Raw genomic sequence first — 59,981 nt, 5'->3', positions numbered from 1 at the left:
AAAATTTAGATAACTGTAACAAATATGGCTGTTTAGATAACATAAATACATTTTTGTATATTTAAAATACTAATACAGTTAAAAAATAATGGTTTAAGTGTATTTTTTGTTACAACCCATTGGTAGTACCACCAAACAAAAAAATAGTTAACTTTATAAAATTATAAACATTTAAAACCTAATAATTAACAGAATGTGTTTAACTTATTTTTACTAAATATCCAATAAACGTTAATACTACTATTTAACTCAGAAATAGCTTTAGAAATATAAATATGTAAACTTCTGTATACATTTTTGTTAAACACTCACGTGACTATATAGAAGATCGTTATATCTCACTTAACACAGTTTCACACTTACTGGATCTTATTTACTTTCAATTTACCTAGGACAAATTGGAAACAAAGAAGATAAGAAGGAGTAGAGAATATGCTTAATTTACAGAAAATCGATTTCAAATTTCAAAAACCACACATCTTAGGCAGAACCTTATAGGCTTGATTTTTTGGCCATAGATTATGGACTCAATGATGAAAACTGAATGAAAGATAATGACTAGAAGGGATTGAGAAAGGAGTAGGAAGTAGATTATTTGTGGAACAGTGGAAACACTGGCGACTGTACCTGTGATAGGTTGGCTCGTCCTTTGTACGTTGGGTGGTTGTTTGGAGAAGGTGTAAGTGGCAGTGCGAGCTGACGGCGCCTGCAGCTTGTTGAGTTTGGTTTTGATAGTGTTCTGAATCGCACGAAGCCAGTCAGTCTTGTCACTTCTGACTCGGAGCGACCATAGTTAACGTGTCCTCAGGAGTTGTTACTACTAAAATATTCTGTAAATTATAGAAATACTGCTCAGATAAACATAACATGAACATCTAGAAACATTTAATGGATATGGTTTAACAATGGTGTCTTTTAATATAAGAAAAATAGTGAAGATTGGGTTGTAGTGGACTTTTTAGATTTGGAGTAAAACTTTACTTTTATTTTTTATTAAGTTATAAATGCTATTATTTATTTCTAAGAATTGACTGTCTATGACCATTTATGAATCACCAATATCAATATTTTTCCTATGAAATATTGATTATTGGTTTTCCTTGTTACTTTGCTTACTTATCAAGAAAATTGACTAATGTTACATTATAACTTACGGAAATTATTTGTAGCAGACTGATCCATATCTTAAAATCATAATTTTAGAGAGCCAAAAGTCACAGAGAATTATATTAGGACTGTGGAAAGGCTGTTGAATAAGGCATTAAAAAGGCAACTGTGCATTGTCATGTTGAGGATCCAATAACAACAACATCTTTACAGTTTGTTGTTTTCTGTCACCTTAAATTTGGATTCATTTAAAGTCATATTTAGCAAACATCTGTTTTTGGAAGTTCCTGTATTTTGTTCAAGTTTCTATAAAGTCAAATGAATGGTTTTTTTAAAATTGGACAAACATATTCGATAAATTCAGGATGTTCTGCATATTACAATTCTGTCTGGATGTGAATCATATATCACTGGAAAAAAAACTGCCTAAATCATCATTACCAAAGGCTTTGGAATGTTACCAATAGCTCTTAATTTTCAATGCTGAAATCTTTCTGGCAAAACATAATTGGAAATTCTTTGACCAACACGATTTACCACACTGAAATATGGAAAAATTAAGAAGAAGAAACGTAAGAAGACAGGAAGAGCTCCCTGAGGCAACCTATAATGCCAAAACCATATGATTGAAATAATCTTAAGGATCTCCTACCCACTGTAAATACCTGCAGATGACAACTGCTTAGTTCTTAGTGGTGTGATAGCAGCATCAGTTATCCTTCCAGACAAACGTTATGTATCTATGTTCCATTTAATTTATTTCTCTTATATTCTGCCGTATTCAATAGGGTGATGCGTACTTGCATAGCAAACGTGAAAAAATTAATTAAAGATTGTAAATAATGAACAGTTAACTGCACTGTGTACCTGGATTGTATCATTGTCAGGCATCGTCTCCACCCACAGAGTGTCCCAGGTTGTAGACTGTCTGTGTCGCTCCACAGATGTACACAAGAGCATCAGACAGCAGTAATCAACCACTGACTGGAGAACCTGGAGACATTCTGGACCGTCAGCGGATGTGACCTCGACTCTCTCATCAGTCTCCGCTGAGGTGTCCTGTGTAACATGACAACGCAACACGAATTCGATCATTCTTCATCGATTTGCAACTCATGTTTATCTCTGCTGTCAGTAACTTGAATGCAGCACAGGAAAATAATGATTTAAATTATACCTGCTTATTCAGCCAGTTTAAATTAGTGCGCTCTGCAGTTATGTAAATAAAATAATACACATAATTGAAACTGATGATTTGCCCCATAATCCAACAATTTGGAGGTTAGGTTCTGTGACTTCTGAAGTGTGTTGAAATCTGTGGTCAATTGACATGAGAACTGGTAGTGTATGATGACAAAGGATCCTCCCTTAGGGTGACACACAATGAGTCTTTAGCTTCAGCTTACTTTAAATTTACTATAGTTCTTGATAGTAGAAATTTCCATTAGTAAAATTTGAATAAATTTGAAGCTGACACATTTACATGCCACCTGGTGTTTGTTATAGGTCACTGGACGACATGAAACCTTGTGAAAGAGGCTACAGAAGTCTCGGACTATTTGGGTGGTGTAAGAATGGAATTAGGAATTGTCTGATGTATTTCAATATTATAGTTTGACATACACGGACGCAACAACTTACCACTACATTGTATGGTTTGATGTCTAGATCAGCCCGGCCTGTCATTCTATCCTGAGACCAGTTCTCGAATTACTTTGAAAAAATAATAAACCACTACAGGCATATAAACAAAACAAGAATCACTTATTTTATTGTTTTCGTTCTAGTTGTTTATTTTGCTGAATATTGACAGTATTTGCGGTTCAGTCAGCTGATTACAGTTATGGTGGAGTGAATAAACAAACTGGCAATACTTGTTTCCCGTGACGTGCTTGTTGATTTTTTACATTAGGTACTAAAAATTAATGTTCTATAGAAAAGCGTATGGGATTGTAAACGTTATCTCAAAACTATAATAAAGTTGTAAAAATGGCAGCCTGGAACAGTAAAATCCATCGCTGCATAAACAATATTTCTTTTTTGTCTGATGATAAGTAATTTTAAAGCATAGGCTGCCAAAATAATTATACAATAAACATATCAGTATACATTTGTTATGGGTTCCACTATGAGTATTTTTTAGAATGCTCAATTCATGAATACCTGACAAAACTTGCTAAGATATTGAGGCTATATTAAACCTCTGTGTTTTATAAAAGCTTTCCTCAAAACAGTCCTTGCCAAGGGTCACCGTACATACAAAAACAACCATATATACAGATTTTTACTGTATTTTAAGTGCCAATTTTATTTATTGCATGATTTCTTTAATTTTTATTATCATTAGACTATTTATTATCAAATTGTTATGAATCAATCTCAAGAAACTAAAACTAAGTTATACTTATTCATCCGTCTTACAGTCATCCTGAATATAAAATGTACCTTACAATATGTTTCCCATAAATCATCCATCACTTAAATTCAGTTCCTTTGAGTTACCAGTTTCCTATATGGATTTGTAAGCTTTTTAATTTTTACTACATTACATCATGGTTACGCTTAGCCTAACAAAATATTAATTTTTGATAGTAAACTGTATATATACCCTTCTTTGCAGCTCATTACTTGAAATTTATAAATTTTAATACTATATAAAACAAGCAATGCTTGGAACTCTACAGTTTATTTAACTTATTTTCTAGTAGAGATGTATTTAGATAGATACCTGAGGATATCCACAAGTCTGCCACAACTCTCCCAGAACATCCTGGTGCTGTCGGCCTGCTTGCGCATCGTGTCTTGTTTGTCACAGAACTGTTCCCACTTGAGCGCTTCTGGAGGCACAGGGCTCTGTCCACGCGACAGCATCATCTGGCAATATTGGCAAGTTTCAGAGAAACAGCTATTATACAAATCCTTACAGTGAATGAACTGGTACTTCATTAGCCAACAGGTGTCTAATAGCAGATATTATCCTAGTTGATGATTGTTAAAGAGATTAAATGTCCACACACCACATACACACTCAATGATACTTACATTGAAATGAGCTTCCATTACAATCAGTGATTCCTTTGCTGGCTCTAACCTGATGTGGTATTTATATGGACATTAGTTTGTAGAGCAATATACTAATATTGTACGTACTAATTGGATAAAATTAATGAATGAGGTATCTAGGAGGAATTGGTAAACAAAACCTTTGTAACTCTTTTGCACATTAGGCTAGTTTAAGAACATTTTATGTACATTAGATTTTTAACAGACCATATTTCAACTAGCTTCTTGGAAAAAAGTGCCAATGACTTTTAACCAGCAGGCTTTTCTTGTAAGAAACCACATTAACTGGCCATGGTTGGCAGAAAGTGGACAATGGCTGTGTTTCATGTGCTCTGTATGACTCGTACAAACTTATCAAAGCATGTCCTATTTAGTTTTATTCTAGTAGTCAGCTTTACTCCATCTAGATTATCAATAATTTTTGTCATGAGTTGATATTTTCATGTTTAAAATACTGTTCTTTGTCACCGACTATTTTTGGATTTCTTTCAGATGAACATGACTCCAGATTTCAGGAGTCAAGTCTGTGACAGCATCATATTTCAGATACCTGCATGTAAGAAGAAGGTGAACTGGAGCTAAACTCAACATTCACAAACAACGTACCATTGGATCACTTTGAAACTGAATACAACCTACTAACTAGTCACTTCTGGATAGTTATTAATGTCCTGTACAACAACTGGATTGAATTGACAATGTAGTACATAACTTACTGTAAAGAATATAAATCCAATTCTGAAAAGACAATTTTGGAATGTCCAATGCTTACCTTGTAAACAGAGACCCTGTTGAGGGGATGTGTGAAAGCGCAAGTGAGTATTGCCTCAGGGGAAGTCTTGCGAGACGGTAGCCTGTCGGAGAAGATGGCCACCAGCCTGGGAGGGATGTCTACGACACGAGCTAGTTGTGAGAACCCGCTCATGGCGATCATAATCGCAGGGACCGCGCCCAAATAGACATCATACACCTGCATGGCCACAACAGATGTTTAATATCTAAATCTATTTTGATGATTAGTCAGTCCAACTGTATTCTTTCAACAATAATTGAGAAGTGAAACCCGACAGCTAGTCAGTAGTAAGTGTTTCCTGATCACAGTTTTTCTCGACTTTGGAGTATTTCCCTTACACTCATGGCATAAGAAACTCGAAGACTGAGATACAGTAGAAGTCTGTCTAATTAACTGAAGTAAACAGAATCGGGACTCCCTTAGATATGATAAAACATGGAGATTAGAGATAAGAAAAACTCAATATTGATTAATAACAACAGTTTGTTCACACAATTAATTAGTGTTATTTATGTCCCTTACATTAAATACAAACTACACACAATATTATGTTTCAAAAATGTCTGATTGATTTTTTGCTATAAGCTCTTGGCTTCTTTCTTTTGCTGCAATGTTATAATATTATACTGAATAAATATTTCGTCAAGAGGGGGCTGTGCTCTCCCCTTGCATTTTGATGTAACCTATAGCTACTTCCAAGATCTTCATCCCACAAGAATGAAAATTTTAGGAATACTATCGCCTGTATTGTCTTCTTCTTTTTATTGATGATTAACCTCATCTCTATCTGTCATCTGATAATGTTGGTTATAATGTATATTCTTAAAAATTTGTTTTACAATTTTGAATTATTAGAGGATAAAACATTTTTAAACAAGTGATTTTATATTTTTTTATGATATTAGAAACTAAACAATTTAGTTCCACAGGACTGGAACAGAATTTATTTTCACAAAATGTGGCTCTGTGAGGAAGTTATTAGCTAAGGCCATTTAATGTTCTTAATTTGACTATTAATTGATAACTTAATGATACTTTCACTAATCAACAACTTTGGGCTGTTAAGTGACTATAAAGGGACATTAATTCCATTTCAAAAACTTAAATTTATTCAAGTTAAAAAAATATTATTTAATGCCATTACGCCCTAGTACAGATACCATTACTACAGACTGGTACGATGTAGAACATACCTACACATCTATGTACTGAATAAAAAATGTTTATAATTTCTGAACAAAATTATAAACCTATTTAAACATGAACATATATAATGAAAAATGTTGAAACTTGTTTTGTCACAACTCCAACAGGAATATCTATTCAATATCCTTACAATGTACTAACCTGTAAATACTCATCCATGTGATCCTGTAGCAGTTTGAAAACTGCTCGTTGCCTTGAGACATGGACGTCACATTTACGGCAAGTTAGTTGTAACAGATCTGTGTATCTGCAACATTTCATACAATTAATATTATCAAGAGAAATAACACTTTAAAAAACATATTTCACTATAAAATATATTACTTGGAAAAAAAAATCGAACACAAAAATAAAAAGTTTTGATTAATGTTTTTAAAAACTATAAAAGTAGTATTAATCCTTTTAGAAAGCTACATTTTTTGTGTTGTTTTGGACTAAATTTAAAAACTAAACAGCTGATTAATCTTACAATATTACTATGAATATATTTTCTTTTAATCTGGTTCATTTTTTATTGTTTATATACAACAAAATTTATAATACATTAAAAATGATTGCAGTAGAAGTTTTCTCATAAATGTCTGTACATACAGGCATTGGGACTATAAGAGTTAATCCTTTTACATAGGTTTTTTTGCAGAATTTACAACAGTCCAGAGATAAAAAAAGTTTTAAATGAACTAGTGATATATGAGAAAAGTCAGATTAGGAAAATTTTATTGCATACATAACTATATTGTTCCTTGATTTTTTAACATCACTTCATTCATCATTCAACCTTTAAGAATTTATCGTATCTCTTCAGTGATTTTGTATATCTGGTTATTAAAAATCTGTTTCTTGAACCAGCCAGTTTCTTCAATTTTTTCTAGTGCCAAGCTATTTTATCAATTCATGAGAGAAAAGTGTCGTTCTATTTTATTGCCAAATGTACACCTTTAGAAAAACTTTCTCTACCACTTTTGTATTTTAACATATTGTCTTCCAGTTTTTACTACTGAAAGATTAAACTGGAAATGAAATAAAAATAAATTATATTAAAAAATATTACTAGGTAGGTTTATAAAATTGAACAACAATAAACAAACAAGAGAGAGCAGTTACAATAATTAACATAACATTTTTCAGTGGACAACAGAGCAGAACATTCTCTAGTAATATTGTGCTTTATATACCTTTCATAGCAAAAATATGTTCATTTTACGTTAACAAAACAAAACAAAACATACCATTTTGTTGCTTGGCAACAAACTAATACATAAGTAATCATTTTGTGAATTTTTACAATGATGATTCTTTTAACATTTTTGCTCTTGGACATTCAAATTTTCAGATAGCGGGAATATCTTATAATTGATTCTGAATCCAAATTTTCAGACATGTTGAAAAAAATATATAATAACATTCACTCAAATCTTAATTTTTGTTATATTGTGATGTTTACGAAGAACTATAGGTATGATAAAGAGTATTTTAACCCTCCGAGCGTCCATCGTCGATATTTTCGACGACTCAGACTTTCACTAAACGTCATCGTCGAAAATTTCGACTATGAAACATTCATCTCTTTAAATTCATTTTACGACGCTAATACCGGTCAAATCGCCGTATAACCTATACAGTTAAAATCCAGTCGTGGATTTTAAAATTGGGAAAATTAAAAACGCGTCACATTTACAATTACAGATGTACTGCTACTATAACGTACTGTTAATTACTCTCAACTTAATAGTTCCGTTTTCACTTCTATCGGCAGTCCCACGACTGCTACTGTTTTTTTAAATTTCTTTACTTCTAAGGTAAGAGAATTATTTTTCTAACTTTATAGTTATACAGTCTGAAAGCTCAGTTCTTTGCAGAAAAAATGGTGTATAACACTTTATATTTAAGTTAATATTTAGATTTATTATAGATCTTACAAGGAGAGCCTGCAAAAACTCACAAAATAGGTGTGCACTTCATAAAATATGATGGACGCTCGGAGGGTTAAAACTTAATACAACTTATATTTTAACCTTTATAACAGTACATAATGTATGTGTTAAACACAAAAACGCCATGTTTTGAAAAAGTTTTACTTTCCAAGTATTTTTGTATGTATTATAACATGAATTTCTGTATATGTGTTAATTATTACAGAAGCTTCATGAGAAAATAGTTTTACAAGTCTGAAGACATAACACTTTTTATATCTCTTGATATAATGTAAAATCATGAAGGAAGGTGAAATAATAGCATAACATATTCAGAGAAAACTTTCCAATACTTAGGACAGCTTATAGTTAAAACCATAACTAAACATGCAAACAACAACTTGCATGTTGTAAACATGCAAGTAAACTTCCCATTCCCATTCTGTAAACTTGTTACCAACAAGATAACTTTTGTAATGCATATTTTGAAAATGTACTACCAACTTTTTAGTACCACTGAATTACTTCAAATTTAATAAAAAAATTTTAAATTGTTACATTAAAAACAATACATGCGATAATGATTAAAGAAAAATTGTAATCTGTAAAATAAACATAAATATTATGTAATTCTGAACTATTATATTAATCATTAAAAAATCTAAAGCACATTCCTTAAACTATACGTTTTGCCTAAAAATTGCTTTGTTAGTTTTTGCATGTATCATTTCTAAAATGCCAGGCAGTGTTGACTGATGACAATAGTTAAGCTATGTTTTACATTGGAAAAGATATTGCGCAAGTTTTGTGCCTGACAGTAAAAACTGCTGGTCTATACGGGCAAACAAGCAGTGTCATGATGTGACAGTGTAGGACAGTTGTACACGAGAATTGGAAGACAGTGTTGGATATTAGAATTTCAATTATAAACATTGACAAGATATTAGTGTTACGTGAACAGATTTTGCCTTGATTCCCACAACAACCAGCAACGCTCTGTAATAAATTCTCGCATTTAACCCTATTCACACTACAACTTTAATTTTGACGTATTAGAGCGATACCCAAGTGATAAGTGAATGAGCAAAATCATAAGTGATCTATCTATCTGCAGATCCAAGACATCAAGCCAGGATGACTGTGTTGTCTAAGGCACTACTCTCAGACACAAGAGTTGGCATTGGAGTTGAGGGTCACTGGTCTGTGGTAAAGTTAGAGAGAGGGCCCACCTCAAATTAACGGTAGTTGGCTTGGGTGTAAGTTGACGGGATCAGTGTATTCTTCTATAAATGTGCCAGACTGAAAATACCCTTTTGCTTTTTGTCTTCACTATTAAAATAAACCACTTGATTTGTGTTATTTTATGTTTTTGCAACGCATTTATTATTAAATCATAACCATAATAGTAACTTATAACAGTTAAAAAAACCCATTTAAATCATATCTGGCGGTGTTAGAAAAATTTACCAGCAGGTGGAAAGATAATACCAAGGTGAGGCCTCTTTTCAAAAAGAAGGGTGATGAGTCCGATGTCTACAACTATCGTCCAGTATCGCTCCTTCGGCAGTATCCAAAATCATTGGAGAGGGTAATCTGTGACCAGCTGACTCTCTACCTGGAGGAAAATAAACTCCTGGTGGAGAGGCAGTATGGCTTCAGAAAATCCAAATCAACCAAACTGGCCTTAATTGATTTTGTAAATGGTTGTATTGATGCGGTCGAGGCTGGTGAGACGGTATTCGGCTGTTTTGCTGACCTATCGAAGGCCTTCGACTGTGTCAATGCGGTCATTTTGTTGAAGAAATTATCAGCACTGGGCGTTCAAAATTCTGCCATCGCATAGCTAACCTCATACTTGACCAATAGGTATCAGGTAGTGGAGGTTCTCAGCACAACCAAATTCAAAATTAAATCCACACTTTCACGACCCAGTTTGATCCGAAATGGCGTGCCACAAGGTTCAATCCTGGGCCCTTTGCTTTTCCTGGTTTATGTAAACAACATAACCAGTAAGATTCCAGTGGAAAATCTTTACATGTTCGCTGATGACACTACCCTAGTTACCAGGCACAGAGATTGTGGAGTCCTGGAATTAGAATCCTTCATCAAAGCAAACAATCTAGCCCAATTTTTTGAAACAAACCACCTCAAACTCAATCAAGAAAAAACAAAATGCATCTGCATCCAAACAAAACAAAAGAAAAATTCAAAAAATTCCTGGGACTCCTAGCTTGTGCATAGGTGACAGGGAGATGGATGTCACAAAATCAGCAGAACTGCTGGGGGTGATATTGGATGATGGGTTGGACTGGAATGAACAGTTGGTCAAAATTGAAAGCAAATTAGCCAAAGGCGTTTTTGTCCTTCGAAACCTTGCAAAACTCAAAAACAACCAATTGGAAAAATCTGTATACCACTGTTTGTTTGAGTCTCACATCTCTTACTCAATCATCCTGTGGGGGGGCTCAGCCTCAAATCTCAAACGAATTTTTACTTGGCAAAAAAAGGCCATCAGAGCCATGTTGGGCCTGCCTCCCCGCTCACATTGTAGTGATCACTTCAAAAACCTAAAAATATTAATAGTTCCATGTCTATATATTTATGAATGTGCCTGGTACATAAAATCTCAAAACTTAGAATTTATAAACAATAGTCATAATTACAATACTAGATTTAAGAACAATTTCTCAATGCAACATTGGCTTACTCTTTTTGGAAAAAAAAACCAAATTTCTCTGGAATAAAAATTTATCAAGTTTTACCACTAATAATAAGAACAATCAATTGTAACAAAAAATTCAAGAGTGAGCTAAAAAATTTCCTAATAGATCAATCCTTCTATAGCATGGAACAATTTTTTGATCATTGTAAAGGGCTGGAACACCCCACCCTACCCTACCCTAAACACTGTCCCTCCTATACAGGGCAAGTTTTGGACCTGCAGAAGCCCTAAGATGGGCTCCAACTTCCTGCGGGGAAACAAAAGTAAAGTAAGTAAGTAATCCTTGTTCGCATTATGCGACAGTAATTGTACAAGTGTAAATACAATTTTATAAATTTAATACTTCAGCACAAAAACACTGTTGTTGCCTGTACACCAGGAGAAAGGACCTGACTATCTTTAAATACTCACTTGGAACACAAGTTAGCAATGATGTCATCTAGGTTAGACTTCCTCGCTAGTGGTTTGAGGACCGAGGTTTGCACTGTGAGCATCTCCTCCAAGAAGCACTGCTCGCTAGCGAGGTCCGTGCTGGAGGCTACATCACTGTCAAGTGAGCCGGCCACGATACAGGTGAAGTCACCACAACACATGACGTGCAGTGGAATCTCGCTGTCCAACATATCGTACTCTGCCATGTCCTCATTCCTGCACAAACACATTTTATGGATATGAAGTCACCACAACACATGACGTGCAGCGGAATCTCGCTGTCCAACATATCGTACTCTGCCATGTCCTCATTCCTGCACAAACACATTTTATGGATATGAAGTCACCACAACACATGACGTGCAGTGGAATCTCGCTGTCCAACATATCGTACTCTGCCATGTCCTCATTCCTGTACAAACACATTTTATGGATAGGAAGTCACCACAACACATGACGTGCAGCGGAATCTCGCTGTCCAACATATCGTACTCTGCCATGTCCTCATTCCTGTACAAACACATTTTATGGATATGAAGTCACCACAACACATGACGTGCAGTGGAATCTCGCTGTCCAACATATCGTACTCTGCCATGTCCTCATTCCTGCACAAACACATTTTATGGATATGAAGTCACCACAACACATGACGTGCAGTGGAATCTCGCTGTCCAACATATCGTACTCTGCCATGTCCTCATTCCTGTACAAACACATTTTATGGATATGAAGTCACCACAACACATGACGTGCAGTGGAATCTCGCTGTCCAACATATCGTACTCTGCCATGTCCTCATTCCTGCACAAACACATTTTATGGATATGAAGTCACCACAACACATGACGTGCAGTGGAATCTCGCTGTCCAACATATCGTACTCTGCCATGTCCTCATTCCTGCACAAACACATTTTATGTATAGGAAGTCACCACAACACATGACGTGCAGCGGAATCTCGCTGTCCAACATATCGTACTCTGCCATGTCCTCATTCCTGCACAAACACATTTTATGGATATGAAGTCACCACAACACATGACGTGCAGTGGAATTTCGCTGTCCAACATATCGTACTCTGCCATGTCCTCATTCCTGCACAAACACATTTTATGGATATGAAGTCACCACAACACATGACGTGCAGTGGAATCTCGCTGTCCAACATATCGTACTCTGCCATGTCCTCATTCCTGCACAAACACATTTTATGTATAGGAAGTCACCACAACACATGACGTGCAGCGGAATCTCGCTGTCCAACATATCGTACTTTGCCATGTCCTCATTCCTGCACAAACACATTTTATGGATATGAAGTCACCACAACACATGACGTGCAGTGGAATTTCGCTGTCCAACATATTGTACTCTGCCATGTCCTCATTCCTGCACAAACACTCTTTTGATTCAGGTGAGGGCAAAACTACTACAAAAAATTCAAGAGGATAAATTGAAAGCACTTTTATTTGAAGATATTTCAAACAATAAGTTAAATTACTACCTTATCAAGAGCATCTTGGATGCATTTTCACATTGGTAAACTAAGTACAGTGTTTTGAACAAAGGGATTCCTGAAAGAATATGGTACAGTTATTGACAAATATTATTGACAGTTATTGGAACATAGATATATATATGCACGTCATATCTATATAGATAGATATATAGTTATTAGAACAAAGTGAGGTGAATCATGGGCAATATGGTGTCAGTGATTTTTGTTCATCTTTTTCAGGTTTAAACTAAACTTTTTATGACAATGAAAACTGTTCTGCATATAGATATAATAGTTTGAATGTTATTGATCTGGCTCATAATAATGCACTATTAAGTTCAAATAACAGTAATCATTTTACACTATCAGGGATGAAAAACTACCATCATTTAAAATATACTGAAACCAATATCAAACTAAATTCCAAAAATAAACAAAATTTTGACAACATTCAACTTCAACCATTAAAAATATTACATCAAAATGTTCAACACTTATCATCACGTATTAATATATTAAAAATTAATTTAGAAGAAATCCAACCAGATGTAGTAGCAATATCTGAACATAAAATGACTGAAGCAGAAATCCTGTATCTAAATATTCCAAATTATAAAATATGTTCATTTTTTACAAGGTCTATCTCACTTGGTGGTGGTGTATTGATCTTAGTTAGAAGTAACATTAAAAGTAAAAAATTATTAATTCCTGAAGTCCAAGATCTTACAGCCGAAAAAGAATTTGAATGTTGCTTATCAGAAATTACTGTAAATACATTTTCATTTATTTTAGCATGTATTTATAGATCCCCACAGCAAGGGCTACTTGAATCTTTTCTAGGTAGACTTGATTTGTTATGTAATACATTAAATGATAAATTCAAGAATATTATCATAGCAGGAGATTTTAACATCAATGTGTTGAACAAAGACAATACATATAGGAACTTTGTTAGTATTTTAAATTCTTATAACTTAGTTTATAAAGTAAATTTTCCTACTAGAGTTACCTCCGAGTCAGAAACCAGCATAGATAACTTCCTCACTAATATTACAACTAAGAAATTAAAAAACATCTGGCCTTATAACATGTATATCAGACCATGATGGGCAATTGTTTGAAATTTTTGGTGTACAAAATACTCTTCATTGTGTGAATAAAAGGTATTGTAGAAAGTTTTCAAAAAACTAACACAGATTTATTTTTAAGGCTATTGGCTAGTGAAAATTGGTTAGAAGTTTACCAGGCTAGCGTAGAAACTAAGTATGATGTTTTTTACTCAATATTTGTTCATGTTTTTGAAATTAGCTTTCCTAAATTATTATCTGTTGAAAAAGAGAAAAACCTAAATAGTTGGGATTTCAGATGATGTAAAGATTAAAAAGGAAAAAATTGCGCAATTGGAGAAAACATATAGGGTTTGGAAAACTAATGATTTAAAACAATTAATTAAGCAACTAAAAATTGAAAATAAAATTCAAATAAACAACGACAAAAAAAGGTTTTTTGACAGTAAAATTAAGAAATCTACAAATAAGTCGAAATCAACTTGGAAAATTATCAAATCTGAAATCAACAATGGCGCCAAGATCACTGATAACATTACAATTAGTCCGGGATGGCACATCCATATCAGACCCAATTCTTGTTGGTAATATATTTAATGATTTTTTTATAAATGTTGTTGATAGATTTGTGCTTCCAAATATTCAGAAAGATTTTGTTAATCAATCGGGTCATGAAAAACCACCTCAAGCCTCAATTTTTTTCAAATTTAAAGAGGTTGATGAAAGAATTTTAAAAGCGATTGTAATGGCTTTTGAAAATAAATTCTCAACAGGAATTGATGATATACCAATCACTATCATTAAACAGTCTTTTCCGCTAATCTCCAAACCATTAACCCACATAATCAATTTCATCATTAATATCTGGCTTTTTCCCATCCAAATTAAAAATTGCTAAAGTTGTTCCACTCTATAAAAAGGGGGATTTAAATAGTCCAACAAGTTACAGACCTATATCTTTATTACCTGTGTTTTCCTAAAATTTTTGAAAAAGTAGTATATAATCAACTTTTGGATCACCTGGAAAGTAATCACATATTGGATGATCAGCAACATGGTTTCCGACCACAAAAATCTACGATAACTGCAGGTGTTAATTTCATTGAATTAATAATAGATTTGGTTGACAGGAATGAAAAAGTCATTGGAATCTTCCTTGACTATTCCAAAGCATTTGACAGTGTGTCCCACGATGAATTACTTAAGGTACTTTACAATTTAAATATTAAGAGTAAGGAACATGAATGGTTCAAATCATATTTAAAAAAAACCGACAACAATGTATTCAAATTCAAAATAGTTTTAGTTATTTAAACAGCAAATATAAATATACACAAAATTTTTATTCAAATCTTCAAACTATAAAACATGGTGTCCCACAGGGATCTATACTTGGCCCTCTTCTATTTCTTTGCTATTTAAGGGGGTTGCCGGGTGTGATACAGGTGGATGGGTCAGTGTGTCTCTACGCTGATGATACCAACATCACAATTTCAGGTAAAAAGTCAAGAAGAAATTGAGCTTAAATCATCTCTAAGTCTTACAACTGTAAAAGAATATTCAGACACTAAAAATCTCCTAATAAATATAAATAAATCGAATTTTATTTCATTCTGTACAAAACAAACTAGATCAAAATTAAAGCCAAATATTTATCTAGAAAATTCAAAACTGAATCAAGTAGAAAATTCAAAATTTCTTGGACTAATATTGGACCAACACTTAAGTTGGGATAAACATGTTGACCATGTAGTAAATAAAATGTCCTCTGGTCTATACGCTCTACGACAAATGTCAAGGGTATGTAATATTGAAACCTTGAAAACTATTTATTTTGCCACTAATCAATTCACACATGTCTTATGGTATAAGCATGTATGGAGCTACAACAACAAAAAATCTAGACCGAATTCTTCACCAACAAAAAAAAGCTATTAGAATAATGTTAAATTTGGAACGAAATGAATCTGTCAAACAGCATTTTTTCTAAATTAAGAATCCTTACTGTATATGGTCTATATATTTTTCAAACTATAATGCTTGTGAAATCAAATGAAGATAGTATACCTAAATTAGGAGCAAATCATGATTATAACACTCGCCATAGAAATTATCCATCAATCCCAAAACATAACTTAGAACTTTTTAATAAAAAACCCACTGCTATAGGATCCAAATTCTTGTTATTTCTTCCAAAAACATTTCTAAAAATTTCACAAATTAGCATATTTAAAACAAAGTTAAAATCATTTTTAATTGAAAAATCAGTATACTCATTTAAAGAATATTTTGAGGTAACTTAGTTCATCCAACAATTTAGTAGTTGATATGACATATTGTAAATAGTAGCAGAATTGTAAAATCATTTCAATGACATTTTGAGGCAAACTGCTTTATTTAATGATTTATTTAACCAATAAATGGATATTGTAATGTAATGGTTGACGCTATTCTGTATTTATACTGTATGTGTACATTGTATGAGTCTTGAATAAAGTTGAATTGAATTGAATTGAATTGAATATAGTATTGTAAATATTTTAAAGTGACAACATTGGATTATGCTGTACCAAATATACTTAGTATAAATAAATTCTACTGGAAGGTATAAACCAGCCAGTATTGAATGCTCCTGGTATGCTTCCTGAACTGACGGAAGTTAGCAATTAACTTGCACCAAAATGATTTAAGAACAATTAATTAGTTTCATAACAGTAAAAAAGGTACTTATAATGCTGTACTGTAAATACATTACTTCTTACTTTTAGTTCTTAAACATATGTGGAACACCATTTTTAACCAGTAATACAAGTACATAGACAGCATAGTTATATTAAATTGTTTAAAAAATGTTTCAATATCTGGAGAAAGAATGGGATGCAGAAGAAACATGGTTTGTGGCTACATGTTTAGTGTAAAATATTACTTTTAAATTATGTACTACACTATATTTATGTCTGCAAAAATATTTCCAACATAGAACATCCAAATTTGCAGTGAAAATTTCAACTGAACCAAAGTCAAATATTTACAAGTTGACAACGATTAGTGGAGATTAGTCACAATGTATTATCTGGAAATCAATATCTTAAGAAATTTGGAAAAGAGTAGATTTGAAAATGGGACACAAAATCATCCTGAATGATAGTCATTTAAATACAAAAAAAGTTAATTTGAGGAACATTAAATCAGTTTTATCTAATTATTTTATTTTCTTGGATGAGAAGTTGTTAAACAATCTATTAGAAATTAATTAAATAAAAATCACCAAAACAAGCAAACTGAGCATTAATGTTATAACTAATTTTTTCATATATAACTTCTTGTTAAAACCAACTATGTTTAATCATAAAACAAGTAAAAAAGAAAATAACTTAATGTGCCAAATAAAACTACCATATGGTGTTTTTTTTACAACTGAACTATCATCATGTAATGGTAACTAAAATGATATTATGAACTGAAGCTAAACACAGCATTCAAAATGAATATGATGCTATCAAAATGTATAAATCATTCAGTTCTAATTTATTAAACAATGATCAACTACATATAACACAAATTATTATTTCATATGATAAGGTAATGAGTAATTAACAGAACTGAAACAACTACTGACCTTAACACTCAAGAACACAAATGTCTGCAAGACTGAACAATCCATATCTGAGCTGTATCGTGTGGATAGTGCTAGTAGAACATGCACGGTCCAGCTTAATCTCTAATTGCTGAGTGATTCACACTTCTTGGAAGTGTATGTTAAATGCTGATTAATTGTTTACTGCATCTGATATTATTTCAGCTACGTACATACAGGCCCAGGGGCCCAGAGCCCAGAATTGAGTAGTGAAAAATTAAACATTTTCCTCATTATCATATGTATTTTCTAAAAAATTTTCGGATTTAAGTCCTGAAAGTTTCTAAACTGACATATCGCTCGATTCTCCATGGTGCCAATAATATTTTTTGTAAGAGACCGAAGTTAATCTTTTTTAAAGACCATTTAAAATCTGTAAATAGTTGTATACCTGTTACACCGTAAGACAAAACAATTTCCGTTTTACAACATTTTAAATAAACCAATGCAAATTTAACACTTTTTATTTTAAAACCATCCCTAAATTTTGTTAACATCTTAGTTGTAATAAATATACAAATTGTGACCATTTCAAATTCGGTAAGTACTTATTATTTTTCCACTAGGACTGCGTTCCTCATTTGATCACAAATTTATCAATTTAATTCCAATAAAAATAAATGTTACAGGTAAATGTTAAGTATAGAAATAGTGAGAAACTCGTTCACCATTCTTATCAAACATTTTACAGCTTCAAAAACGTTTAGATTAGAGGAAGTTTCCTAAACCGTAATAACAAAAATAACAATTGTATCTTATGAAGACTGCCATGACATTTTAACAAACAACCTTTTTAGTACCAAGACGATTTCACATTGTATGTGCACTAACTACCAGGCAATTCTGAAAGTAAATGCAAGTGTTTCAATAAAACTTTTAAAAATATTACTGTTGAAGTTTTATTTATAATTATTTTTCATTTAGCAGATAATTATTAACTGAGCATTAGCTAAGCCTATCACTTGAGAGGCTGCACAAATTTCATTTCTGTCTGTCTGGTGAACTAAATCTCAAAAATAAACTGACCGATAGACTTGAAATATTGCAAGAGGAACACTGGGTTCCATGACGATACATGTCCAACCATGGAAATTAGCTGAGCATTGTGACTCACTAGGCTGACACATTTTTTCTTTTCTCTGCAGTGGTGAAAATTTCTTTTCTGTATAAAGGTCTGTTTGTCCATCTATCCACAGGATATATCAAGAATGAAATAAGTTGTAGACTTGTAATTATGCATGCTTCAGCAAAACTTGTTCTATAATATAATGATACTGTAAATACAATTATTCATATAAATAGTAATATTTTACAAGATTTTGTATTAATATTTTGAACAAATGTGTTTTTAAATTCAGTTATACACCTATAGGTAAACCGCTTAAAAAAAAGACACCGGGTGATTTTAGTTCACGCAGAATGAGGTAAATACCCCTCCGCCCCTGAATACTGTCCTCTCCCAGTATCCCCACCACTGCTCGATACTCACCCGTTTGCTCTATGATATGTCTATAGCTACATTAGTTTGTTCAAGTCATATTTTACGCTTCCAAAGGCCTACATACAAAAATACAATATACTTATAGAATAGGTAAGTAGCTGCAATGTAAACAAAACGGCGAGACACGATCCACACAGCTGATAAAACAGACGAGATGCTTGTCCAACCCCCCACCACTCAAGGGGGCCCCTCCTGCACGTGGCTGCTCAGATATTTGCTTCTGCGCAGGTTTCTTTACAAGCGGTTTATCTATAAGAGAATTTTTGAGATTTCTTGACTTTATTACTATGACTTATTAAATGTAACATCATATCAATTCTATAGAAAATAAATTCACCAAAGTGAATTTGCAATCTATAGTAACAGAGCTTAAAAATTAATTTTCAAAATGACTATCACTCGAGCATATTTCATAACTCTTATATTGCTGTTAAAATAGTCATACAGGGTAAAAATGAAAAAAAGTAAACATAAGTCTAACTAAAACATACAATGTTTGTAAACAAACATTATCATTGAAAAATAAATATTTATTGAATTGTGTCATCACTTATTACAATTTAATAATAATAAATTCTAGCAACAAAAATGTTATATGTTCATATAAACATCTGTAAACCAACTCTATATAGCTTTGTTAAATATTATTTCATACAAAAACTAACTATTATTTCATATTATTTTGTAACTGTTGGCAGTCGGTAAAACAATGATGTGAAAGAAATTAAACAATTACAATACCAATTTTTGAAACAATATTCCAGGTTGGAAACAAATTAAAGTCGTATGATTCTAAGCTAAAAATGTTCCTTAACCTTTTGACTGATATGCAAAGATATATATTGTTGTGAGAATATTTGCCAAAACTTGATATACAACAAAATATCCATGTTGCATAATACATTTCAAAAGTAAAAAAAGTAAAGAATGTCTTATTTTATCAGTCAAAGTTAGGGCTAAGAAGCCCTCTCTAACACTTAACCTATTTTTACCATATGTAAATAAATAGAGAAATATATTCACATCAAAACAATAATAACAACTATAATGAAAACAACATTCATATAGAATATTCAATGTGACTTTCCAGATTTCCAACAAATTGCCTCGTATTCTTGTCAGTAAATTTTAATTATTTTACCAATAAGTCGAGCAATGTTTATCTGATATTCTTAAAATTATAATTTTTTTTTATTTGTTGGCAATAAAAGTACTTGTAAATTAAGTTACTGTCACAAAAAAATTCAAAAACATTACTAATGTAAGGAAAAATATGTTTTTATAAATATAGAAATAAAGACCAAAATAAATTGTTGTAAATAACTTTCTAGGCCATTTTATATTTTCTCTAATAGGACATTTTAGGATCTAAAGTACAAGACTAATTTCAAGTCTCCTTGTTATTATATAATAAAGCTACACATTTGTTAGTAGAATCCTACAAAAACACAAATTTGAACTCATCAATTACAACAGATATTAACAATTCTTCATGGATCAATCAAATGGTTAAGCCATTTGGCATTTAATTATGTCATTTATAAGCTGGTGAGATAACACAGTATGTAAATGAACTATCTCAAGTAGTGACAAATCTATTGTCTCTCCTATTTATACGTCTATATAACTTTTAATAATTACTAAATATTTTGCTCATACACCAGCCTTAAGTAGCCATTTAGATTGCTTCATAAATATAGCAACGACATTAAAATAATTTATATGCTTTTACAATAATAAAGTTCTCATATTTTTGTACCGTTTGTTGAAACTTTATGAACATTTTAGAGGAATTATTACCTAAATAAGTAACAAATACATAGCACTAACATGAACCTAAATATTTTGATTATATTTGGCATGCTCAATAAATATATAGATAACTTAATTTTTTTTAGAATTCTCAGTATTAGCAAAGTTCTAAAGGAAACAAAAATTAAAAAAAAAAGAAAGAAAATAGAGAAAACCCGACCATGATTTACAGATATGCAGAATGATTCAAAATAGAGAAGCTACATTTTGACCAACAATTTAATAACAAAAATATCCTTCTAACTGATGACACCAATATCTCCCTGCTTTTAGCACATGTTTCTTTTTTTAGAAATTAACTTTTAAATTATACCTGTATTAGATCATAAATGTATATGTAAAGTTCGTTGCTACTGTTTTTAAGTGGAGATAGGTTTAAAATTTTGAAACCAAATCTTAAAATTGTTAAGAAATTCTTATTGTAGTTCAAAATCAAATTTCATACCTCATTTTTTATAATAAAAACAGTAAACCTAGTTGTAGTGATCTTGTGTAACTCAAGTGGACTTACAGCAGATCTTTAGCAGAAGATTAAAAAAAAACATTATACATTTTTAGGCAACATACTATTATTTACAAAGTGATAATACTATTAAATTATTTTGTAACAACAATCACTATTATATAAAGATTAAAATCAATGACTTAATATTAAAACTTACCCTAAAAAATGTAGAAAAAATGATTTAATCATAACTCAAAATTGTACATAAAATCATGCTTTGATTCACTGCATTGGTGAAGAGAGTAAAGTATAATCACAAAATTCTTGTAACCAACAGATTAAAGGAAGTATTTAATTGGACAATTCCTAAATAAACCATAGTATGGACTTTTCTAAAAGATAAGGTTTGATTTATTAAAAATGTACTCATATGAATGATCAAACAATATTTTTAACTGGTTCAGACTGTGAAATAAATCGCTATGAGTTACAATAGATTGCTCAATACTTTATCTAAGGAAATAAGAGACACCAGAGAGTTGTGAACTGATAAAAGTATTTCAAGAATGTTCATGCCTTGTCATGTTACTAAACATCATTTCTTGTTTTTAGGTTATGCTGAATAGGGCCAGATGGGTTCTGTAATCTCATTGGAATAATACATCTTTGTTATTAAAATGTGGTAAACTTTTTAAGTTTAAGTTTTGTGATTTAATTTATACACTGAATGTTTTAATACAGTAGGTGGAGTAAAATATTGAAGAGTTAACATAGTGGTATGTTAACTCCAAACAAACATCAACAAAAATACCAACTTTTTGTAATTATTCTTAGCGCCTTAAAATAAATCCCACAAGGCTACATGCTGACATACTACCAATATACTCAGAGTTACAAAAAATACGAGTTAATATTTTGGGATATGGTTAAATATGTGAAAATAAACAATATATTTCCTCCTACACAAAGGTATATTTCACTTTGTGCAGCACCTATCTGTGTGTTCCATTTAAAAACAATAGTAACTAGGAAACACTGTTGTTGTGGTGTAATTCTGCATGTTTGTATTTATTTGTTATTAGGATGTAACTTTCTGCTGAAAAAAGGAATCTATTATTAATAGTTTCAAAATGGCAGCCTTTTTTAAGTTTTAAAGCAACATTTTATAAAAACTGATGCAAAGAGAGTATATTGCCAAGATACATACAAGATGGCAAATTAAAAGAAAAAAATTGTGATACCTAAGTTCCTAAATTATGTAACAATAAAATCAAATTTTTCAGACCCCATCCCCTCCTTGTAACAGACTTGTAATGGTACAATAAACCTTTTTTAATAATTAAGTAACACTGTTACCAACTACCCCCCTCCCACTATATATATTTTATTCTAAAATTGTAGTATAAAGAAAATTTTCAATTCCTAAACCATGCTTTACACTAGCGTTGTGTTCTGCCTTCAGTACAGCTATGACCGAGCGAGAGGTACATCCATCTGTTGCGCAACGCATCGTCATAAAATTTTTAACAAATGAAGGTGTTAAGCCTTCGGAAATTTTTACTCGTTTGCAGGCACAGTTTGGGGACACTACTCTGTCTCAAAATCGAGTGTATACGTGGGCCAGAGAATTTAGGGATGGCCGAGAACGTGTTGAAAACGAAAGTCACGGTCGACGCCCAAGGTCAAGTCTTACAGATGACAACATTAGTGCGGTTTCGACAGCTTATTGAAGGTGATCGCCGGTTAACTGTTCAAGAAATCTCGTCGGAAATTGGTATCAGCTACGGGAGTGTTCAGTCTGCAATCACAGACCACCTTGGCTTCAGAAAAATTAGTGCTCGCTGGGTTCCGAGGTTGTTGACCGGAAATCAAAAACAGGTCAGGTCGGAGATTGCTGGGAGACTTCTGCAACGATTTCAAGAAGAAGGTGAAGATTTTTTGAGGCGCATTGTCACATGTGATGAGACGTGGGTCCACCATTACACTCGATTTTGAGACAGAGTAGTGTCCCAAACTGTGCCTGCAAACGAGTAAAAATTTCCGAAGGCTTAACACCTTCATTTGTTAAAAATTTTATGACGATGCGTTGCGCAACAGATGGATGTACCTCTCGCTCGGTCATGGCTGTACTGAAGGCAGAACACAACGCTAGTGTGAAGCAACCAGTTCCCCCCACTCCTATTAAGCAAAACGACAATCGCCCACAGCCGCATCACGTCTGAACGTGTTTGGTACAGTCAAGAGCAAAATTACCGTTTATATTTGATTTGCCCTCGTATGGACATCGTTTTGAACTATTTACTGCTTCTTCTAGGTTTGTGCTTTTAAACAATTTTAAATCAACGATTGAAACAGTTTTTCCCTGTTTCAACCACAACGCACCCAATCGCTCTGCACAGCACTCACTGTAGTACTTTTCATAGAGTATAGTATAAAAGTTAAAATTACTATTTCACTAGACTGTAATGTACATGCACTGACAGACTACTCAGCATCAGCTTGCTTGTTTGTTGCGCCAATCACTATACACCTCTCTGTATTCCTACTCGGTCAAAACCGATTGACACAAAGGATTTAAACAAACCGCTTGACACAAAGAGATTTAAACAAACCGCTTGACACAAAAAGATTTAAACAAACTGCTTTACCATTTAAGTACGTATTTAGATGGATAATTCAGACTTCTTTCTGTTTGCTTTATTGGGGGAAAATATAATACTAACTTTAAAATCTTTGCGGGACCCAGGCAAATTTTGTGAACAAATTCAAGCAATTAATTATTGAGGTTTAACAACTATGTAACACTGCGTCGAACCCCTCATGACCCCTGTAACGCTGCGTAACACTGCTGAGTAGTCCCTTGGGGCATTATGTTATTTAGGGACATAACAAATAATTTGACTCCTTATTTGTTATGAAGAGATGAAAAATAACAGAATAAATGTGTGTTTACTACTCTTGTGCAACCAACTACAGTTAAAAGTAGAAAACCATCATACTATTTGTAGCTGCTTCTCCAAACAATAAAAGATACAATACACAAGATAAATATTTTAGGTGACTTTTCATCCTGAAGCTAGCTGACAACAACTCTGACTCTATGGTGATCGGACAGATTTTTAGCATTTTGGTATTGCTTTAGACTAATATTATCCTTTTTTGTTGTTCTATGTAATTCTTTTCTGTAGAAAACGTAGAAACTGATGATATCCTTAATAATTGATATTTTTGTAGCATTGGGATTAATTTTATATAAATATATATATATATATATATATATATATATATACAGTATATATATATATATACAGTATATATATATATATATTATATATATATATATATACATTAACTAAATGGGGAGGTAACATCTTATAAAACATTTAATTCAAAGCTAGTAAATTAGAAATAGTTAGCATCTGGAGAATTTTATCTAGTTCGTGAAAATATATACTTTATATAGCTTTTAAATTGAAATAATACATCTACAAGAAAGTGGTACAAAATGTTTTGACACAATAGTTTTCTACCAAATATGGTAGGTTCCTAATGGGTACTACAATTAATTATAATTACTTTATTTACGTTACTCAAAAGTCGGGAAGTAAAAATAATTCAGTAATAATTCTATAAAATAATATAACCAACGAGAACAAAATCATATCATGAAGATGTAATAATAGGAATTACTCTCACCAAGCAACTATGTACAAAACAAATGTCACATTCTAAATTCAATATAGAACATTTATTTATGTTATTGATGATGTGTGGTTTAACACTTGCTTGTTTAACATGCTTTTGAATTATGTGTAAAACGTTACTGGAAAAAATAATTCTATACAAAATAACAGACCCCAAAGTGCATAAACGTCGATTTTGAATGTTTCATATTTCAATAGCACATTAAATTCATTGGAAATTGTATGCCAATATTACGGTTAATATAAAACCTTTTAATGTGCTAAAAGAAAGTGATTACTTTAAACTATCACTACATCACCAGATCTATACCTGTGTTTCCCGAGCCAGTGAAGTGTGTGGTCGCTAGCGATGAGCACCGAATGTCTGGTGCCGGCCGCAGCTCGCACCACGTGACCCCACGCCACTGGGCAGCTCAGATCTGTGCCTCGCTGTACCGCACTGACCTGTCCGCTGTCATTAGCTCCCCAGGCGTAGCACATGCCTGTCAACGTGATGGCGAGACAGTGGGAGTCCCCACACACTATCCGGTCCACTCCACCGTGCAACAACTGGTTCACCAACACTGGTCTACACAATGATACAGTGAAATTCAGCAGAAGTACAAAACAGTGTTTATTTAATAAACTAACTATACAACATAGTACTTTTGGCCTAGTCAGAAGATGTAGGTAGAATTTGTGACAATTGTGAAATATTATTAATTGATTCTCATGGATACTTAGTATATCAAAACTGTTCAAAATACAACAAAATTGTTTATAACAAAAAATTTAGGAAATATTATAAGCATTTTAGAACACTTTATTTTTTGTCTACAACTTCATGTATTACGGAGCTGTGATTTTTTTCAAGTTTGTTGAACTGAATGAAATGGTGTACAAAAGCTGGCCAATGACCTTTGGCAAGATGTAAGATAAATTTTTGTACCAAGTTTGAACTTGTTTCAGCATTCCTATCCTCTGGAGATCATATTGACGGAAGTTATGAACAAATGTTCAATAAGAGAAGGCAATTATAATAAACTGATTTAGTATACAAAATACACCTAAATATATATCACAAGTCAAAGCAGCTGATGCCTCTGTGATAATAATGTTTGTTGCTCCCAGCTTGTATAAGCATATCTTTTAAACGGTCATACTTGCTCATCCATTCACAGGTTTTATTGAAAAAAGAGAACCATTGGAGTTATAAAGAAAATAGCAAAATAGATGGTGTCTACTGAACTTTTATAACTATAATCTGATTTTTTTTATTTGACTTTAACAGTTTTCAACATGTGCCATTTTGTTAATATTAAAACAAATCACACAATTTTTGAATTTAAGTTTTTCCTCTTATTTATTATAACCCATATGCATAGTTTGGTACCTGTAGCTTTACCAGTTCTACGGGTTATTTAAAAAAAAAAAAAAATAATATTATAATAAAATAAAAATAGCAGCTAGCAGCTAAACAACACATTTCTCAAACTGTTTATATGGCATTTATTTGTTTGAGATCATGAGCACTATCAGCCACAGAAGTTTATGACACTCTTTTCTGAACGCTCTGTACATGAAGAAAATGTGTTCATAAAAATCAATTAAGTATCAGCAACAAAACACTGTAATTCTGCCCTTCAATTGTGTTCTTTGTTGTTCCTTCTGACAAAAGGTAAAACTCTCAAACAGTGATGGTTGAAACAGGTAAATGACTAGTAGGTGACTGTAATCTTAGGAATTATTTCAATAGTAGATATGAACAGGACTTGTATATTTCATTAAAAGTAGCACCATCTAAGTTTATTTAGCTATGTTAGTTCTAGCATTTATATAACGATGTATAAAATATGTAGGTAAATTAAAAGGAGCGAAACCACAAAGATTATTTTTTCAAATCACTTTAACGAAATAGCCTATATAATACAACATTCTAAACTTATTTATCATGAAACACTTTTTTGGGTTCAAACAGTTTTTATTATTACATCAGTTTGATAGAGTAAGAATATTTAACAAGTGCTGTATGCCCTTAATTAATATATTCAATTAGGAAAAGTTTTCTTCACCCCGTTATCAGTAACAAGTGAAAATCTGATGATGTTCAAAAATAAAAGTTACTTAGTAAAGTTCAAATGCTACTGCCATTAAATAAGCTTGATTACATCTTCGTTGTGTATTAGTTAATGGCATTTAGTTGCCACCAATGTTAGCAACATTCCCAAATCACACAAATGTAAAGTTAGGTTTTATAGTCTACTAGCGGACCCGGCGCGCTTCGCTGCGCATTTCAATAAGTTTCCCGCGGCTTCGCACGCAATTTCCCGTTGAAAACAGTACACTATATTCACTTATTCATTTTCTATCACATTCTAAACATTGCTGAGATAATTGATAGTCGTTCCTTCGTGAGCTTCTTGGGCGCATTATGAAGGTATGTACCACATTCCTGATACTTCTGTCAAAAAAAAACAACTAAGGTTGATTTTATAACATTCTTTATATTTGTAGCCAACGTAAGATAGTAATTATGATATCTGCATTGCTCTTCTGATCAAGCATGAGCATGGTTTATATTAAATAAATATTGCAGTTAAAGGTGAATTTTTACGTCAAATTTGAATTGTATTATCTGGATAGTAAAGTCTATGTTTAACAGTGATTGCAGAAACAGTTTAAACAAAATTTGTCGTTTCTCTTAAGCTTACTCTATGCTTTAAAACTATAAGTGTAGTAATTAAATTATATATAAATATATTTTTTGTCGCATTATATATGTTTACAAAGAACAGCTGATTAAAAATTTGAAAAGACTCTTTCACTTAATAACATATGTTTGCTGCAATGCATTTCTTACGGGTATTTCTGTAACCAGTGGGGCGGAATCCTGAATCGGGAAAGGGATAAAAAGTATCCTATAACCTTCTACAGATCAAGACGAACAAATTAAAAAAAAAATTAGGCGAATCCGTCCAGCCGTTTGTGAGTGATGCTGTTACACACGAACAGTTTCATTTTTATATAATAGATATTCAAATGTTATTTAACATTAAAATGATGGAAAAATTATTGGATGTGACAAATTAAACTGTTTTCTGTTATATATCAGCAAATTTGTTTGTATTTTGTAGTGATAATGTGAACTTTATTCTTACACTAAACAACATATTCTACAATCAAAAGAATTTGTGAGAGGACCCCTGGCTATTTTGGGGGCATTACCTCACACCTTATCCCTATTGCTAAATACTCTCATTACAAATTCAAATTTATTTGATCACTAAGCATATTCAACAGGCAATAGACCATGTCAAAGACATTAAGACAACTAACAAGATAAAAAGCTAGATTACAGAAGGTACAATAAATAGTTAAATAAAAGGTATGTACATCACAAAAGCCAATAGCTAAAACTTAATGCTGCCAATGTCACTATAATAACATTCTTTCAAGTTATAGAAAGGATTATCAGTCAACCACATACAAAGTACTTTTTTGAACCTATCATAGTCTACTTCATAAGCCAGTATAGGCAATTTATTAAATAAAGTTATTCCAACATGTTGAAAAGAGGGTTACAGGGTTAGGCTAAGTCTACTGTACTCTAGGTGGACTAAGTGAGAATTTCTAGTATTGTAACAATGAAAGTTGTTATTGAGTTTAAGTGTGTGTAAATTATGTTTAACACGCAGTAAAGTAACAAATATATATTATATTGTTTTACAATCTATTACAACGAATATATTCTTAATTTTCTAAACAAAGGCTTACAATTGTCATTTAAAGCTGAGACTAATAAGATTCTATTTTTTTTTTTCAGCAACAAAACTCTTTCTATTCCCTGAGCATTGCCCCAAAAAAGTTGTTCATAAGACAAGTTACTATAGAAAAGAGCATAGTACACATTTTTTAAGTAGTTGGCAGGGACACAATTTCTGAAATGTCTAATTAAATATCCGTAAACCGGGGCTTCTTTGCACCTTGTGAGGTTACTTTGCACCATAGTTGAAAAAAGATTCAACTCTATCTGTAGGAGAAACTATTAATCATTTCGACCTAGTTTTACAATTTTCCACTAGGCTGCACCACCGTCTATATGATTTGTGTGAACAGACACTTTATCCCGCCATTTTGGATATTTGTGGGAAGAGTTGTCTTTGTATCTTCAGTTTTGTTTGAATTGTTACGTCAAAAAAGTGCCGTTTTTACGATATTAGACAACGTCAGAGAAAGGTAAGTGTGGTACATTTATGTGTAGAATTTTATTATCTTACAAATAACAACAGTAACTGAGAGTTTATATCAATACTCATTAGATTGTCATCCATTTTAAGTTTAAGGTTACTTTTAAGAGAAAGACGGGGCTACTTTGCACCAGCATAAAACTGGTGCAAAGTAGCCCCTTAATATTCAAAAAAATGCTTTGTATTTTCTTTATCTTATTAGTCACATTTATAGTACATAATGTTTATTATTTTACATAAATTGTAACTATTTACTTACTTATTTACAAAGATAAATGAATAGGCCTACCAGTAAACAATAGACAATCTAATAATTATTTTGCATTTAAATTTTAAAAATAATTTCATATTTAGTATTTTTTGTACTTTATAGAACAATGAGTTTAATAAATATTGACATAATATCCAGTAGAGTGTTCTATTTTTAATATTTTGATTGCACTTTCTTTTAGCCTACTAATAAAAATATTATTGATAATAGTAGTAGGTCTGACACTGGTAACTGTGGTGTTTCAGAATGGTGCGAGTTTATAAGAGGAAGCTGGGAGCTCGTAAATATGCAGACTACACAAAAGAAAAATTAGAAGAGTGTCTGGAAGCAATAAGAAATGGAACCTTTACCCAAAGACAAGCTGAGGCACATTTTAACATTCCTCGAAGGACAATAAACTATAAACTTAAACAGAAACATTCGACAAATTACCAGGCAAGCAGCCCATATTTACTAGAGAAGAGGAGGAAACATTTGTTTCTTACATTGAAGCTATGAGTTATTATGGCTTTCCCATGATATATCATGATCTTAGATTTGTCATTGGTTCATATCTCAGCCGAATTGGCAGAGTTATTAAGGAATTCTACAACAATCTCCCTGGCAGGGATTGGATGAAGAGCTTGTTGATGCGATAACCTAGGCTTAAAGAACGTTTTGCCTCAAATATTAAACGTAGCAGAGCTGGCGTTGACGAGGAAATAGTGCGAGACTTCATTTCTAATCTAAGAGATGTTGTAAAAGATGTTCCAGCAGAAAACATATGGAATCTGGACGAAACTAACCTGACTGATGACCCAGGCAAAAAAAGAGTCATTTGTCGGCGTGGGACAAAATATCCAGAAAATGTTTGCAATTTTTCAAAATCTAGCACTTCGGTCATGATATGTGGAAATGCAGTTGGAGAAATTTTACCTCCGTTTGTTGTCTACAAAGCGACTCAGCTGTGGGACACATGGATGGAAGGAGGACCGAAGAACTGTCGCTACCAAAGCACCAAATCAGGTTGGTTTGATGGAGTGGCGTTCAATGAATGGTTTGAAAGCCTCATGTTACCAAGAATAAAGAAACTGGCAGAGAAAAAAGTACTTATTGCTGATAATTTGTCTGCACACCTCAACATAAGCATTTTCAAGAAGTGCAAAGAAAAATGACGTCCATTTCATCTGTTTACCTCCCAACAGTACGCATCTAACTCAGCCATTAGACGTCGCGTTTTTCCGCCCCATGAAGGTAGCTTGGAGAAAAGTCCTGAGTGATTGGAAATTATCTCCTGAGGGTATGAACCATACTGTTGTACCAAAACACCAATTTCCATCTCTACTTAAAAGAGTCCTTGAACGTCTAGAGCCAAACATAAAAAAAAATTTAGAAAGTGGCTTCAAAAAAACTGGAATCTATCCCTGTGATGAAGATCCTTTACTGCAGAGAATTGCACACAAACAAGTGGAGCCTTCAGCTGTTTGTTCTGCTTTCCTCATTGCCCTGCAGTCAACACGAGAGGCCTGCAGCACAAAGCCACAAATAACAAGAAAAAAGAAACTTGCTGTGCCAGCAGGAAAAAGTTTATCTCACGAAGAAACAATTTCCATGCAATCACTTGTAACTAGTGATAATGCTAGTGTTAAACACCCACAATCCATGACTGATGACCAAACACCAAGCACGAGTAAGGCAGCCCACAAAGACTTGTTTAACTAAAAGAAAAAAATCTTGTCGGCCTAAATTTCAACTGGATAGTAGTGATGAGTCCATAGATGACTCATCTTAAATGTGTATTGATGAAAGTTCCTCCGACGATGACTGGGAGTCCTATAGGAAAAAGAAATTAGAGGAGATCAATGAACCAGCAAAAGAAGAGGCTTTTCTAACAATAAAATCAGGACTGAGACCCATTAACAAGTCTGATCTACAAGTAGATTCATTTGTTGTTGTTAACTACGAAAATGAATATTACCCAGGTACCATTGTAAGCGTTGATGAAAATGGAGCTTTTGTCAGTGCAATGATGAAGTCTCTAGGCAACTGGAAGTGGCCTGTTAATAAGGATGTTTTATTATATGAGTGGAATGAAATTGCTGGATCTATAAATCCACCCAAAATTTTGAGCAAAAGAGGAATATTTGCAGTTCCAGAGCTTCAAGACAATTTTGGAAAAAATGGACTAATTTTTTTTTAAGAAAATGCATTATTAAGTGTGTATTATATGTTATAATTTTTTTGAACATAGACCTGCAAGTATTTATTAGATTTAAGCTTCAGAATCTCTAAGTTTGTCATTTTTTCACTGTCAATTTTCCTATGTTAAATACACTTTGTGACGTATCATGAGTTTTTGTTGTTTTTCTCCCTTTCAGGTGAAAAAATTAAATCATATAAGTATTCAGTGGTGCCAACAGATGTTTAAGGGTTTATGAATGGGTCTTATACTTTGCACCAAAAATTTTTTTCATAAAAAGATAAATAATTTTTCAGGTGGTGCAAAGTAACCCGCTCCTATGGTATACTTTGCACCAAATTAAAAAAATACATAAAAAATATTTAAATATATAATACAGCAATTTATGAGTGTGGAATGGTTTCCTGGATGTATAAGAATTAATAAAAACCAGTAGTTTGTTAATTTTTTGAAACGTTTTATTTTTTATGAGATAATATTTATTTCAACTCCTAAAAGTGGTGCAAAGTAGCCCCGGTTTAGGTACAGTACAAGCTAACTTATTACGAAGGTTGTCAATATGGGGTAGCCATGTTAACTTACTATCCAATGTGATACCTAAACTTACTATCCAACGTGATTACTTTCACACTTGTGAGACACCACTGGTACAGTTCCTCTGGTGTGAAATATTCTGACCTTCACTTACTTCTTATTTTCTATTTATGAATACAGCTTGTTTAACCACAGCATATATCTTCAACAGCGGTTAAATTAAACTAATAAAAGAAGCACTTTATTCATTGATTTGAAGTATGTCAAAAAATGTTTTTTTTACCCTCAGAATCAACACCTTCACTTTTCATTAAGTTAATACACTATATATATTAAGATAATGCCATTACCTTCAAAATTCATAAGTTTAAATTATGCCACTATTTTACATACTACTGTAGTGCATACTAGTCTATTAAAACAATTCTTGTATGAAGTATATTGCGTTATTGATTAGATTGATTTTTAAGTTTTGTTCTGAGCTTTATCATATACGAGGGGTATTAGAAAAATAAGGTTCCCATGATTTTTTAAAATAAACTGCTCTATATACCTACTTAGTGTTATACATCAATTTAAAACTTAAAAGTTAAGCTATTTTTCCACATAATCACCGTTTCCGTCCAAACACTTTTGTAGACGATGCTCCAACTTTTCTATCCCCATGTTGTAGAATTCGGCCGCCAATCCTTTGAGGAATCGAGTATAACCTCTTCCTTGACTTCACCATCGGTACTGAAGCGTTGGCCACCTAAGTGTTCCTTTAATTTTGGGAATAAGTGAAAATCACTTGGGGCTAGGTCTGGGCTGTAGGGGGGATGGGTCACAATAGTCCAGCCAAAATTTGTCAGCAGTTCTTGAGTTTGACGTGAGACATGAGGTCGGAGAAGCCTCACACCACTGGACAATCTTCCTCTCCAGCGGTTCTGGATCGCGTGTCTCAGTTTTCTCAATGTGTCGCAAAATCTGTCAGAGTTTACTGTTGTTCCTGTGAATGGTGATTCTCCGATCTTCAAGCAATATTGTCTCAACTTTTTCAACAACTCCATCTGAAACTGAAGGCCGTCCACTTCGGTTTTCATCGTGAATTTCCATGCAGCCTTCGCTGAATTCTCTACACCATTTCCGAACGTATTGAACAGATATGCAGTTTTCCCCATAAACTTCGATTAACTGACGATGAATTTCAATAGGTGAAATCTGTTTTGCATTTAAAAAACGTATCACAGCACGAATTTTGCATCTGGCGGTAACAACGATAGGGAGCTCTATCTTCCAAAGCAGCTATGCCGGCACTGTTGGACGTAGCGAGGCGCGAGTGGTATGGATAGAGAGAGGGACAACTGATGAGTAAGACAGTGTTGCCAGATTTCTCCCAACATATCACATTCTGTCTCGGCGGCTTAGGGAACCTTACTTTTCTAATACCCCTCGTACATCTACATCACTTGTAATATCTTTCGCTAAACTGTTATAAAAGTTAACCCTAGTTTTTTTTAAATAAATTTCTAGATTATGTTCATCAAAAGTAAAGTTAATTCTTCTTTTAAAACAAATTAAAAACATACTAATAAGATAGTTTAAACACTAATGAGAGCTCCTGGTTTTAACAATTTAAGGGAGGGAGATAGTTTTAAACTCATTAACAATTTTTTACAACCTATCCAATGTCTGACATCTTTGTGGGTTTTGTAGCTAGGTTACGGACGAGACTATGATGAATTTGATTTGAATGAAATTGCACACACGGCAGTGACTTGAATTTTAGTGACGGAATTGACGGTGTAAAATATGCACAAAGTGCAAATGTCAACGGTTTGTACTGCGGTAGTAGGTTCTAATCTATAAATAATATAAATTTATTTTCTCTTTTCTTTAAACAAAATTAATTTTTACACAAAATCTTTTATTATACATGATTTTTTGTCATCCTGACCTCAAAATACTGGTATTCTGAATATTTATCGACATGAAATAAGAGATTTGTATCACGTACAATCTACCCTTCTCATTCTTGTTTGTCTGTGGTGTAATCCAAAATGTTAAAAATATTACATACTAAATATTTGCTCAAACTTTTTTAATGTTTTTTACATTTTTGCTTGAACAACAGTAGGATACGTGTATTCCTCACTATGTTATAAAATAAAAAACTAAATTAAGAATTGTGAATATGTTTGGACAACTATTGTACAACATGTTTTCTCTCCGATTCATAGAATACATCCCAGCATGTTGTGCAGATAATGATGTTAGAAAATGGCATTCAAATGTTTTAAAATTATTTCCAAATATTGAAATTGTAATTAATTTTTCTACCAACTAGTTTTAGAGTCGTTTCTTGGATTGAAACGGAAAATTTATAATTGAATTGGCTAATTAGTAACAGTTTAATAATCAAATTGAATATCAAAAATTCATTAGGCCTATGTAGGCTATAATTAGTAAAACTGCCTTACTTTAGAATGTTAGTTGCTCCCATATACATTACTATGTGTCTCAATCACCTGTGACGTTTGACCATATCTCCCGTGCCCAACTGGCCATGTTGTACACTTCCCCATGTCCAAACTTCAGTCTTGATCAGTCGAGCACCTCGAGCTAGTATCCCAGCCAGCCGCTCCGCTACGCCGCGGTCTGACACCTCACTACATCCTCCACTGCATGACCACTCACATCTGAGCAGACAAGGAAACCAGATGAGTTGACCTTACCTCGATCCAAGGTTACATTGTTTACAAAATAATCTATTGTTTGTCAACTTCTAAACAGTTTTGACCAATCTACATCTGTGTCATTCAATACAACCTGGGTATTGATTATTGTTTATACATTTATGTTTAAATTTATTTTTTATTTAAATACATAGCACCTTGAACATCACTATATTTAAATCAGCTATCATCTATGTATTGAAATTATTTTGAAAATCAATTTTACGTTGCTAAATTGCACATATTGAAATTCGCAGAACACACATCACTAAAATTAGTATTAGTAATTTAATAAATAATATTTTTTAAACATTTAATATATCGTAGACACGTGTTTCAGCATTAACGCATCTTAAGTGTACAGTTTTATAACATCTAAAATCAATTAGTTAAATGAACAAATAAGTAGATACACACATATGAAACATTAAATGTATGTTAAATTTATAGTGACTTAGTAGTTCTTTTTAACTGTTTTCTCTATTTAAAAATTGAATTTTTTCAACAATTTGGTTTTCTAGTGTATTTACACATATAATAATAATGTTTTATTGCGTGAACATATTACATGTTATGCAATAGTCAAATAACTGAATTAAGCTAAAATTTTTCACTCATACTTGCATCAAAATCCCTTTCTAACATACAGTTTTGACGTTCACTCTCTCCCAGTCATTCGAATTGTTCCACCCTTTCCCCAGTCAGTAAGCCAATTGTTATGTCTCCCAGTTGTGTGCCATGAACTCGTCCGTACTGTAAAATGCGTAAGTGGTCAGTGTTGTTTTTAGACGAGTCTTAAATGCCTTCAGCATTGGGGCACTTTTAATCGAGCTTGGCAATTTGTTGACCAATCGAACTCCTGCCTGAGAAGGCAGTCGTTCATGAGCTACCGTTCTATGTCTCACAGATCGGTAGTCGTCCCTGCCTCTCGTTGCATAAGGGTGTATGTCACTACTTCTTATGGTCTCGCATTTGGACTTGACAAAAATGCAGGTTTTCCAATATGTAGAGGCAAGGAAATGTCAACAGTTTCAGGTTTTTGAAAGCTGGTCTGCACGACTCTCTCCGTTTCAGTTTTGCAATTGTTCGGACTGCTTTTTTTTGAAGGATGAAAATTCTGGAAAAGTTTGCGTTTGTGCAACCTCCCCACAAAGCCACTCCGTAGGAGAGGTGCGGGTAGATTAGTCCGTAATATGCCGTCATCAGTACCTGGGTTGGGCAGTATTCGGACAGTTTTCCGCAAGACATAAATGCCTGAGGATAGCTTTGAACAAACATGATCTACATGAGAATCCCAAGTCAAACCTCGATCTAGGTGTATTCCTAGGAATTTCATAGCGTAGACTTCAGTGATTTCAGTTTCATCCAACATGACTGTTAGACTATAATCTGAATCTGTTTGTCGCAAACTGAATTTGATGAAAGATGATTTCGATGGGTTTGTTTTCAGATTGAGCTCGTTGAAGTGTTGAACTAAATTGTTTAGCTCAATGAAAGACATTTTTTCGAGCGCCTCTTGTGATTCTGAGTTGAGATAGAGAGTCGTGTCATCTGCGTATTGGACGAGCCGCCCTTGTTGCACAGATGAGCCAACATCATTGACGTAGATCAAAAAGAGAAAAGGGCTGAGTATTGAGCCTTGAGGAACTCCATAGTTCAGCCCCAGCTCCTCCGATCTAACGCCAGAAATGCCTATGAATTGTGTTCGATTACTAAGATACGATTCAAGCCACTTGAGTGACCTTCCTCGTATCCCGTAATACTCCAGTTTGTGAGTGAGGATTTGGTGGTCGACACAGTCAAAAGCTTTTGATAAGTCAAGGAATATACTCAAAGTATTCCCTCGACCTTCAATTCCCTCTACCACTGCATCGACTAAACGAGCGACTGCGTCTACTGTCGATTTACCGCTTCGGAATCCGAATTGGTTTGCAGATAGCAGGTGGTGCTTATCAGAAAATTTAGACATCGGGAAAGAAAAAGCTTCTCAAAGATTTTGCTGAAAACCGGCAAACATATGTATGTTTCATATACAGGGTGTACATAAAGTCCTGCACTGGTATAATATTTTCTAAACGATAACAGATAAATGAACAAGATTTGGTACATCAATACTACACCTAAAAATCTACTTTTTGAAGGAACTATCAGTTTTTCTGTAATATCATGGGGACGTCCCGCAAGGAGTCGGAAGGAAATCTTAAATAGGAGCATAGGTCAATATGCACATCATTTTAAAGGGCTTATCTAGCAGAGTTTAATGCCGCAAACCGCACTCAAAAAGATTGATCCAGTACAAAATGGCGGCTGTTCAAAGGTTTTACTTGGTTACATTTCATTAGTAGCCATAACCCCGGTAAAGCAAAACTGCAACCAAACGAATACTGCAGATAAATACTACATTATGATTGTCAGTTGTACAGAAGTGAATTATGACGTAGGTTATCCTCAAGGGGTACAAATATGGTCCTAATATATTGATAACGGGGAAAACCTGATAACAGTAACAATTAAAAAGCTCTTATCTTTGGGTCGCAGTTTGGACTTTCCAATTAGCCAGTCTATTCATAGTAGGCTATTCTAGTTTTCTTGTTTTAGTAGTGCTGTCCAACCTTTCTATCAGTGCACTTTAGTATAAAAGAGTTTGTCGTATTGCTTGTAGTTCTTCAACTACACTATGTTGCTTGACGAACGTGAACGTATAACACTTCTTATGATGGTTGGTTGGGGAAACAACGGACGATCACACGAGGAAGCATGCCATTTATTTCATGACTACTTTCACGAGAGGCAGCCAATTTCTAGAACAACTGTAGGGAGAACTGTTCAACGCTTTATGGAAACAGGAAGTGTTTCCGATCGTCATAGGACAGGAAGGCCCGCTACTGCGACAACTGAAGGCAACTCTTTAGATGTATTGCACTCATTTATTGAGAATACGCAAGAGTCCCTACGCTCAGCAACACAAACTCATGACATCTCTGTTACGTCTGTTAAAAAGATTCTGAAAGGGTCTAATTTTAAGCCTTATAAAGTTCATTTGGTGCACGAACTCAACGAAGTTGATTTCGATCGACGTATAAGAATTTTGTGAAACTATGATGGCCAAAATAGATTGCAACGAAATTGATGCAAACAATATTGTGTTTTCAGACGATTGTTCATTTATGCTGAATGGAAGTGTAAACAGGCACAATTGCCGTTACGTACTAGAGTAGCGAAAATCCTCACTGGATGCGGGAAGCACATACGCAGTATTCACTAAAGGTGAATGTCTGGCTTGGTGTGATAGGTACCCAGTTGGTAGGTCCTTTCTTTATTGAAGGAAATTTAAGTGCAATATCATATTAACGTTTGCTAGAAAATGAAATTACACCAGCAATTCGAAACATGTTTGGAGAACATTACCAGAATATCTGGTTTCAACAGGACGGAGCACCCCCACACTACGGCATTGACGTAAGAGCCTATTTAAACACTGTTACCAATATATTAGGACCAAATTTGTAACCCTTGAGGATAACCTACGTCATAATTCACTTCTGTACAACTGACAATCATAATGTAGTATTTATCTGCAGTATTCGTTTGGTTGCAGTTTTGCTTTACCGGGGTTATGGCTACTAATGAAATGTAACCAAGTAAAACCTTTGAACAGCCGCCATTTTGTACTGGATCAATCTTTTTGAGTGCGGTTTGCGGCATTAAACTCTGCTAGATAAGCCCTTTAAAATGATGTGCATATTGACCTATGCTCCTATTTAAGATTTCCTTCCGACTCCTTGCGGGACGTCCCCATGATATTACAGAAAACTGATAGTTCCTTCAAAAAGTAGATTTTTAGGTGTAGTATTGATGTACCAAATCTTGTTCATTTATCTGTTATCGTTTAGAAAATATTATACCAGTGCAGGACTTTATGTACACCCTGTATATATATATATATATATATATATATATATATATATATATATATATATATATACATTAAATTTGTATAAATGGCAATAGCCTTATTTAATTTCAATAAACATTGAATCGCAAAAAGTACTTGCTCCGCCGGGACTCGAACCCGGATCTCTGACTTGCCGGGTGAATGTGCTACCATTACACCACAGAGCCCTCACTTTTTACGATTCAATTATTTTGTATTTGGCCGTTTCTTTCACATACGTGTTTTAAATAAGCAAACTAACATATGATCGGAAGACCAAATACCTGTCAAATGACTTTATTTACATTAAATTTATATAAATGGCAATAGTCTTTTTTAATTTCAATAAACATTGAATCGCAAAAAGTACTTGCTCTGCCGGGACTCGAACCCGGATCTCTCACTTGCCGGGTGAATGTGCTACCATTAAACCACAGAGCCCTCACTTTTTACGATTCAATTATTTTGTATTTGGCCGTTTCTTTCACATACGTGTTTAAATAACCAAACTAACATATGATCGGAAGACCAAATACCTGTCAAATGACTTTATTTACATTAAATTTGTATAAATGGCAATAGCCTTATTTAATTTCAATAAACATTGAATCGCAAAAAGTATATATATATATATATATATATATATATACTTATATGAGTATTTATTTGTTTTAGATATTATTAAATTGTATACTAAAGATGGCTTAATGTTGAAACACATGTCTACAATATTTCAAATGTTTAAAAAAAGTTTTAGTGTAATATTTTATATTAATTAAAAAAATATTTATTTTAGAACATATAGTCTAAGTTAATATGTAAGTATAACATGTATAACATTTATCTTCAATAATAGAAAAACACATCCTAATTAGTTAACACGTTATTTGATCAAACACTAAGTATAGAAGTATAATATTGTTGTTGTTTTGTTACAATTAATTGATTGTGAAGAGAGAATAAACGTTTCATTTCATTTCATTTTATTGCAGTTTTCCAAATGCATGTATTGACACAATTTTATATTTATTGAAATATAATGAATAAAGAAAATAAGAATTGAATTGAAATGGATCTCAGACGCCCAACAGAACTGGCTTAGGCGACAACCCTACCTTGCCATCCTTAAAATTTGATTGATTAAATGGCTTCGTCTATAAAATTATCTGGCCATCTCAAAATAAAGTTTGTAAAATTCAGAAAAAGTTTAGAATAACAATTTTCATCTTGGAAGGCTTCTTGTAAGCTTATCTTTAATGAATTTAAAGTTGTAACTGTCCAAGGCTAATAATTTCAATACATTATTAAAAGTGCAGTATAATAGACAGCCTGTGTGATGGAAACTATATACTACATGATCATAATACTACGCATAAAACTAATTTTCAATACCTCAGACATCTGAAAGTAATGGAAAAGACAACATGACCATCCTATATGAGGAAAACTTCTTTCAATAAATTACCTTCAAAGTTTAAGGAATCAATATATAAGTGTATTCAGATATAAAACAAAAATATACTATAAAGTAAGCACACCATGATATGTAAATTTAATACTCTGTGTTATTGATGTAGGCTATCCTTCCCAATCATCAAAATTGTACCTTAATTCAGGCTCAGATCATATGAGCTCTTTTTATATTTTTAATACCTATGTACGGTATGTATTTTACCTACTTATATAGCGTAGTAATAAATAATAGGTAGGGACAGAATGGCATCCTTGTCCCATCAAAATAGCTTCCTTTTGGGAGGCAGAAGACAGGAACTGATCATCATAATGACATGTTATTGTCAATGTGGGTCAAATAACATCTGTTCTTTCTAATAAAGTAGTATTTTAGGTCCTCAATAAGAAAAACGCTTCCAAAAATAGTTGACTTTGCATAATACTAAAGTACTAGTTTGGCAATAACCCAACCCTACCAGTTGCCTGTAATTCACCACCTTGTCAATTATACTATCTCAACCACAACGTATATTGAGAATACACTGACCACCCTATCATGCCAATCTATGGTCAAAATTATATCCTACCTACTTTATATATTTGTATTAACCGGTGATTTTACAGCAACATGAGGTGTTATGGGTGTTGTAAAACTTCACATAAACTGTCGGCATCTATTTCTTTGAGTGTTAATAACATAGACACAACACACAATGTGTTTACAATGTATTAAAAGTCACATTAGTAGTATTTAAAACAAGCATCACATTTAGTATTAAACAATGTATACATATAGTTATCCTGTATGTTATTATAACATTTTATGATAAGTGAGGTATTTAATTTATTTAAGTCATGTGATTTCAATATTTTTATGTAATACACAGTTACTTTTTTATTTATAAACATTTAAGAATTTGTGTTGTGTATTGAAAATACACAAAAATGTTATTTAACCTATCAATATATTTAAATTAATTTTTTATTGGTTTAGAGATGAATAAAGTTTAATGAATTTGGAAGTAATATTAAGCTAGATCTTCAATATTCTTTAACAAGTAAAAAAGGTAAAAAGGCTTTATTAGTAAGTAATAATGTAAACCATTTTATAACTATCTCTAATATTAATCTTCTTTAGAAAACTACAAAGCATAATTTAGCTGAGTATGATTATAAATAAAGACAATAACAACTTTTATGTTTAAAGCTGCAAAATATCAGATAGCAAATGAACATGTAAAAGCAAATTGTAATATATAGAAATGGTCCTCTCATTGTACTCCCCCCATGTCATATATAAATTGTTTCAATAATTAAAAAATCTTTAAATTTGCACTAAAAACTATAATTTTTATTTAAAGGTAAGTAAAATTTTAAAATTTCTAGAGATATTAATAAGTTAATCTAGACTACATGCTAAATTTTATAAAAATTAGACCAATCACATAGTCTTAAAGTGACCAAACATGGTAAAGTGGACAAACATACATTTTTTCTTGCACACACTATATTCCGCACAAGTTCAACAGAATTCATATCATGTAATGTATTATGAAAATAAACTTTTTTAACTAGAACAGAAACTTTAACACAAAACTATTTTTCAAATTTAGAATATCTTATAAATCAAAATTTCATGCAAAACTTTCAATATCTATTTTCTGAGAAATCATAAAACTTTTACCTGGCCTATGTTATTATAAACAAGAGACATTATCACAACACCCTCATAAAAAGTCCCTTTCAATGTTTAATTAGATTAATTTCATAGCAATAATACTTACTTTACACTGGAAGTATTGCTGGCATGTGATAAATTGAAATCATCAGTCACAAAATCATCGAAAGAATCACTGTTGTTATCTGAGCCACCACTCATGTGTCTTGATAAGGTAGCAACTTTATCGCCAACAGTTTTCACCCCTTCGTAGACCAAACTTGCAACAGTAGACACATTTTGTTTAATTATTTTTTGTTGGAACAGAGACTTCTGCTAGGAACTCTTCTCCACCTGATGAAACCCAAGAAAGTTGTCGGGTCAGAAACTGACGAGCAGATTCAGTATTGATATGAAGAAGGCCCATTCCATCTCCTTTTTCTGCAATGACACTAATACTCTCATCTTCCTCTGCTTCTTTAGCATCGGATACAGACTTTTCATCATTAATTACTGAATGAGAATCTTCCTCAGTAGACGATGAAGTATTGTCGTTTTCATTATTCCTGTCTTCACTGCCTATTGTGTTATTTCTACTGGTTGGCGTCGATGGACTCGGAGAGTCGTTAGATACTGGAAGACCCAAAGGACAGGTATCAAAGCAAGTCTGTGGTGATAAAGGAGAAACTATATTTTCACTAACGCACTGTGAACATACAGATGAAAATACATTCCCTTCATCACTTTTACTGTCTTCCTCTAAAGCTGTTGGAAGAAACATCACTTTCACGTTTATGTGTTATGACAACATTAAAATCTTTTCCACTACTAATACATGTAATAGTACGACCTTCAAAAAACCCAACTTTGGTGGGCTCATCTTCCTTGTGAACGTCGAGTTGAGGATGTTCACCAGAAACCCACAAATGACCGGTGTCTGAGAGGAAAAGTACACCCATTGCTCCTCCTGATATGCTTTTTACAGTTATGTGCTGACTGTTTGTTGTATGTCCATGTGCACATCTTCTAGCTTCTTCAAATAAAATTACTTCTATTACATTTGCTACATTATCAGGATACAATTTAAAAACTTTGCCTCGATCATTTAAGAAATAAAGAACATTATTTGAACATACAAAGTCTACAGCTTTTATCTCAGAAATGGTAAAGTTCACTGAACAATCTGGAGAAGATATAGTTCCAAACCATACAATATGATTAGTATCCAGAAGGATTAAAATTTCTCCGAGACACCCAATTTTAATGGGATCTTGAGGTAAATTGTCAGAACTAGTAGTCAAGCACAATTTTGAAGAACCCTTCCATAGATGGATGGTTTTCATAATTTGTATAAAAATTATTGGAAATCACTCTGCACTTTATGCATCTACCTGACACCTGTAACCTCCTGATATGGATTTTTAAATTAATCATATTTCTGAGAATTTCCACTATTATACGGCAACATTATGCATAAAAATTAAAATACACCAAAATTATAACTTAACACAAAATTGTCTGGTTGTTAATAAACTGTTATCACATAAGTCGTTATCTCCATGTTTAACATCACTCATTCTTCAGTACACAGTCTTCTGTACCAAATGATCAAATTGATGTTATTTTCTGTGTTGTGAACAACTATAATTTCTTATTTCTCTAACAATAATAAATATTAACATTTTAATTAACAAATTTAACCTCACATAAAGGGAGCTACTATGTCTGAACTAACAAGGTAAATGACTGTGACTTCAACTGGTTACTAATATTTACACAACCGATGACACTTCCATCTCCATGCACTTGGAGCACTTATAACAGACGACGTTTTCTACATAGAGAATTAATAAACAAAACAAGGAACTCCAAGGAAGCACACCACCGGGGCCGCTCAATAACACCGTGCACAAATTACCGAAAACAAGGCGGCCTACAGTGCCGAATGTCAAATTAGGAATTTTCACGTAATGCCTGAAAAAGAGAAAGAGTTGTACACTATCTAATCAACCATTTGCCCACAGTGCATAAAAGGGAAGAAAATTAGGAAAATTATTTTTATAGACAGGTGTTCAGTAGTGTTGCAATACTTTGGGATTTTATACACATACGAAAAGAGCAAAATAATATGTATGAAGGTATGTCCTAAACCTTTAGTTTTCCGTCTATATGTCTATATATTTTCTTAAAAAAAAAAAAAAATATCTTTTGAACCAGCTAAGATAAAGTTATGAAACTTGAGAATTATATTAACCTTTGGTACACTTTTTTGAATATAAAATATTAACATAATCCTTTTACCTGTTTCAAAATAGAAGACGTTTAAATTATTCCAACGAAAAAACTCAAAACCTACTAATTCTACAAAAAATATACAGGAATACTATTTAGGTGATTTTTTTATAAGTTCAACAATGTTTCATCAAAATCGGATGAAAACAACTGAGCTGGACTAACAAACATAAAATCATGTTTTATACCATTACACAATAGCAAGTGTACCTTTCAAGACTGTTGTACTCGAACAGCTACTTCGAAATTGAAGCTCAGTAAGATATGTCAATTAAAAATCTCTTAATACTAGTATTATCAGTGTTAATTTTCGAAATCTTTAAACATTTCCAAAATAATATTTCTTAAAAGTTAAATTATACATAACATCTATAATGACAAAAGAGTAAGAAGCAAGGATTGTTTTAATTTTTTAATTTAGACATAGTTTTTCATACACATACAATATGTAGTCATAACTATATTATTATAAGTACATTATTTCTCTTGCATTCTGTGATAAACTTATTTAAAATTATATTTTCTAAATAAGTATATTCCTTTCAAATTTTAGATTATTTATTAACTGAATTTGCTCATGTATTCCATGCTCTGGCCTTGTATGGTTTATTTTAGAGGTTAAATCTTCATTTCTCATTTGTTAATGAAAATATTTTTATTAATGACAATTCATTTCCTTATTTTAATTTAAGTTTTTTGTGTGTTATTGGTAGTGCAGACTGAGGAACTCGTTCCCCACACACAGGCTGATGCCCATGTGGGGATAATTTCCTATAAGTTTTTTGTTATGTATTATATTTAACTCTGTACATAAATTTTGGAAATAAATAAATAAATCAATCAATCAATCAAAAACTATTATTATCAAGCAATGACGACAATTATAATGATTTATTGATATATAAAGAACAATAACTTCATTTCAATGGATCGAGCTTGGTGTATTTCTTTCCGTCACTACTCTCTTCACTACGCTGGTTTCAGGCTTGGTTACGTCATCTGTTAAGTATATCCCCTTTCACTTTTATTACTTTACCATAGATTTTCCCACTCTTCTACACATAGCTTTAATTTTATTTGTACATAACTGAATTGTATTGCCCATTTTATTAGTTACATGTTTTTAGCTACAAAATTGTTAACTATTCCCCAAATATCTCGATTGGATTAAGGTCCGGATAGTACGGCGGTAATCGAATACCAGAATGACCAACACTGGTTGAGGAGGTTGTCAAAAACAAAAATTGTATATGTCTTTGTGGAGTTTTATTAGTTCGTACAATTCAGATTTTAGTACCGAAGTGTTGTATTCAATTGTATGTTCATCCAACCATCTACTCGTATCAGCTTTTGTCAAATTCAAATTAGGAGCTTTATATATTTTAAACACTGTCATATGACGTATTTTCTATTACGACGACTGATTTATTGGAAGATTAAGAATCAATTGCGTGTTGGTCAAAAGCGTTACTGGTTCATTAGCCCGTGATAGTCACCTTCTGTAGTTGAAACCCATGTCACCTTCTGCGTAGATTATATTCACCCTACCAACCTTCTTTATATAATTTTTTAACCCTCTAAACTATCATCACACCATATTATCGAGTGACGTATGTTAAAAGAACGTAATATTCGTCGATATACACGACTAGTAGGTTTTCTTTTCTAAATTATTTTATTTTTCGAATAATCAATCCTCTTAACAATTGTTCTAAGCTTTGATACACTGCCTTTGAAATTGAAATTCTCTGATTGTTTATTTTTAATAACTTTATATAGGTAAGGAAATGAATTCTCGATACTGTAAAAAGTGTACATTGTTCTTCTTATGGCACATTTATCAAAGTCGTCAATTTCTGTGACGATTTTAATTTTATGGGTGCAGGAAATGAGCATGTTAATTGCTTCATCCGAGATGTCAAAATCTTTCTTTTCTTTATTACTCCGATCGAAACTCCGCAAGCTACTGCCGTTATTTCTATAGGTACTTTTTTAACTTTATGGAGTTTGGGTCAATAGCTTAATAAGAGAAGCTCTGCCAATTATTTCTCTTGCCTAGCTGTGAAGTATTCTCTGGTATTACCTTCGAAATGAATGTTTCTATTATATAGTAACTCGTTTTAGCCAACCAATACTTACAGCAAGAAAATGTTAAAAACTAAAAATTATAAAGTGGGCCACCTCAGATACAAAATATTGGAGCAGACAAATATATTTGTATAATGTGCGTTGTTTAACCTTTGAATATGGAAAATTCAGAAGGGTGAAACCAGCATTACCATATTCTCATTTAAAATATTTGATGATAATTTGTAACCATTTGATTTTATGAGCTAAACCAATGTAGAGACATAAAAAATATCCAAAAGCCCTAACAAATATTATACTAGATCTTAAATTTATTTCACTTACCACGATTTGTGTGAATTTAACCAATGAGGAGAAACGAACAAAAATGTCTTCCATAGCAATATAATAATAGGCATAAGCCTAACTTCATAACATGACAGAAACACGACCACACTGAATTTTGTATGTCCAACTGTCATAGGAAAAAATTGGACTAGACATTTGTTTTATTTTACTGAACTGATTTATGTGTATTAATCAATCAGGAGAATCATGGACCAAAATTTATTCACAACAAAATTATATGTTATGCCCAACCTCATGAAACCATGCATTAGAATTTTGTTATTTAATATCTTTGATGATAATTTGTAATCTTTTGATTTAATGTGAGTACCTATGCTAATCAATCAATTTTCAGTCCTGGTTTATTGAGAGACCATAGATGATACAATATCCAGTTTGTCCATTTAATTTGAAATGCTTCAGATATTCAACTACCAGAGGATATTAATGATAAGTACTTTGATTTGTAGACCTTCTATCAGATGACTCAGCTTGCACTTTGGTAAAGAGCCCAAATAATTTCTTCTGCTGTTACTTTGTCAGGCTCAAGGTAAAGTTGAAGGCTGTTACCAGAGGACTTAGCATTGTATTACATTTTACTAAATCTACTGTATTGCACATTTCAACGCTTCTAACTAATAGCTTCTGAAACGCTGTCAGCTACCAAACATATTTGCTTTCTTATAGTTTAACACCTAATTGTTTTAGAGTTATTTGTTAACGTTTTGCTAATGCACTATAAATGTCTTGATGTTTCTTTTCCAAAGCATATTTTTATTGCAGTTTTGTCTAACCACTTCCATCTGTGAGTTGCACGGAGCGCAGAAAGCTTTATATTTATCCTCTTTTATTTATTTTAAACCACTGAAAGTTCTTATTGAACTCTTGCACCCAAGAGATATTGAAGACAATTACCAGTCATTTTATGTTTTCATAGTTTTTATGTGATCATGACTATAATACCAGAGACCTAAAATAAACATACAAGTAATCAACTTATTATTTGTGTACCGAATACAGTTTTACATCCAGACCTATAAACACGTGTTGGTGTGAGATGAGAATATTATAGCTACTAACTGTTGCCTTTAAAATATGCTACTACTTTCTAGGTTATGACAGAAAGAGCATGAGCATGACCCTTCATGTATGCTTCACTGGGACAGTGAAAATTAGGCCCACAATGAAATATTAAGATGAACTTAATACTGTAATAGTAGTAGCTTCCCTTTCAAACATAATTTAAATGTATTTATTAGGAGACTTGAAAATGTTCTGTCCAACTCTAATTTGCTTAAAACCTGCCTATGGCAGAAAGAAACATGAACCTGCATCCTCAGTTTTGCTTTATTGGGAACAAATTAAATAAACCATAAAATAGATATAATGGTAATATATAGTTATTAAAAAATTTTTTCATAGGTAAGTGACGAGATAAGTTTTGTCTATATGTATTAGTAAATAGTTGGTATGAAAAAAGTAAACTGCAAAAAGATGTAACTTTTTGTGAGTTCAGGAATGAAGTGATTAGGTCTGTGGAGATCAGATAAGAAGAAACTAGATACATTTCTGACCTTTGTATGATCAGATAGCTGTTCTGAATGACAAAATCAATGTTTATAAACGTCATCACATCATCTTCTTTCCCAAACATTACGACAAGAAACTTCAAAAACTTTACATTACCAAAAATTAACAAAGACATGAGACAAAAAAACGCAGGACTCGGTGGACCTGTAGAAACCCCGTAAATTCTACATTTATTTATGAGTCTATTCAAACTCCATAATCTAACTTTATTAGAAGTTCATGGTACCATAAAATTTTTCGATTTCAACATTGGTCCAGATTTGCACATTTTTATAGGTACAATTTTTGTTGTTAATTTATATATTACACTAAACAGGAAATGAACATCTGTATAATGTCAGACAGTCAGGCAGCTCTTAAAGCTCTTGACTCCAACAGCATTTCATCCAAGCTTGTGTGGGAGTGCTTTAACACTCTCTGCAAGCTTGGATCACGCAACTGTGTGCGTCTTGGTTGGGTACCGGGCCACACAGGCATAGGTGGCAACGAATGCGCCGACAGGCTTGCCAAAAGCGGAGCAAGCATGCCATAACACCGGTCCCAGAACCGAGTTGTGGTATAAGCAAGTCAGCCCGCTTATCAAAGTATAAACAAATGGTCCAGGAAGACACACCGCTTGCGGTGGCAGAGTCACCAAGGACAAGCACTCGGCAAAAGACTGCTTGCCGATTCTAGCTCCGGATTCACCAGATGGCTGATGGGGCTGGGGAGGGATCGGGTTAAGCAAGTGATTGCCTTGATCACTGGACACGGCCACTTCAGGAAACACCTAAACACTCTAGGTTTACGAAATGAGGACTCGGAGTGTAGACTCTGCAATAAGTCTGAAGAGACTGCAAAACACATAATACTGGACTGTGAGAGACTGGGAGCAAGGAGAAGGGCTCTTTTCGGTGATAAACAACCAGGTGACGAACCAGATGCTAGTATCGGGGAAAAGCTTCTTAGCCTAATTAAGGGCACGAAGATAGGCTTACCCCTCTAACATCAAAGGGGCACACAATAAGCTCAGGTTGACGTGTGAGGATCTAGGAATCCACCCCAATATCCCAAAGGAAAAAAAAAAAAAAAAAAAAAAAAAAAAAATGTATATTTTTGCTCAAAAAGTAAAAAAAAACACTCTACTTTAGTGTAAAACAAAACATTTAGTTAATGATAATATAACACGTTACTTCAAACTATATGTACACTATTTACAAGAAAAAAACAAAAAAAAACTACTTCCAATATAAGAAAATATCATTATAAAACAAGAACATTAGTTAAAATTTTGTTAATCTTTCCCACCGAACTTTATGTACTAAAAATATAAATATAAAAAAATCATCTAGAAATAAAATTACCACTTCTAACATTTAGAATTGTGTTGAATGGGTAAAGAATTTGAGTTTTAGAGGAGAGATAATAAATAAAAAATAAATATATAAATAATATCTATAAATAAATATATATTTTCAATAAATATTTATACTTGCTCCGCCGAGACTCGAACCCGGATCTCTCACTTGCCGGGTGAATGTGCTACCATTACACCACAGAGCGATTACCATAACACTTTTTACGATTCAATTATTTTGTATTTGGCCCTATCTGTCACATATGTGTTTAAATATATATATATATAGACTTTGGATTAAAAATAACCATAACTTTGCTATTTGATTATTTTGTAGTAAAACAATAATTTCCAACAGGATGTTATATACCTAAAATGCTTAACAAAAATCATGTAGAGTTTAATGATCACTTCTTATTAAATGTAGGATGGATTAGGATATAGGTTTAGAGGGAAGCATTTTATTCAATATGGAATTAAAATAATCACAATTTGACCATTTGATACATAATAGTTTATTGTATTTATGCTCCTAACATATAGTACATTCCTAATTACAGTAGTCTACTCCAATTCAGTTCACAATTAATTCATCAGTCCTTTTAAAATAAAGATTATATTTTCTCAGATATATTCTGTAATACACTTTAAGGAGCTGATGGCTGCAAGGTTGTCTTTTGTCTATTTAAATCCTGTCTGTGATTGTCTCCTTATCTTGGATTAGACATATTTTGTTCTTTAATGAGGTTGTCTCATTGCACCAACCAGACAACACAATTATGAGCTGACTGATGCCAAGCATATATCACATATTAAGTCAAATTAACGGTCCTTAAAATAAAATAGTGAAACAAATAAGGATATCACTTTGATTTAAAAAAAAATTACCTAACATATATTCTTTAACATTTTCATGGTAAAATTGGACCTGTCTGTCATTTTTTGTAAGGTAGGTCATAGTAGTAAATGGAATAAATACATTTATTCCACATACATTTATGATTGATATACTGCATAGTTTTGTATCTAAAACTTTCAAACAATTAATAAATAAGGCCTTTTAGTTCCACATTTTGAAAACAAAGTTTTTTAGCACTTTACAAAAGAATTATTGGGTTTTATTTATTATTTTCAACTAATATATTAATGCTCTCATATACTTTAAACATTAAGAAACAAACTCATTTTTAATGCAACTTATTTATAATTTATATGTTTAAGGATTTATTTAAATGGAGTCCAGTAGATCACTGTAGGCCTGTTGAAAGACCAATAAAACTGTGTTTATTTGAAGGTTTAAAAGGAAATCTAGCTTTTCTCATTTATTTGTACAAAAAGGAAAACTTCACCATCAATAAGTTATTTACCATAGTAAACATGGCCACCCTTTATATGTTTTAGATTGAAATGCATTTAGTACATTACCAAACTAAAATTTAATTAATCAATAATGATGGGGAGAAAATATATGCAAAAATATTTTAAAGTATAAGGAGATTTGTCATAACATGTAAATTAAAAATGCAAGTTTGCGAAAGTAAACATTTTATAGTCGAATTACGAATTTTCATAATTGGAAAATTTTGTTGTTAATTAATGTTAAACTCTCTTTTACAGGGAATATTGTATTATATTGATAAAAACTGGATTGAGGAAGAGATTGGAGCATACCTAAATTATTCACACAACATTGCGAGAATAGTACAAGTTATAGCAAGATCTGTTCCCAGTAAAAATTTCTTCTTTAAAATTTTTGTTAAAGGTTGTTTGCAATAGAATAGCTTCGGTTATAATAGAGAATAAGTACATTTATTTTGAATTGAATGAGAAAGAATTGAGTTTTATTTTTTAGATTGATTTTAATGTAAGTCCAGAAATTAACTTTAATTTAAATTATTTTATCTAAAATAAAAAAACGTTTTCTTCAGAAAGCTTTTACAAGACAATTGGTGATCAAATCTTCAACCAATAATCATTATTAAATAATTTTTAAAACTGGAAACAAAAGTGCAATTAATCTAATATAAAAAATTATATAAAGAGATTTTATGGGTTTTTGCGGATCTCTCTAACAAAATGTTCTGTAACATTCTGAATTCATTTAGAGAGTAAGGATAAAAGCAATGAATTTTTACTAACAATTTAACAATCAAATACTTTATTATACCCTTTTTCTAACTGTAACAAAATGAAAACTTTCAAAAATAAAATAAGTAAAGTAATTATTATCTCCATGAATAGTAAATAATGAACTGTATTTGATAAAATAAGTTTTAATCTTATTCAAACCAGAATAATACTAACAGAATCAAGTTTAATTTAAAATAGTGCCAACATCTACATCTTTAACATTTTGGCAGAATTTTTATAGAAATTGTAGTAATACAAAACAGTTTACATTCATATTGTTATCATTTCAATTTTCTATTCCTTCAGATATTATCAACAAGATTCAACATGTTATGACATTTTTTAAAACAATATTTGGTGTATGAGTCATTAAAATTTAATCAGGACTTTAGAATAAGAAATTTATAAATATTTCTGTTACATATTCTAATCAAAATAAATGAACAACGAGATAGGAGTAAACTTCTATATAAAGGCAAAGAAATTCCATCACACTTATTTGCAATATAAACACTTTTATTAAATTGATTTGGGCGGGTAAGAATATATGTTAAATTAACAGTGTAGATACAGTATGAGATTTCTCCAAGTACGGCACTGGGCGGTGTAAGGGCACAATTTGGTTGTTGGAGGGGGAGTTAAGCACAAAACAATAAGTTCTTTACTTATACTGCTTCCAATCATCATTCACCATTCTCACACACCCTAACCACACGACGCACTCAAACTGCACCCTGGCTGGGCGCGCACCCCGCAAAAATTTCTAAGTCACTCAGAGCTAAAGATATGCACCGTCCAGTAACCGCAGTGTCTCCAGTATCAAAAAGACGTGGACAAATAAAACTACGCAATTAAGTCTAATTACATGCCCTAAATCATTTAAATAGCATTTTTTATGAAGTTAATAATCGTATAAACATGTGTCATGTATATCAGAGATAATCTTATGTTTTTACGGTCTGTAAGTAATTATTTGAAACGCGTTTAATGATATCTCATATACCATTTTAAGTTCGGGACGAAAAAATTAGATTTTGACATCCAGTTTTCCCAAGAATATTCTTGTTATGTCGTAAATTACAATTTTGGACGTTTCGTGATGCCTATAGAAAAGATCCTGTAAAATTTTTCAGTGTAATTTTTTTAGATACAATACAAAATTTTTTTATGAGAAACCAAAACACATGTGTAAAGCTTTAATGAGAAACTAACTCGCATAAAAGTATCTGTTTAAAGTCAGTTCAGTTAAAATACTTTAATTTACCTAAACGTGCTAAACAAATAAGAACCTTTGTTTTCGTTTCGCTTAAAACCTGTGGTAGCAAATTTTCTTAGTTGATTGTAAAGTCTAACGAAGTTCCTAAAAGGTAGACTGATTCTAACACTGAAACGATTCCAGAGAAAGTTTTCTCCCCTCAAGTGGGTAATGATTTAGGGAGTTGAAAAAGTATGTAATTAGTTTCATTCTACACGTGTGATTTTACAGTAACAGACTAATTGAGCTGAACCTAAAAAATGGCTCTAACGATTAATCTTAAAACAAAGAATTAAGAATAAATTAAAAATTAAATTCTCGTGAATATAGCCCAAGGAAGGACACTTGGAACACCATACACACATTTTTTAAACAATTGGTTGGAATATAAAAAGTTAGTTTTGTCTTATTTTATCACAATAATTTAAAACAAAATAAAGAATGTAGCTATGCATGTATGTTTATAAATACTTTAATAACGGAAGATTAAAATAGTGTTTCACAAAAATTTCAAGATTAACTGTTTAAAAACCGTCTCGCCTGTTTTTGAGTTTAAAATTGAAAGTTTAGTAATACTTGTGTAACAAATTTAATTAGTTGTTAAAACAGCTGCGAAAAGTTATACAATTTGAAAGAGTAGGATTTTATTAAAGAGTTGTTTAACAATAAGCTGAAATTGCACTGTCGGGATTTGTTTAAAAAAACGGCAGCTGATACAATTACAGTGAATAAGTAATACCAAAAATGTTCTGTTATGAAATTAAAGGCAAATAATTCTCATGGAAGATTCTCAAATAATTTCCTACGAGGATTCTCATAGAAGAAGGTTAATGTTAACGTGCCAGTTGCAGGGATGTACATCAATACAGTAATATAAACCCAATTAAAAGCCACAACTAACATATTTCTGAATTAATCTAAAGTTATGTTAGTAATCCAGAAGCACATAATAACCGGATTAGGACTGTCAGTATCTGACTGTACCACCACAGAAACCTGGTAGGGGTCATGCCCGTCCGAGCCAAGATTATGTCACGTAGCCAGCTTTCCAAAGAATGCAATCCTGCATTAAGCCTGCATTAAGCAAGAGACATAACAATTCTCAAGAGTAAATAGCAATATGAAATCAGTGAATATTTTTGCTGCCATCTGACAGCAACATAGCAAATCTATCCGTGTGCAGCATTAAACGAGAATCTCAACAAAAGCTATCTACTTTTTATATGTATTCAAAAATCTTGCAATTCTATAAAAAAAAACAAGCCCCCCGTTTTTAATATTAACCAATGCATCATAAATCGACACTAGAAACATAACTACTCTTCATATGTATCAGATCGCGCTCGACAGAGCCTAAAGTCAGTACTATACTCAGTATACAACTCACTTAGATTATAATATACACATATTCTGCGCAGAAACAACCTTAAGAGCCTCTTCATTCTTAAACATAATCCTTCACAAGATAATGAGGATAGAAATTAGTGCACAGTTGCTACTTAGTAATTTAATCAATATTAGGTATTTTTAATATGATTTTGATCATGAAAATTGAGTTACCCTGCACTTTTGCATATACGTGTTCAAACTTGCCGAATTGTGCATGTGAAAATAATGTTTCCCGACGTAAGTTTTTTGGACCGTGGAGAGAGAAAGGCGAACTTCGTGAAGGTCAAATGCTGCCACATTGTTGTGGTTCCACCCTATTAGAATACGGAGAAACAAACTTGACGCGGGCTGCGTGTATGTTAAAAATAAAATATAATTATTGCAAACCTTACAGATCGCCAATACCAAATTGATGAGCCACTGGAACCAAAAATCATGGATAATATTGTCCAAAGCAAATTTATTAAGTTTAAAACAACCATCAGACTGAGACCTGTCCAGCGCAATCAAAGAGATATAAAGAAACTGAAAATATTCTCTTTGGTGTCATCAATTTTATAGTATGTATTGTATAAATAAATATTCTACTCGTTATCCAGATTGTACATTTAATTTTTATCTGAAATCTATTGCAAGACACACAGTATACTTTATGATATCTTATATGGTTATTGAGGCATATTTTATTTTTTTTGCATGTAAAATAAAATATACTTTTTGAGTCCGTTCTGTTATCTTTAAATTCTTACCTGCAGGTGTTAATTAGATATTGAAACATTACATTGAATACTTAGAAAACTATTTTATTAGAAAAATAACAAATTTATAATTCAAACAAATTTTTAGAAAGCTTACAAAATATCAGATTAAATACCACTTAGATGATTAAAATGTATGGTATAGGTTTTTTAATTTTTTTTTTTTTTTTTGTAAGATTTGCTACTGTAACCGATGGGCTAAAGCACATGAATGTAATTACAACTATCCAACTCTTCAGTATTCCCGTATTATGTTTTTGTAAACATCCTTAAAATGAATCTTCCCATGTTATGAAAAAATGTGTAAGTATTTTTGTAAACCGCGTGATTCAACTGAGTTATGGATTTCATCACTTTAACCAAAGTTATAAAACTACTTTTAAAATAATTGCTCTCTGCTTTTAAAATCTTCTGTAAAAGAAAAATAAAGTATACGAATATTTTTGAGTGCTTGTTTACATCATTTACATTTTCCATCAGTCGTGCAGACCTGATCCCTTTGGTGCTTGGAAATACATGCTTTTTTAGTAAAGTCATTTACAAAGTAGAAACCCTCATTTTTTATATGTTCATTCAATGGAAGTGAACCTGCACTCCAGAGAATGCTCGTGTAATCTTTAATGTTCTCTTTTTCATGCTGTGTTTGAGCAATCTCGTAAATTGCGCTAAGTTTTACGTATACAGTTGGGAGATTTCTCGATTTTAATGCATTAATGTTTTTCTATTATTAAATAAGGAGTATGTAGTAATTGTTTGTTGTTTGCTTTACCATGACAACAGCGGAACCGGCAAGTAATCCAAGCCGATGCTTTAATATGTTTCATCAAACCCTTATCTCCTTTTAAAGATTAGTAAAGGATAAGAACTGTTGTCACAATATGTACATTGGTAACGCTGACCATATTGGATTAATAAAAACTGAAATCATAACGCTAATTCAGAATTTAATTAAATCTTTATTTAGTTTCAATTTTTTCCGTAATTATATTTCTGATTGTAATACACACCCGTTGTTAATATAATTTTGTTTTTAAAAGGGCCTTGTTTTCTATAAATTACAATTGTAATTGGTATGGCTAGTTTTAGAGTTATATTTTAAACAGCTTTTTACTTTCAGGGAGAATTTATTCTAGACATCGATATGACCCAAAAGAGGGCAAAAAACAATATGAGTTATCATCAAATAAACTAAATTCAGTCTATGTATAGTGATACAGGATATGAAAGAATGAGGTTGAAAACAACATATCTACAGATTGATATGAAATTCCTTGCATATTTACCATAGCATGCACTTAGAAGATTTACATCCGTTATCAATAACATAGGACTGACAATGCAACGTTTGAACGTCATAGGTTGTAGTAGTAAAGAGAGCAAAGACAATATTTAAGAAAAAAGTACAAGATTTATTCTATATATTTTATTGTAAAACCTAGTAAAACCGAGGATGAACAACATGTAAAGCCTTACCTTGGGAAGTAAATTAGTAAACCGCTAAAATGAAATCTACGGGAATGCATCCATTAATTTTTTGTGACAAAACATAACTATTAAATGTAGTTAAACGATGTATATGTTTGGCTCAATACAGAAAGATATATACACAGAAAATGTTTTGTTTAGTTTCGTATTGCTCATTACGTTACTTGCGTGCGTCGGACTACTGTCCCTGATGCGGTGGAGTGACGACCGCATTTGTTTAGTAGATGTGACGATTTACACTTATTTACAAGGTAGTGATGGAAAGAGTATTTTAGTGACAAAATCCGAATTAAAATAAATAAAAAGTAAAATTAAAACTTCATTGTGTAACCATATTTATCGTTCTTAAAATACAAATTCTGCAATAAAATAATTGAACACCGAATGACGATAAAAAAAAACAAAAACGTAGGACATAAATGTATATTGCGCATGGCTGCATCAAATTCAAGAGCAACTCTAAAAATGAACAAGGATAAGCAAATAGCAATTTGTCATATACAGGACTCAGGACCTCATAACACACTTGACGTTGATTCTCGCTGGCACACCATCAATGTGGGCATATCTCGGGTTTTTTTGTCACTCACGTCTAAAATAACTAAATTTACTTTATTTGTTTACATTCCTTCCATAATTACATTCACTGGACATCTAATCATGCGAACTTTACAGACCATTATTTTATTATACTTTTAAAAGACTCACCAAGCCTGTTATCCCAATCCGAATAACATTCCAGTGGACATTCTACATTGAACTGAGAGGGCTTCAGCGAAGACAGAAATGCTCACCCCTTTCAATACGTATGAAAGTATATAGGAAGAGCCACCCCACTCTCAATTAACGCGAGGCACCATTTCAACTAGGGTGAATTACCTGGAAGAAAGCACGCCCTTACACACACTTCCAACCAATGCACCGTCCGACGAAGTGCCTTCTTTTTTGTTAATGAATGTAGATAATTGTTTTAATTATCCCTTAAATAACCATTTTAATACGATATAATTTACAATACTGCTACACGTTAACATGACCTTTAACAATAATAAAAAATCCACGGTGCAGTATACAGTATATCCAAAAACCGAGCAATGGGGAGGAGAGGTCTACATTGAAGGTCAAAAACAGTGCAATTGTAATTTTTCTAACTTAAAAAATAAAGATAAGAAATAATTTGGTAAATACTTGAAGTAAGAATAAATTATCAAATTAATACATACACACTATTTGCGCTAAGGTTAGTGACTTCGGTCTTTTTTTACCAGCTTGTCTGGTCTATATTATAATATTATATTGTTGTCCTGACAGACGGTTTTTAAAGTGACATCTGTAAGAAATTTATACCTAAGAATAAAACATTGTTTGGTATTTGTAACTTTTCTATTCCTTTCCGATCTCGAGTCTCCACAAAACTTCGAGGGCTGACGATCGATTTCTTTCTTAAGAGCATTTCTTTTTCCGAGTTCATAAATATATGTTCGTGGTTTAATCATGCAATGCAAATTGGTGCTCTATCAGACTAGTATTGACAATGCCCTCTTATTGATAACGCAGGATTGGACCTCATATAGTATAACTCTGCTGTTTGGTAACTGGTAGTTTACATTGTACTCGATTAGCGGGTGTATCTATGTTTTCATTGTCTCAAGCATGCAAGACAGTATATAACCAAAGTGGTTCAAGAGTATTTGTTTGAAAATGCATCAGGTTTATTTTCTTTCTGGGGGGAAAAAAATTTTAAACGTGGAATATTGTTTTTTTGGGTTTTAAAAAAACGTTGTATGTGGGGGTTTAGTTTACGAAAGCACGTTTTCCAGCTTAGTTTTTTCTTTTTTTTACTGTTTGATTATAAACTGTTTTTAAAAAACCAAATAAAAATTTTACTTTCATGCTCAAAACCAAAGCTTATTTGGAAAAAGTGCTTTATTTTTGGCTAAATTGCGTATACGTAAAAAACAAAAAAAAAAAAACGTCCCTTCATAATTTTTACAGGTCGCCCGGGGGAAATTTAAAAACAAACCCCCCAAACCTTTTTGGGGGTGTCAAAAAACCTTTACACATGGACATGGGGGGGGAATTTCCCCCCTTTTTAAAAATACATTTTTGGGGCCGAGAGGTTTAAAACCCCCTTTTTTCGGGCAGATTTACAAAGTGCAAACACCTTTTTTTACATAAAGTAGCTAAATTTTACTCAAAAAAATTTTGCCCCTTAAAAATTTTTTTCCCCCAAAAATCGAAAATTTTTTTCCCCCAAAAAGCCCATTTTTTATAATAAATTTTTTAATTCCGAGTGTTTTTAATTTATAAAACAATCTTAACTCCAAAATAGCAATCCGGAAGGAAAAATAACAACTTTTTATACTTGAATATATGTTAAAACTAGGAAAAAATTTTCATTTTTTTTTTTACTTTAAATTTGGGTGTACTTGGTTAAAAATTGGGTTTTAAAAAAAATTTTTAAAAGGGTTTTTTTTTAAAAAATTTTTGGGGGAAATGTTTTCCCTATTTTTTTTTGGGTTTACGATTTCCTAAAAAAAAGGGGCTTAAAATTTTTCAAGGCCGGGAGGCCTTTTAAAACGTTTAAAATTTAAAAATTTTTCCAAAGGGCCATTCCCGAAAAGTTAAAATAATTACTTTTTTCCATGGTCAAAGTTTTATAAATTTTGGGGGTTTTTTTTTTTAAAAAAAATTCCTTTTTTACTAGAATTTTAAATCTCATCTTATTTTTTAAAAGGGAGTTATCTTAAAATACCCAATTTTCCCCCAAATTTTAAACCCTTTTTAAAAGTATTTGGGTCGGTGTTCTTGGTTTACTAAATTTTTTTTTAAACCCCTCGTTTATGTAAAAACCCCGACACCACTTAATGAACTTTTTCCTAAAACCCCCTTTAAAAATAAAGTTAGCCTACTATTTTTGTTTTTGTCTTGACCAACTTTCAATTTACCCATCAAAAGTTCGATCTACTAAAAAAGTTGTGTGAAATTTTTTTAGTACTAAAATGTCTTAAATTTTCAAAAATTTTAAACAAAATTTTTAAAAAATAAAGAACTGGGTTTGGGGTAAGTCCTAACATTTTAAGGGGGCGGTGTGAGGGGAAAAGGAAGCTGCCCTTGTAAACTGGGGGTGCCCCAGGGGAAAGTAAATTTTAAAAAAACTGGGTTCAGGGGGCCGTCTCAGCAGAACCTTCTGTAATGGGGCATAATGTGCTTTCTTCATCCTTTAAATAACAGATCCTGGAGGACAGCCCCCGACATGAATATGGAAGATATAAATAGAGTTTTGTACGTTTTTTTAAAGTTGAAGAAAAATATTTTACTTGATTTTAACACCGATTACTAGATTCTATTGAAAATAAAAATAAATTTTAAAAAGGGAAAAAAAAAAATAAATTCCTTTTAATAAAAAAGAGTTTGAAAAACTTTTTTTTAGAAAAAAGTTTTGGGAAAGAATGGCTCGT

At 32.4% G+C, this 59,981-nt stretch overlaps 1 protein-coding gene across 1 annotated transcript; it reads right to left on the bottom strand.

Annotated features, from left to right (window-relative positions):
* Positions 1–2,066: 2,066 nt before the first annotated feature.
* On the bottom strand, positions 2,067–42,179 carry LOC124372439 (alsin-like). The gene is made up of 8 exons (XM_046830840.1): positions 41,998–42,179; positions 34,621–34,791; positions 25,214–25,471; positions 11,216–11,452; positions 6,311–6,416; positions 4,943–5,140; positions 3,836–3,981; positions 2,067–2,166 (listed from the first exon to the last, which is right to left on the bottom strand). The coding sequence occupies exons 1-8, from the start codon at positions 42,090–42,092 to the stop codon at positions 2,067–2,069; spliced, it is 1,311 nt and encodes a 436-aa protein (XP_046686796.1). The 5' UTR covers positions 42,093–42,179.
* Positions 42,180–59,981: the final 17,802 nt, after the last annotated feature.

The sequence above is a fragment of the Homalodisca vitripennis genome, unplaced genomic scaffold (assembly GCF_021130785.1).
Source record: "Homalodisca vitripennis isolate AUS2020 unplaced genomic scaffold, UT_GWSS_2.1 ScUCBcl_3221;HRSCAF=8605, whole genome shotgun sequence".
Taxonomy (NCBI): Eukaryota; Metazoa; Arthropoda; class Insecta; order Hemiptera; family Cicadellidae; genus Homalodisca; species Homalodisca vitripennis.
Note: the sequence above shows the minus strand (reverse complement) of the source record. Positions and strands in the feature narration are given on the sequence as shown.

What these genes read in the sequence shown, in the direction of transcription:
- LOC124372439 (XM_046830840.1), bottom strand. Translation starts at nt 42,092, where the DNA reads ATGAGTGGTGGCTCAGATAACAACAGTGATTCTTTCGATGATTTTGTG. An exon ending in AGCAATACTTCCAGTGTAAA is followed by an intron (nt 34,792 to 41,997) that starts GTAAGTATTATT and finishes TTGTCTGCTCAG; the next exon opens with ATGTGAGTGGTCATGCAGTG. An exon ending in ACATGGATGAGTATTTACAG is followed by an intron (nt 5,141 to 6,310) that starts GTTAGTACATTG and finishes GTGGCCATGCAG; the next exon opens with GTGTATGATGTCTATTTGGG.